The sequence below is a fragment of the Homo sapiens genome, chromosome X (assembly GCF_000001405.40).
Source record: "Homo sapiens chromosome X, GRCh38.p14 Primary Assembly".
Lineage (NCBI taxonomy): Eukaryota > Metazoa > Chordata > Mammalia > Primates > Hominidae > Homo > Homo sapiens.
Window position 1 is genome coordinate 44,503,829 of NC_000023.11, and position 72,089 is coordinate 44,575,917.

General features: G+C 42.4%; 1 protein-coding gene across 1 annotated transcript, besides 3 other annotated features; it reads right to left on the reverse strand.

Moving 5' to 3' along the window:
• On the reverse strand, positions 19,811-39,031 carry FUNDC1 (FUN14 domain containing 1). Its single transcript, NM_173794.4, has 5 exons — positions 38,977-39,031; positions 38,117-38,273; positions 34,639-34,714; positions 23,409-23,537; positions 19,811-20,447 (listed from the first exon to the last, which is right to left on the reverse strand). Exons 1-5 carry the CDS (start codon positions 39,002-39,004, stop codon positions 20,370-20,372), a joined length of 468 nt encoding a protein of 155 aa, NP_776155.1. The 5' UTR covers positions 39,005-39,031; the 3' UTR covers positions 19,811-20,369.
• Positions 38,726-39,115: an enhancer, noted in NCBI's record as "active region_29565". NCBI's record gives its function as "activates an Ori minimal core promoter by ATAC-STARR-seq in GM12878 lymphoblastoid cells {active_cell/tissue: GM12878}" and the evidence as "EXISTENCE:reporter gene assay evidence [ECO:0000049][PMID:35858748]".
• Positions 39,296-39,345: an enhancer, noted in NCBI's record as "active region_29566". NCBI's record gives its function as "activates an Ori minimal core promoter by ATAC-STARR-seq in GM12878 lymphoblastoid cells {active_cell/tissue: GM12878}" and the evidence as "EXISTENCE:reporter gene assay evidence [ECO:0000049][PMID:35858748]".
• Positions 39,356-39,415: an enhancer, noted in NCBI's record as "active region_29567". NCBI's record gives its function as "activates an Ori minimal core promoter by ATAC-STARR-seq in GM12878 lymphoblastoid cells {active_cell/tissue: GM12878}" and the evidence as "EXISTENCE:reporter gene assay evidence [ECO:0000049][PMID:35858748]".

A 72,089-nucleotide genomic window follows, 5' to 3' on the forward strand; every position in this document is an offset into this window, starting at 1 on the left:
GTCATGTTGCCCATTTCTTTATTACTGTACACGTGGTAACAAAAAAAGGGAAGATGGAGCCTCCATGTTGGACATGCCTCACCCCCAGGTAGCACTTTCCTATTGGCACAGGGGCTGGCATTCCCCCATGCAGGCTTCCAGCTTGCCTATCTATGTTTGCCGCTCTATTTTTCAGGCTGCTCTTTGTTAGGAAAAAATAATTTATTGGGCTTCTTTTTATTAGAAGGGAAGCCTTGCCAGGGACTCTTTTGCCCTCACTATCTGCCTAAATAATTTCTTTCTACCTCCTGTATCACTTGAGTGGAGAATGAGTGATTTTTTATTTCAGTACATAAAGCATTTTTTAGTCTTTGTATAGCTAACTAGTGTTCCTGCACTCCAGCCTGGACGACAGAGTGAGACTCTGTATTCATAAATAAATAAATATAGATATTCATTCAAAAGGATAAATATTTAAATGTTTCTGATGCTGACTGTAATAAATTATTATACTTCTGAAGCAGAAATTATGTTCCTTTCCTCAATTTGAACGAAAAATGTGAGGCTATATTTCAGCTCTAAAGCTTACATTAGTTTAACTTTTAAAAAGCAGGTTATGGCCGGGCATGGTGTCTCACGCCTGTAATCCCAGCACATTGGGAGGCCGAGGCAGGCAGATCACGAGGTCAGGAGGTCGAGACCATCCTGGCCAGCATGGTGAAACTCCGTCTTTACTAAAATACAAAATATTAGCCAGACGTGGTGGTGCTCGCCTGTAGTTCCAGCTACTCGGGAGGCTGAGGCAGAGGACTTGCTTGAACCCGGGAGGCAGAGGTTGCAGTGAGTCAAGATCACGCCACTGCACTCCAGCCTGGCGACAGAGTGAGACTCCATCTCAAAACAAAAACAAAAACAAAACAAAACAAAAATGTAGGCTATATGTTCACATGATTCAAAAATCAAAATATAGTAGATATGGATGGCTTTTTTAAAAAAAAAAATCACAATGAAAGTGTGGATAGAGAGAAGTCTCACTCCCGATGTGGTTCCTGTAAACATCATTTTTCCCCCATCCCATAGAGATAACCATTTTTATCTATTTCTTTCTTTTTTTTTTTTTTTTTTTTGAGACGTTGTTTCGCTCTTGTTGCTGCCACTCCCCGCCCCCACCCCGCACACACTGGGTTCAAGCGATTGTCCTGCCTCGGCGTCCCGAGTAGCTGGGATTATAGGCTCCTGCCACCACACCCAGCTAATTTTGTATGTTTAGTAGAGACGGGGTTTCACTTTGTTGGCCAGGCTGGTCTCAAACTCCTGACCTTAAGTGATCTGCCTGCCTCGGCCTCCCAAAGAGCTAGGATTACAGGCATGAGTCACCTCACCCAGCCTAGACTTCATTTTTCTACACTCAACTTTTGCTTACAAAAAAGATAAGGTTCCCTGGGCTTAAAAATCAAAAGAAACAGAAAAGGCATTGTGTTTTGGCTCTGAATTATCTGAATTTTTTTTTTTTTGAGATGGAGTGTCGCTCTATCGTCCACGCTGGAGTGCAATGGCGCGATCTCGGCTCACTGCAAGCTCCGCCTCCTGGGTGCACGACCTTCTCCTGCCTCAGCCTCCCAAGCAGCTGGGACTACAGGCGTCTGCCACCACGCCCGGCTAATTTTTTGTATTTTTAGTGGAGACGGGGTTTCACCGTGTTAGCCAGGATGGTCTCGATCTCCTGACCTCATGATCCGCCTGCCTCAGCCTCCCAAAGTACTGGGATTACAGGCATGAGCCACCGCGCCCGGCTGATATGTTATAAATGTTTAAAAATTCCTAGTTCAAGACAGCTCTTTTTCTTGGATGCTTACTCATCCTTAACCTTCCACTTCTTTTATGTTGCAGTGCTAATTTAATTACGCCAAACCTCTCACCCAATCACTCCACATATTGACAATCAACAAAGTTCAATGACATTCTTCTTTTTTTTTTTTTTTTTTTTTTGAAATGGAGTTTTGCTCTTGTCGCCCAGGCTGGAGTGCAATGGTGCAGTCTCGGCTCACTGCAACCTCTGCCTCCCGGGTTCCAGTGGTTCTCCTGCCTCAGCCTCCCAAGTAGCTGGGATTACAGGCATGTACCACCATGTTGGGCTAATTTTTTTGTATTTTTAGTAGAGACAAGGTTTCACTATGTTGGTCAGGCTGGTCTCGAACTTTTAACCTCAGGTGATCCACCCACCTTGGCCTCCCAAAGTGCTGGGATTACAGGCGTGGGCCACCACGCCAGGCTGACATTCTTAAAAGAGAGTAACATTCAGGTAAGGACTTGGATGAAACTAGAACTACTATTTAACCAAGTAAAAGAATGCTAAATAGGCCAGGTGCAGTGGTTCACACCTGTAATCCTAGCACTTTGGGAGGCTGAGGTGGGCGGATCACCTGAGGTCAGGAGTTGGAGACTAGCCTGGCCAACATGGTGAAACCCCGTCTCTCCTAAATATACAAAAAAATTAGCTGGGTGTGGTGGTGCGTAACTGTAGTCCCAGTTACTCAGGAGGCTGAGGTACGAGAATCACTTGAGCCTGGGAGGTAGAGGTTGCAGTGAGCCAAGATAGTGCCACTGCACTCCAGCCTGGGCAACATTGGGAGAATCTGTCTAAAAAAAAAAAAATATATATATATATATATATATATATATATACACACATATACACACACATTCTATTACCTAAGAAACAAGAAGTGTAGATAAATAATATATTTTATAATAAAAAATTGATTAGGAAATACTATTGAGCCATAAAAAGGAATGATATTTTGATAGATGCTACAACATAGATGGACCTTGAAAACATTATGCTTAATGAATAAAACAGAAGGACAAATACTGTGTGAGTCCACTTACAGGAGGTACCTAGAATAGATACATTCATAGAGACAAGAAAGCAGAATAGAAGTTGGCGGTGGGGAGCGCTGGGGAAGGAGGGAAAGGGGTGTTAATGTTTAATGGTGCTGATATTGTGAAATATACATCTTGTCTTCCTAGTCCATTTCCTGGCCTACAGCTCCCAAATCCCTTGCAATCTCTGGAGTGAAAAGTGTCTTTTATATGCTAATTAGTTGACTGCTAGCTGAGGACTCCTACATAGCTTTAGGATGGGAGCTGGTTTCACTGGAAAGACCTAGGCATGATTAGGGGGTTGGGACTTTCAGCTTCCTCCCCCAACCTCTGGGTAGGGGAAAGGGGTTGGAGGTTAAATTGATCACCAATGGCCAATAGTTTAATCAATCATGCATACACAGTGAAGCCTCCATAAAATCCCAAAAGGACTGAGTTCTGGGAGCTTCCAGATAGCTGCACAAGTGGAGGTTCCTGGATGGTAGTGCATACAGAGAGGGCATGTAAGTTCCGCGCCCCTTCCCACATGTCTTGCCCTACGCATCTCTTCTATCTGGCTGTTCATCTGTATCCTTTGTAACATCCTTTATAATAAATGGGTAAATGTAAGTAAAGTGTTTCCTTGAGAGCTGTGAGCCACTCTAGCAAAATAATCAAACCAGAAGGGAGAGTCATGGGAGCCCTGATTTGTAGCTGGTTTATCAAAAGTTTTGGAGGCCCAGACCTGTGACTGACATCTGAAGTGGGGGATAGTCTTGTGGGACTGAGCCCCAAACCTGTGGGATCTGACGCTATCTGATTGAATAAGCAGACACTCAGCTTGTGTCCACAGAATCACTTGTGGTATGTGGGGAAATACCCCCACACATCTGGTATCGGAAGTGTTGACTGTGTGAGAGTAGGGAAAAAACTTTGCTTTTTCCAATATCACAACAAATGGGTATAGAGTTTATGTGGGGATGATGAAAAAGTTTTGGGTGTAGATAGTGGTGATGGATACTGATTCATATCAAATACATATGAATGTATTTGATGCCTCTGAATTATACACTCAGAAATGGTTAAAATGATAACTATGATGTGTATTTTACTACAATAAAAAATCAAAAAGGATACAGACAGCCAGGTGGAGTGGCTCATTTTCATTTTGATTTGTAGAAGTTGTTATATATTTTAGAGTATTTGTATATTATATATGTGTCAAATATCTCCTTATATCCTTGATTTTAAACCTTGTTTATGGTGTCTTTTATGACACTAAACTTTTAAAAATTGATACAGTCAAAATTATTAATTTTTTTTTCTTTATGGTGTTACCAGCTGCAAGTCTGTATGGGTTTGCAGCAAACTCAATCCTAGCCTCCTTGGAGGAAAGAATTTGGCCAAGGGGCAGAAGTCAGTTCAAAGCAGAGGGAGAGAACAAGGCAAATTTTAGAGCAGGAGTGAGAGTTTATTAAAAAGTTTTAGAGCTGGAGTGAAGGAAGCAAAGTACACTTGAAAGAGGGCCAAGGGGGCAACTTGAGAGATTCAAGTGCCCTATTTGGCCCTTGATAGGGAGATTTATACATTGGCATGGTTCTGGAGTTTGTGTTTCTTCTCCCTTGATTCTTCCCTTGGGGTGGGCTGTCCACATGCATAGTGGCCTGCCAGCACTTGGGAGGGGCTGCATGCACTGTGTGTTTACTGAACTTGAGGCATTTTTCCCTTACCAGTCAAGCAGTCCCAGAGGAAAGTCATATACTGGTTAAACTCCACCATTTTGCCTCTTAGTGAACACGCTTGAGTCCACTTGCCCAACTCCTGAGATCTTATCAGGAAGCTGCTGATCACCAGCTCCAGGTGTTTTCTATGTATTGGGAGACTGCCTTTCCCTGGCACTGGCTGTGACCAATTGTCATTTTAGAGAGACAGTTAACAACACTTGACCATCACCTGATGGACACCTGACATTCCTGGGGGTGAGGCCCTCCCCTGCCCGCTCATGTCTGACTGACTACCTACTCTAGCAATGGTTTGTTGCTCCTTTGAGAAATCCATCCTATTAAAATAATAAACCATTCTCCTATATTTCCATCTGAAAAAGATAAATAAGATAGTTTGTTTTTTTAAAAAATATAAAGCCTCAATAATTTAAAGTGGAGTACTGGCACATGAGCATAACATCTAGAAATGAACCCACTTGCATATGGAAATTTGGCATATGATGAAGGTAACATCTCAATACAATGGAGGAAAGATGGACTTTTTAGTAGATAGTAATTATGTAACTTGTTAGCTAGATAGAGAAAGATAAAAAGGGATCTGATAAATTCCAAATAGAGCAGAGATTTAAAAGTAAAAAATTAAACCATACAAGTCTAGAAGAAAACATAGGTAAATTCTTTTACAGCTTGGGATTGCAAAATCCATAAGCAAGAAGGGAGAAATATTGCTAAATTGGACCACATAAAAGTGAAAGAAAACTGCATGCCAAAATACATCATAAGTCAAGGAAAAAGACAAATGGCAAATTGGGAAAATATATTTGGAACCTGTATACAGATAAAGGTTTAATTTCCTTTAATTATTTTTTTAAACATAGAAAACAAAAGGGCCACCTACCCTCATAGAAAAAAATGGGAAAGAGAAATGAACACACATTTTAAGAAAAAGAAATGCAGATGTTCCTTAAGCTTATGAAAAGATGTTCGCCCTCACTGGTAATAAAAGAGATGCAAATTAAAGTTACACTAAGATACCATTTCTCACCTATCAGATTGGCAAAATTCAAGTTTAATAACACACTGGCTAAAGCCTCCAGTACAATGTTGAATAGAAACAGTTAAAATAGACTTCCTGGTTTCATTCCAAATGTGCACACTATTTCACCATTAATATGATGCTAGCTGTAGGCTTTTTGTAGATACATTTTATCAGATTGCAGAAGTTTCCTTCTAACTTTGAGTCCATTATTTTTTATCATAAGTAATTGTTTAATTAAATGCTTTTTCTGCATCTACTAAATGACAATATGGCCTTTTCCTTTATTCTGTTAATGAGGCGAAATACATTGATGGGTTTTTTATGTTGTGTATTTAAGGCACACAACATGATGTTATGGGATAAATACACATAGTAAAAAGGTTACTATAGAGAAGCAAATTAACATATCCATCATTTTGCAGTTACCCTTTTTTTCTATTGTTTCAAGAGCAGCTAAAATCTACTCATCTACCATGAATCCCAAAGAGAGCACAATTTTATTAATATTACCTATAGTCCTTACGTTGTTGATCCTACATATATGCTACTTTGTATTCTCTGACCTACATCTCCCCATTTCCTTTCCCATCCCCAATCCCTACACTGTAATCACTGTTGTGTTCTCTGTATATTTACATATTGGGGTTATTTTAGATTCCCCATATTAGTGAAATCACACAATATTTTTCTGTGTCTGGCTTATTTCACTTTGCATAATGTTCTTCAGGCTTATCCACATTGTGGCAAATGGCAAGATCTCTTTCTTTTTAAGGGCTAAATAATATTTCATTGTATATGAATATATATATATATATATAAAATCAGCTTTTTTATTCATTTGTCTATCAACTGACACTTAGGTTTTTTCATAACCTAAGTGAATAATGGCCATTGTGAATAATGCTGCAATGAATGTAGGAGTTCTGACATCTTTACAGGGTGGTAATTTCATTTCCTTTGGATTTACATCCAGAAGAGGAATTGCTGGGTCATATGATAGTTCTATTTTTAATTTATTTATAAACCTCCATACTGTCTTCCATAATGCCTGTCCCAATCTACATTTCTACCAACAGTGTACCTTTTCTCCACAATATTGATTGATTTTTTCTTTTCTTTCCTTCTTTTTTTTAAAGACAGGGTCTCACTCTGTTGTTCAGGCTGGAGTGTAGTGACACAATCACAGTTCACTACAGCCTCAACTTTTTAGGCTCAAGTGATCATCTCACCTAAGTCTCCTGAGTAGCAGGGACCACAGGTGTGTGCTACCATGCCCAGGTAATTTTTTAATTTTTTTGTAGAGATGGGGTCTTGCTATGTTGCCCAGGCTGGTCTCCAACTCCTGAGCTCAAATGATCTTCCCATCTCAGCCTCCCAAAGTGTTGAGATTATAGGCATGAACCACCACACCCAGCCTTGATTGATTTTGAAGTGTTAAACCAGTCTTGCATTCCTGAAATGAATCCTATGTGGCCATGATGTATTGTCGTTTTTACATATTGCTGCATTTCATTTGTAATATTTTTTCTTTTTCTTTTCTTTTTTTTTTTTTTTGAGACAGAGTCTCACTCTGTCACCCAGGCTGGGGTGCAGTGGCACAATCTCAGCTCACTGCAGCCTCTGCCTCCCAGGTTCAAGCGATTCTCTTGCCTCAGCCTCCCAAGTAGCTGGGATTACAGGCGTCCACCACCACGCCCAGCTAATTTTTGTATTTTTAGTAGAGACGGGGTTCACCATGTTGGCCAGGCTGGTCTCAAACTCCTGACCTCAGGTGATCCACCCACCTTGACCTCCCAAAGTGTTGGGATTACAGGCGTGAGCCACCTCGCCCGGCCTTTCCAGGATTTTGAAGTCTATGTTCATAGAGATATTAGCGTTTAATTTTCCTTTTGTAATGACCTTGTTAGGCTTGGATATTAATGTTATAATGGTCTCATAAAATGAGTTTGGGAGTTTTTCTGCTCTTCCTATTCTTTGGATACTATAAATAAGAATGGCATTATTTGTTTTTAAATGTTTGGAAGAATTCACCATTAAAGCCATCTGTGCCTAGAGTTTTCTTTATGGGAGACTTCAAATTGTACATTTGATTTATTTAATAGATATAAGAATCTTCAGGCCAGGCGCAGTGGCTCACGCCTGTAATCCCAGCACATTGGGAGGCCAAGGCGGGTGGATCACGAGGTCAGGAGTTCGAGACTAGCCTGACCAACATAGTGAAACCCCGTCTCTACTAAAAATACAAAAATTAGCCGGGCATGGTGGCGGCGCCTGATATCCCAGCTACTCAGGAGGCTGAGGCAGGAGAATTGCTTGAACCTGGGAGGCGGAGGTTGCAGTGAGCCAAGATTGCGCCACTGCACTCCAGCCTGGGCAACAGAGCAAGACTCTGCCTCAAAAAAAAAAAAAAAGGAAGAAAGAAAAAAAGAATCTTTAGATCTTTAGATTTTACTCAGATTTTGCATTTCTTGGGTACATTTTAGTAAATTGTTTTTTGAAAAATTTACGCAATTCATGCAAATTTTCATATCCTGCCCTTCCTGTTCTAACTGTATCTAAAAGTAACCAAATAGATGATGAGGAAATGTTCTTTTTTTCTAAAATAAATTCATGTTTATAAATTATTCGTTCTAGCCAGGCATGACAGTTCATGCCTGTAATCCCAGCACTTTGGGAGGCTGAGGCAGGAGGGTCGCTTGAGCCCAGGAGTTCAAAAGCAGCCTGGGCAACATAGTGAGACCCCATCTCTAAAATATATCTATATATCTCTGTATACATATAGAAATAAATTATTCATTCACAAACAAATAACTAACCTAGAACACTGTTATTCTGTAACCCCAAATGAAATAGATCTAGCTGGGTACGGTGGCTCACACCAGTAATCCCAACACTTTAGGAGGCGGAGGTGGGAGGATTGTTTGAGTCCAGGAGTTCAAGATCACCCCGGGGAAGGTAGAGAGACTTCATCTCTACAAAAAATACAAAAATTAGCCAGTCATGGTGGTACATGCCTGTAGTCCTAGCTGCTCAGGAAGCTCAGGCGGGAGGATAGCTTGAGACCATGAGGTTGAGGAGGATCACTTGAGCCCAGGAGGTTTAAGCTATAGTGAGCCAAGATCATGTTACTGCACTCCAGCCCGGGTGACAGAGTGAGACCCTATCTCCAAAAATATAAAAAATAGAATAAAATAAATAAGAGATCTAGGCAGTGATAATTAAGGTGCTCAAAACATGAAGTGATAAACTGATGGGAAATTTTATAATGGCTGACACCACCTGAATCTACTGATCAATCTTAACATCTCCTAAAGAGAAATAACCACAGTATGTGTTGCTTCTTGTGACGCATACAGTACGAAGTACATACCACTATCTATGCAATGTTCTTGACAGAAAAATCAAACCTGAATCTGATTATGTATGTAGAATTACCCAGCAGTTTACAGGTAATACAGGGGACAAAAGAACATGTTAAATAACACCACAAGGATACAATCAGCAACATCCAAAATATAGGAAGTTCTATAAGAAAATGACCCAGTTTTGTCAGCAAATAAAATGTATGGGATGGAGGAAGGGAAATGGGTCCAATAAATTAAAAGAGAATTAACAAGCTTCACAGAAATCAAATATAATGTGTGGACACTGTTCAGATATTGATTCGAAAGAACTGTTACAGAAAGAAAAAATTTGAGATAATTGGAAAAATTTGAATGCTGAGAGGATATTTGATTTTATGGATTTATTGTTAATTTTTTTGGCGTGATGACAGTAATAGTTTTTTTTTAAGAGTTCTTATCTTTTAGAGATGCATACAAAAATATTTACTAGTGATATATCTGGGGTATATTTCAAAATAATTGGGAGGGGGTGGTCAGAGGTAGTGGGGAGTGTAGCTGAAATATAATTGGCCATGTCTTGATAATTATTGAAGCTGAGTGATGGGTATATGGGGATTCATTAAATTATTCTCTCCACTTTTATATACATTTTAAAATTGGCATAATAAAAGCTCTTAGGCTGGGCATGGTGGCTCATGCCTGTAATCCCAGCACTCTCGGAGGCTGAGGCGGGCGGATCATGAGGTCAAGAGATCAAGACCATCCTGGCCAACATGGTGAAACCCCATCTCTACTACTAAAAATACAAAAATTAGCTGGGCGTGGTAGTGCACGCCTGTAGTCCCAGCTACTCAGGAGGCTGAGGCAGGAGAATCACCTGAACCCAGGAAGCAGAGGTTGCAGTGAGCCGAGATTGCGCCACTGCACTTCAGCCTGGCGACAGAGCGAGACTCCGTCTCGGGAAAAAATGAATAAAAATTTAAAATAAATAGTGTTTAAAAACCATAACAGTGCTAGAAAACAGGTACCATTCACAGGTTATAAATTTTGTGAAGGCCGGGTGTGGTGGCTTACGCCGCCGCACTTTGGGAGGCTGAGTCAGGCAGATCACCTGAGGTCAGGGGTTCGAGACCAGCCTGGCCAACATGGCAAAACCTCGTCTCTACTAAAAATACAAAAATTAGCCGGGTGTGATGGCGCACACTTGTAGTCCCAGCTACTCGGGAGGCTGAGGCAGGAGAATCGCTTGAACCCGGGAGGCAGAGGTTGCAGTGAGCCGAGATCGCGCCACTGCATGACAGCCTGGGCAACAGGGTGAGCCTCCGTCTCAAACAAACAAACAAAAAAATGTGAAATTCAGGACATCTGAAAAAACAGATTGGAAGAGAAATAGGAGGATAGAAACCCACAGATCAGTCATCAGAAGGGTTCTTGTCAAAGGAGCCTTGGAGAAAGGGGGAAGGGGTGATATGGCTGCCTAATGTTCTGTATTTTCAAAACTTATCAGCATGACTAGAGACAATTAGATTCCTTTCTCTCCACCATGCCCTTTTCTCCCTCACCTGAACAGAACTGCTAGCAGTAAAAGTCTAAGAATGTTCTCTAAAGAAACTGGCCCTACGGAGGGTGTCAAAACCGGAGAAGTAGAACTGGCACTATTCCAGGGACAGGAAATAGAAAACACAAAACAGCCGCATCCCTCTAGCTCTCCAGTAGGTCCTCCATCCAACTGCACTTGCCTACTCCTCCTCCTCCTCCCCACCAGCTATCAAGGAAGCCCTCCTGCTGCCAAAACCTGCCCCTTTCCACAGAGCCTGTGCCCAGCCCTCCTCTTCAAAAACAAATATGGCATGATTTCCACTGGCCTTGATTTTTCAATTTTTTTTTGTTTTTTGTTTTTTGTCTTTTTGGAGACGGAGTTTCACTCTTGTTGCCCAGGCTGGAGTGCAATGGCGTGATCTCAGCTCACGATAACTTCCACCTCCTGGGTTCAAGCAATTCTGCCTCAGCCTCCTGAGTAGCTGGGATTACAGGCATGCGCCACCACGCCCTGCTAATCTTGTATTTTTAAACGGGGTTTCTCCATGTTGGTCAGGCTGGTCTCGAACTCCCAACCTCAGGTGATCCGCCCGCCTCAGCCTCCCAAAGTGCTGGGATTACAGACATGAGCCACCACGCCCGGCCGATTTTTCAATGTTTTAAAATGTTAACTATGTGTATCTTTTGTGTAATGACAAGAATGCACAGTGAAAGGACACTAACATGCATTTTCAAAGTTCTCTAATTCCGTTTTTAAGAAATCACATTTTGAGATACATTTACAAAATTTTAAAACTCCAAGGTAAAAAAAAAAAATCCACAAAGCTTTCAAAGAAGAAAGGTTACTCAAAAAGGTTCAAAATCAGACTGACATCACACAACATCAGATGCTAACACATTAGAATATAATGGAGCAATGTCTTCAAAATTCTAAGGGAAAAATATTGTCAATCTTGAATTGTATGAGAACAAAAGGTAATTTAAGACACAGAAGAACTCAGGAAGTTTACCTCCCACACCCTGTAAGAATTACTCAAGAAAATAGTTTAACCAAAAATATAAGTAATCCGAGAAAGAAGACAATATGAAATAAGAAACGGGCTGGGCACAGTGGCTCACGCCTGTAATCCCAGCACTTTGGGATGCCGTCCCTACTAAAAACACAAAAATCAGCCAGGTATGGTGGCACGCACCTGTAATCCCAGCTACTAGGGAAGCTGAAGCAGGAGAATCACTTGAACCCAGAAGGTGGAGTTTGCGGTGAGCCGAGATCACACCACTGCACTCCAGCCTGGGTGACAGAGCAAGACTCCGTCTCAAAAAGAAAAAAAAGAAAGAAACAGTAGGTGGTGCTAAATCTGACCCAGACTGAAGGTGGGGACAGGAGGATTAGAAAAAAATTAAGAGGCTTTCAGCCGGGCACTGTGGTTCTCGCCTGTAATCCCAGCACTCTGGGAGGCTGGGGTGGGCAAATCACCTGAGGTCAGGAGTTCGAGACTAGCCTGGCCAACATGGTGAAACCCCCCCTCTCTACCAAAAATACAAAAATTAGGGCTGGGCATGGTGGCTCACCTGTAATCCCAGCACTTTGTGAGGCCGAGGTGGGCGGATCACTTGAGGTCAGGGGTTTGAGACCAGCCTGGCCAACATGGTGAAACCTCGTCTCTAGTAAAAATACAAAAAAATTAGCTGGGCGTGGTGGCGTGTGCTTGTAATCCCAGGTACTGGGGAGGCTGAGGCAGAAGAATCAGTTGAACCCAGAAGGTGGAGGTTGCAGTGAGCTGAGATCGTGCCACTGCACTCTAGCCTGGGTGACAGAACAAGACTGCGTCTCCAGAAAAAAAAAAAAAAAAAAAGCCAGGCGTGGTGGGTGGTGGCACACGCCTGTAATCCCAGCGACTTGGGAGGCTGAGTGAGGCAGAATCACCTGAACCCAGGAGGTGGAGGTTGCAGTGAGGTGAGATCGCACCACTGCACTCCAGCCTGGGTGACAGAGCGAGACTCTGTCTCAAAAAAAAAAAAAAAAGAAAAAATTAAGAGGCTTTATTACATCTTGATGCCTTGAGAATTCTCTATTGAATGGTGAAGTTTTATAAACATTTCCTTTTCTATGGAGCTAAGCCCACTACTCGATTCTACAGTGATGTTCATGTAAAATCATTGTGAATTCTGTTCATTTTTCCTTTTGAAGTGTGATTACTGACACAGTTGGATTTATTTTTGCCATTTTATTTTATGCTTCCTCTTTACCCTACTTTATGCTTCCTTCTTTTTCCTTTCCTGCCTTTGTTAAGACCGAATTGCTTGTTTGTAAGTTCGAAATGTTATTGGTTCACAACTAAAAGTAATGCATTTACGGACTGCCCTTAAATTTTTAATATGCATGCACACGCAGAGTGTGAGGTTAATCAACATTTTGGAACAACACGAGCACTTTATACAACTTCAAATATTTCAGTTCTGCACTTAAGTTTTATTGCCCACCCGCCACACCACCACCCTTGTAGACACAATTATTATCATGCAGCATTGGCTTAGATTTACCCACTGTAGCAGACTGTTGATGCCCCATACAGACTCCTTTTGTTGGGCCAGTACACCCACTAGCCAGCTCTAGTATTATTTGACAGTTAGAACGTTCTCTTGAGGATTACTCCCATTAGGACAGGGCCTATCTGGCTGGGAGGTCACCCACCCTAATCTCTGAGGGGACACTGCAGCAAATGCCCGACTGACTCAGTGATAGAAAAAGCCAGCTCCCGCCGGGCACGGTGGCTCACGCCTGTAATCCCAGCACTTTGGGAGGCCGAGGTGGGCGGGTCACAAGGTCAGGAGATTAAGACTAACACGGTGAAACCCGTCTTACTAAAAATACAAAAAATTAGCTGGGTGTGGTGACACACTCCTGTAATCCCAGCTACTCAGGAGGTTGAGGCAGGAGAATCGCTTGAACCCGGGAGGTGGAGGTTGCAGTGAGCCGAGATCAGCCACTGCACTCCAGCCTGGGCAACAGTGAGACTCAGTCTCAAAAAAAAAAAAAAAGGAAAAAGCCAGCTCCCTTGCCACAGGAAAGATAACTCAGTGATGCCACTATTAGCTTTCTATTGCAGCTGTAACAAATTATTAATAATGCAAACCTAATAGATTAAAACAACACAAATAAATAGCTAGGCAGAGTGGCACATGCTTGTAATCCCAGCTCCCCGGGAGGCTGAGGTGGGAGGATCACTGGAGGCCAGCAGTTGGAGACCAGCCTGGGCAACACAGCAAGACTCCCTCTTTAAAACAAAACAAAACACACACACACAAAAAGAAAAAGGCCTGGTGCAGTGGCTTGTGCCTGTAATCCTAGCACTTTGGGAGGCCAAAGCAGGAGGATCACTTGAGTGCGGGAGTTCCAGACCAGCTTGGACAACATAGTGAGACCTTGTCTCTATTTTTTTTTTTTTTTTTAAAAAAGCACATACACACAAATTTATCATCTTACAGGTATGGAGATAATAAGTCTGGCATGGGCCTCACTGGGCTAAAATCAAGGTGTCAGCAGAGCTATGTTCCTTTCTTGAGGCAATGGAATCCATTTTCTTGCCTTTTCCAGCTCTAAGAGGCTACCAGCATTCCTTGGCTCATGGCTCCCTTCCTCTATGTTCCAGGCCAGCAGTATGGCCTCTACCTGACCATTCATTATTCTGTAGTCACATCTGACTCTCTTCTTCCTCTTTAAAAACCTCTGTGATCACACTGGGCCCCCCAAGATAATCCAGAATAATCTCTTTATTTGAGATCAGTTGATTAGCAACCTTAACTCTCCTCTGCCATGTAACCTAACATATGCACAGATTCAGGGGATTGAGACATGGACATCCTTCAGGGCCATCATTCCACTGATCACAGTGCCTTTCATGCTTCAGAGCTATTTGCAGGTTCAGGCTAAGGCTACAGTCCAGCTGAACTCACATAAAAGGATCTGTAAGAAAGTTGCATCCGTCGGGCGTGGTGGCTCACGCCTGTAATCCCAGCACTTTGGGAGGCTGAGGTGGGCAGATTACCTGAGGTCGGGATTTCTAGACCAGCCTGGCCAAAATGGCGAAACCCTGTCTCTACTAAAAAATACATAAAAATTAGCCGGGCGTGGTGGCATGTGCATGTAGTCTCAGCTACTTGGGAGGCTGAGGCAGCAGAATCACGTGAACCCAGGAGGCGGAAGCTGCAGTGAGCTGAGATCACACCACTGCACTCCACACTCCAGCCTGGGTGACAGAGAGAGACTTCATCTCAAAAAAAAAAAAAAAGAAAGTTGCATCCTTATTCAACAGTAAACAGTATTTGTCATAATGATGTGTAAAACTTCAAAGGAATTTAATAAATTGGTAGACAAGAATGTGAAAAAGAAGGTGTTATAGAGCTAACTCCACATAGGAAGTTCAAGTCATTTATGATAATAGGAACTCTAAAAATTACAGTTGTAGTAAATACCAACAGAAACAACTCTTATAGTTGAAACTTCTCTGAGAAAAAGCCACTAAACTGGAGAGAGGTGAAGCAGAGAAATGCTTTTTTTTTTTTTTTTAATTGACAGAGTTTTGCTCGTTGCCCAGGCTGGAGTGCAATGGCACAATCTCGGCTCACTGCAACCTCCACCTCCCAGGTTCAAGCGATTCTCCTGCCTCGACCTCCTGAGTAGCTGGGATTACAGGTGCGCGCCACTACGCCTGGCTAATTTTTTGTATTTTTAGTAGAGACAGCGTTTCACCATGTTGGCCAAGCTGGTCTTGAACTCCTGACCTCAGGAGATCCACCGGCCTCAGCCTCCCAAAGTGCTGGGATTACAGGCATGAGCCACTGCACCTGGCCAAAATGCTCCTTTTCTTTAGGCTTCTAAAGCATTTCTCTGCTTTAATAAAAGCAATATAAAAAATAAATTCAGTGAATGAAGCAGAAAGGTTAAAAAGAAAAAGCCCTCTAAAATAGCAGTAACTTATTAATTCTAAATTCCTATTCTTTTTCTAACTATAAATTAGTATGTACTCACTGTAAAGACTTTGGACAATATAAAAATATTGGGAAAAAAGTGAAAATCCTGTATGTCAATCTCTCAAAGATAACTACTATGAATATTTGTGTGTATATTTATGCTCAGCTGGGTATTTTTTCCAAAAAATGGAATCACACTGTAACCTGATTTATCACTAACATGTGGATATCTTTCTAGACGAATTTATACAGCTCTACATTGCTCTTAATAATTGTATACAGCTGGGCACAGTGGCACACACCTGTAGTCCCAGCTACTCAGAAGGCTGAAGTGGGAGGTTTGCTTGAGCCCAGGAATTCAAGGCTGTAGTGTTCGACGATCACACCTGTGAATAGCCACTGCATTCCAGCCTGGGCAATACAACAAGACCCTGTCTCTTTAAAAAAAATTGCATAGAATTCTATCATTTGAATATGACATAATGCAGTAATAATAACTTAACAAAAACCAGGAGGGAAGACAGACTCTATTGTCTTCATCTTTCATTACAGGGAATTAGCAGATATTACCTAAAGTTGGTAAATAAAGACTAAAAAATTAAAGTATAACATTTAAAATAAAGGCAACCACTAGAAAAACTAAAAATCTATTAGCAATCAAAAGAAAGAAAGGAAAAACAAAGAATGTATACAAAATTCCTCTCCTTTCAGAGTGGACATTCAGTATATACTGTCTAAACTTAGATAATTAAAATAAGTATATTAAATATATATTTTAAAAGATTTTTTAAATTATTATTATTTTTAATAGAGATGAGGTAGGGGTGGGGGGGTCTCACTTTGTTGCCCAGGCTGGTCTTGAATTCCTGGCTTCAAACAATCCTCCTGCCTCCAAACAATCCTCCTGCTTCAACCTCCCAAAGTGCTAGGATTACAGGTGTGAGCCACCATGCCCGGCCTCAAAAAAAAAAAATTTTTTTTAAATATTGGTTGTTCCATAAAAGGGAACGAGGATGGGCATTAATGTTATACCTTTATGTTACCACAAATGTACCTACTATTATAAAAAGATATTCATAATATGTAACTGAAAATAGCTACTTATGAAATAGAACATAAACTATGACTCAATTTTTATATAATATACACATATACATGATCATACACAGAAAGAAAAGACCCCAAGGGCTACACACCAAGATATGAACAATAAGTATCCCTAAGTCCATATTATAAACTTCTGGCCAGGCGCGGTGGCTCACGCCTGTAATCCCAGCACTTTGGGAGGCCGAGGTGGGCGGATCACGAGGTCAGGCAATCGAGACCATCCTGGCTAACACAGTGAAACCCCGTCTCTACTAAAAATATAAACTTCCTATCTATTCTTTATGTTGATTTTTCTATAATGAACATATTTTATTCATATGATATTTGAAATGAGAAAACAAATTAAAAATCATGTATTTTTGTAAGGGGGTCTGGGGAAGATTATAATAAAATTAAAAATCAGTCAAAATGTTCCTACATATCTTTCAAAGCCTCAGCCTCAAAATAGATATACTCCATATACACAAGTTTGTTTGTGTTTGTTTGTTTGTTTTTTTTTGAGACATCTTGCTCTGTCGCCCAGGCTGGAGTGCAGTGGCGCGATCTCGGCTCACTGCAACCTCCGCCTCCTGGATTCAAGCAATTCTTGTGCCTCAGCCTCTCGAGTGGCTGGCATTACAAGCACCCACCACCACTCCCAGCTAATTTTGGTATCTTTAGTAGAGACGGGTTTTCGCCATGTTGGCCAGGCTGGTTTCGAATTCCTGACCCCAGGTGATCCGCCCACCTCAGACTCCCAAAGTGCTGGGTTTACAGGCATGAGCCACCACGCCCAGCCTCCATATACTCGTTTTAATAAATCTTGCAAACAGCCTTTATGCCTTCAAATATAAACATCTCCATTTTGTCAAAGGCAGGCTATATAAGCTTTTCATTGCAACCAAGCCCCACAAAGTCATTTCTGATGGAGCCTCTGATTCACTGGACACAGAGAAGGAACAGTTTCCTACAGGCTGACAATAAATCTAACACAGTAATATGCTTTTCACATACTTGATCACACATCACAATACTAACTGAATACCTACTGTGAGCAAAGCACTATGCCACATGCTTTACAAGTGAGAAATTGATTAACACATAAAACTGTTCCAAGTAGACTCCAACCTTGTGGGAGAAAACAGCATAGATACGAGACAGAACAAGAAGCACTAACAGAGATGGGACAGTATGGAGAGTACTGGTAATATTCTATACTTGCACACAAATATTTTCAAATATCATGACAGATACTTAGAAATGTATAGGTAAAAATGAAGTGCTACCTTTTTCAGTTTTCATTCATATGTTCAAGCTCTCAAATTAGTTATCCCTACTACTCATTTGCCACTAAGTCATATGCCAAGTTCTCCTATATTACTATACAACTTTTAATATAGGAATATTTATGTCTATTCAATTGAAAGCTCAAGGGCAGACATTTTTGTGCCCCCCACATTCTTAGTACATCATGCACAGGACACTATATTTTCAGAAATGAACAAAATGATCCAGCAACTAGAGCTCTCCACAGCAGCCTGCCTCACTGTATCAGATAAGAGCATCGTGCATGTGTGGCACACAGAAGTGCGGCCAAGGCTTTACCTAATGTGACCTGATCACACTCATGAATATCCGTCACTTTTAATTCCACAGCAACGAAAAGCTTGGCAAAGCAGAAACAAATAAGAGCACAAAGAAAAAACAAGTATTTTGGCCAGGCGTGGTGGCTCACGCCTGTAATCCCAGCACTTTGGGAGGCCGAGGTGGGCAGATCACGAGGTCAGGAGATCGAGACCATCCTGGCCAACATGATGAAACCCCGTCTCTACTAAAAGTATATATAAAAAAAAAAAATTAGCCGGGCATGGTGGCGGGAGCCTGTAGTCCCAGCTACTCGGGAGGCTAGGGCAGGAGAATGGCGTGAACCCGGAAGGCAGAGCTTGCAGTGAGCCAAGATGGCGCCACTGCACTCCAGCCTGGGCGACAGAGCGAGACTCTGACTCAAAAAAAAAAAAAAAAAGAAAAAACAAGTATTTATAAGCAAAATCACTTCCTATTAAGAAAGTCCCAGTTTTATTTAGCATTGTATCTGAGGCACTAACGAGAGTAAGAAACCAAAGATAGAGGCCACATTAAATGTTAAGGAGTCTCACGATAACGAAAGCATGCAGCCTGTAACCAAACTTGAAAGCATGAAATGTCATATGTTTACAATACACAAAATATACTATAGGGACTTCTTATAAAAAGGAGATGGTCTGAATATCTGCAAAGACTTTCTAATATGAAGACTCTAATACATGTTGTTCTGCTGCTTTTCCCAATTCCAACCTAGAACTCTATGGGCAAAACTAACAATACAGAAAGCTTTTTTGGGCAAAGGAGCCTCTGAGGAAGTATGATACCAGCCCTGAGAAATAAGTGAACTGGCCTAGTGTTTAACCAACATAATGCTATCAAAAGCCTGAAATCTTGGTATTGACATCTAACACTAGATTACATCGAGGAGACAATTCTCTTTAAGCTGCAATTTCACAATTATATTTTTTATAAAATCACTGTTCTTCAGACAGTAAATTCATACTATGCTACTAAGTATTTTAAAGTGACTTTGGCCTCTTGGTAATGAAGGGACCAAAATAATGATTTTTAGAAATGAAAAGCAGATGCATTCAAGGTTAATTAAACGAATCAGTGATCTAACTATATGTAACCCCAAAATAATTAATTCTGCCCAGACTGCCAGGATAAACAAACAAACAAGAAAATTAGAAGCTTACATATAAGAAGATATTTTTTAAACTACAGACATCAAAAAAGAAAAAAGAGCTTTAGACATGTTATAGTATTTCCTCAGAAGAGCCTTTTTTGAAATGTACAGTTATGGCTGGGCATGGTGGTTCATGCCTGTAATCCCAGCACTTTGGGTGGCCAAGGCGGGCGGATCACCTGAGGTCAAGGGTTCGAGACCAGCCTGGCCAACATGGCGAAACCTCGTCTCTACTAAAAATACAAAAATTAGCCAAGTGTGGTGGTACGTGCCTGTACTCCCAGCTACTCAGGAGGCTGAGGCACAAGAATCGCTTGAACCTGGGAGGCGGAGGATGCAGTGAGCCAAGATCATGCCACTGCACTCCAAGCCTGGGTGACAGAGCAAGACTCTGTCTCAAAAAAAAAAAAAAAACAAAAAAGAAATGTACAATTATTACACTTATAACAAAGTAATAACTCCAGGAAAAAAAACAACATAAAAATTGGTATCATATTACATCAGCAGAGTCTGTTTAATATCTTTAATAATTATATCATTTCTAAAGCTTTCCACAAAAGGGTATTACAGTTTTTTAACTTATTGCAAACATATCTTAAAAAAAAAAAGTCAGCCTTAATACTGAAACTATAACATGAATTTTAAATTATGGACACATACCATAAAACACAATGAAGAACATTTTATTTAAATAAAAAGAGAATATTTCGCTAAGCAATAAACCCAACATATTTCTTTTCTCTCCATATCTACATCCAATGGTGATATTTTATAGGCTAGTTTCTAAACAGATGCAAATTTTTACAAAGCGATGAAAGCCACGTTTTGCTCAGGAATACTACGGTTCACATACCATATAGGTTGTTTTACAGCAGATACTAGTTTGCCAAGCTTCAGATGGCAAAATGCTAAGTTGTGAATTGAGTATTGTCCAGCTAGTTGTTTCTCCTTGCCCTAGAGACTCTGGCAGTATGACTTTTGAGAGACTGCCTTATTGCTGCCACTTCTCTTCTCATAGTTGAATCCGTTATGGGAGAATATTCATGTCCTTAAGATGCAAGTCCGAGCAAAAAGCCTCCCACAAATCCACTGGATATCACAATGTTCTGCTTGATAAATTCTGTTGCCTGAAACAAAGTTTAAACAAAAATACTCTTAATTATGCTACAACAGGGATGAACCTTGAAAACATTATGCAAAGTGAAATAAGGTAGACAAAAAAGAACAGATATTACATGATTCTGCTCGTATGAGTAGTCAGAAAGCAGAATACAGATCATTAAGAGCTGGGGAGAGAGGGAAACTGAAAATTAATGTTTAATGGGCACAGAGTTTGGGATGATGAAAAAGTTCTGGAAATAGTGGTAATGATTGCAGAAAAATGTGAATATGCTTAATGCCACTGAACTGTATGCTTAAAAATGGTTAAACTGGTAAAATTTTTGTATAACTATTTTACCACAATAAAAAGATGCACAAAAAAAAATTCTTACTGAATCCAGAGCCAAGTAGCAGTTTCAGCTATTTTCCTCAATTCAATAAATATTCAGCAAAAATTCCTGTGCACCTACTACTGCAGGTATCAAATAGCATGCAAGATCCCAGAAATGTCCCTGACTAATTGAAGGAGACTAGAGAACACAGTCATGCCCAGTAAGCTCCTTGGCTATTGAGATAATAAGTATATGGGCAGCAATGATCTCACAAGTAAAAAGAAATCTACCTGTAAGGTAGAGATGAATGGCCCATCATCAAGTTATTAACACAGATTATTTAATAAATTGTCACAGCAGGCACAATGGTATTTATTAATAGTCCATTTAGCCAACAGAAAAAAAAATGTACAGGATCAAAACCAAAACAAATTACTTTGGTAAAATGTTTAACCAGAATAAAATCATGAGGAAGCCATCAGACAAAGCCAGACTGTGGGATATTCTGCCTAGAGGTGTCAAAAATGTCAGTGCCATGAAAGATGGGGGAATAAAATTAACAGATGAAAGGACTGTTTAAGACTAAATGAGACTTCATAGACATGATAACCGAAAACAATATATAATTTTTTTTGGGGGGGTGAGTGGGAACAGGGTCTCATTCTGTCAGCCAGGCTGGAGTGCAGTGGCACAATCACGTCTCACAGCCTCAAGCAATCCTCCCACCTCAGCCTCCCAAGTAGCTGAGACTATAGGTGCATGCCACCGTTCTAATTTTTGTATTTTCTGTAGAGACAAGGTCTCTCTCTCTTACCCAGGCTGATCTCAAACTCCTAGGCTCAAGAGATCCTCCTGCCTCAGCCTCCCAAAGTGCTGGGATTACAGGAGTGAACTACTGTACCTGGCATATAATTCTTAATTGGGAAAAAAAAAGCCACACAAGATATTTTGTAGAAAAATATTAATATGAACTGCATATTAGAAAATACTGGCTGGGTGTGGTGGCTCAAACCTGTAATGCCCAGCACATTGGGAGGCTGAGGCAGGCAGGCTGCTTGAGCCCAGGAGTTTGAGACCAGCCTGGCAACATGGCAAAACCTCATCTCTACAAAAATATAAAAATTAGCTGGGCATGCACCTGTAGTCCCAGCTACTTGAGAGGCTGAGGTGGGAGGATCACTTGAGCCCAGGTGCTCGAGGCTGCAGTGAGCTGTGATCACACCATTGCACTCCAGCCTGGGTGACAGAGCAAGACCCTGTCTAAAAAAAATTAACAAAGAAAGGAAATACTATTATCTCATGTTACATTTTTTTTTTATTAATAATGGCATTTGGCCAGGCATGGGGGCTCACGCCTGTGATCCTGGCACTTTGGGAGGCCGAGGCATCATGCACACCTGTAGTCCCAGCTACTTGGGAGGCTGAGGTGGGAGGACCATTTGAGCCAGGGGAGTCAAGGCTGTAGTGAGCCATGATGATGCCACTGCATTCCAGCCTAAGCAACACAGCGAGACAGAATGAGACCTGTCTCAAAAAAAACAAAAAAAAAAAACAAAAAAAAACAGTTGGCCGGGCCTGGTGGCTCACGCCCCTAATCCCAGCACTTCGGGAGACTGAGGCGGGTGGATCATGAGGTCAGGAGTTCGAGACCAGCCTGGCCAACATGGTGAAACCCTGTCTCTACTAAAGATACAAAAAATTAGCTGGGAGAGGTGGCGCGTGCCTGTAATTCCAGCTACTCAGGAGGCTGGGGCAGGAGAATCGCTTGAACCCGAGAGGCGAAGGTTGCAGTGAGCCAAGATTACGCCACTGCACTCCAGCCTGGGCTACAGGGCGAGAACCCGTCTCAAAAAAGAAAAAAAAAGTTTCTGAAGTGGCAGTTCCCACACAGTAAAAAAATAAAAAAGGGGGGGGGGCGTATTCATAGTTGTATAAGAGAATATCTGTACTCTTAGAAGATACATACTGAAGTATTTAGGGATGAAAAGTTATGACATCTTAAATACTTTGGAAAAAAAATTATCTGTGTGTGTCACCCACACACAGATAAAGTAAACACGGCAAATCATGAACAATTTGGTGAATAGATGAAGGGTATTGAGATATTCACTATATTTGTCTTTCAACTTTTTAACTGGTTTGAATTTTTTCAAACTAAAAAGTTGAGGGAGGTAAAAGGATAAAACAAAAACAAAGGCAAGGAAGTATTCAATTCCATTTTAAACAGTACAAAAGTAAAGGGTCAAATTACACCTGAAAACATTAATAAAATATATTAATCATATTAAAAAAACATATTTTCAAACTATCCTCAAGAAAAAAAATGTGTACTTTTAAGTTTTACTACACCTGTACATGTTCATTTATAAAGGCAGAGGAAATATGTTGAAAAGAATGTTCTTAGTTTTTACAACAAGATCAAAGTGAGCTAGAGATATGCAGGGGAATCTATGATAACCACCAAAAAAAAAAAAATAATGACTGATTTAAGTAGTGGTGTGATCTCAAATTTTACTTAACACTCTAGATATATAACCAAAAACACCATTTTTAAAAAAGACAGTAATCCCCCCCGGTCACATTTTCTGCTAAGGGATACCCATTAACCAAAAAAAGGAAAAAAAAAAAAAAAGTCAAAATTATATATCATCTTACTTCTTCAATTAAATTGTTGATTTCAGGTGCTGCTTTGTTCGCTCGTTTCTTAATCTGTCTTTTTGCTTTATTTACATCTTTTTCAACTCTCTTCCAGTCAATCTGCACATAGCCACTATGACTAGCAATCTGCAAAAAATATAATAAAAATTATCAATACTATACCAACTAGGTTGCTGACTATAATAGCCAAGAATATATAAACACTTAAGAGTTCTAGTAACCTATAAAACTTATAGCTAAGAAATTGCTTTTTCTCCACTAGTTTATTCATTTAACAGACACTAGTGCCTACCCTATGCTAAGTACTGAATAAGGGAGACATAAGCCCCTATCCTCAGAGAGCTTCAGGTCTGTTAGGGAAAACAGATATTAAGCATAAGTAAGTAACTAATTATTTAGATGTGATGAACAGTGTTTAGTACATGATGGGAAAATGATTCCAAAAACTGTCTTTTAACTATACTATCATTCTGTCACACCTTTTGGAATAGGGAATTAGTTAAAAAGATACAGAGATTATCTAGATTATATAGCTAATTTAAAAATACTTTTTAATTAAATAGATCTTTAATTATAAGGGATCATAAGCCAATCAGTTATTAGATCACTAAAGAAATTTAAGTAGCCTGGTAAGTATTTAAATAGCTCTCTTTACTTAAATTAAGAATACTTTCTGGTAATTGCTTTTGAAAGTAGAATATAAAACAAACTGCACTCTACACAAGTTTCATGCCATAAATCCTTTTAATAAAACTATAGCTAAATGCCTATCATAAGAAAAATTATCATATGGTACTACTGAGAGACTGCAATATCTGAACAGGAACAACAGTGTGTGTGCAAGCCAGTCCAGTAACTCAGTGCCTCCAAATAATAAAATAGCCATATATACCATTATAAATCACTTCTGTCAAGCTTATGCTTTCTTTGTAATTTTTTAGTGCATCACTTTTCTTTTGCCATTTGCACCCTGAATGAACACACTGACTTTTAGCCACACAGAAAATACTTTAAATAATAAAAATATCTGATTTTGCATAAACAGGCTGACTAGAAATCTTAGGTTCTATTTTGTCTGTGAATGACTCCATAGAAGAATTTGTTTATCTGCATTTCTTCTTGTATTTATTCATCTACTATCACTTCAAACTCCAGCCTCAGCAAAACAGTGGTGATCAAATCAAATGGCAAGTGAAGGCTTTTTCTGTTAGTACTTGATACAGCAATTTGAGTCACAGGCATGGAGGTGATGATGAACCTTAGGAAAATTCTACATATAAATTGAAAAGACTTCTTATTGGCTTGCACTAAGTAATCAAAATAGTTGATTACTTTGAAGCTTTTGCAGAATTTTACTTTTTGCTGAATCTTAACATTTCTTCTTAATCCAAAGCTTGTGAGAAGTACAAATATTTTATGTATGTATATGGCTTTATTTTTTGGTTAGAACAAAATTTTTTTTATTTTTGTTTTTTGAGACGGAGTCTCGCTCTGTCGCCCAGGCTGGAGTGCAGTGGCGTGATCTCTGCTCACCGCAAGCTCCGCCTCCCGGGTTTATGCCATTCTCCTGTCTCAGCCTCCCGAGTAGCTGGGACTACAGGCACTTGCCACCACGCCCGGCTGATTTTTTGTTTTTTAGTAGAGAAGGGGTTTCACCGTGTTAGCCAGGATAGTCTCGATCTCCTGACCTCGTGATCCACCCGCCTCGGCCTCCCAAAGTGCTGGGATTACAGGCATGAGCCACCGCGCCCGGCAGAACAAAAATATTATCTATACCACCACTCATCAGCAACTCCCAATTCAACTGTCATTTTCAAGACTTAACATTTTAAGTTACAAAGTTTTTTTTAAAAAGCTAATCTTCATGCCATGAGTTAAATTGGAAGTGAAATTAAAAAAACAAAAAACAAACCTTAACTATATTCCCTGGGTGAGACCCCTTATCCACCCCCCAATCCCCAGCAAATGAATAAAGGAAACCATTTTAATGAGACAGATTAAACAAATTCTCACAAACAGCATTCTATACACAAAATATTTTTACATAGCCATTTGTCACTGATAATTAGTAAACCCAGTGTTATCTGAGATAAAGATTTTGTATAATTTAAAGAATTCTCTACGTTTTGGGGGAAAATGTCAAACAGTTGCAAGGAAAATGAAAAACCTTGAGATGCTAAAGATACTAACGCCTCTTTGGAAGAAGACTTCCCTAACACCTCCAAGCAGACAGAGCGTCTTCCCTCTGCTCTCTCAGCACTAAACACACCCTTCTAGCTCAGCACTGACCATATGGGCTGTGAATCTCTATATCCCTAGAGTCCCAACTAATGCCAGATGAATGAGACATAGTAAATAAATGATAACAAAGACAATGAATAAAGACTAAATCTCAAAAGCTGTATTAACCAACCTGGCTCAAATAATGACTCTCAGCAACAAAATGGATGAGCTAGATTATCCCAAAGGACCCAACCTAGCATGTCTACTAACAAGAGAATGATCTTTGATGCTGGAGTGATCTACCATCACTGAACAAATTCCCTTGAGAATCTGTTCCCTTGCAGGAAAAATGAAAAACCTTGAGATGCTAAAGATATTAATGCCTTAAAAAAGAGAGAGAGAGATGAAGTCTCACTATGTTGCCCAGGCTGGTCTTGGACTCTTGGCCTCAAGCCATCCTCCTGCCTTGGTCTCCCAAAGTGCTGGGATTACAGTGAGCCACGGCACCCAGCTGAGAAGTACACTTCTGATCAAACCGAAGAATACCAGTCTAAATTGAGCACCCTGCTCCAGTACAGAGATGACCAAGGACAAGCAATCTGCCCCAAGTGGGGTTCAGGTACAACCAACTTAACCAACCAATACATACAGGACCCAATTCAGTCTTGTCCACACAAAATTCATCTGCAACTACAAGGAAATGCAAGCCAACAGACTGGGGAGGGAATGGGGCAGTGATGACTGCTTTTTGAACATTTGACTTCCTATAACACTAAAATATTTAATGGGATTACATAAGGTACTTTTATTAGAATAAAAGCTTCCAAGTTAAAAATAAATAAATAAAATAAAATAATTCCAGGCCGGGCTCCGTGGCTCACGCCTGTAATGTTAGCACTTTGGGAGGCCGAGGCAGGCGGATTACCTAATGCCAGGAGTTCAAGACCAGCCTGGCCAACATGGTGAAACCCTATCTCTACTAAAAATACAAAAATTAGCCGGGCATAGTAGCGCATGCCTGTAATCCCAGCTACTTGGAAGGCTGAGGCAAAAGAATCACTGGAACCCAGGAGGCAGAGACTACAGTGAGCCGATATCACGCCACTGCACTCCAGCCTGGGCAACAGAGTGAGACACTGTCTCAAAATAATAATAATAATGATGACAGAGGGGCTGGGCGTGGTGGCTCACCCCTGTACTCCTAGCACTTTGGGAGGCCAAGGTGGGCAGATCACTTGAGGCCAGGAGTTCGAGATCAGCCATGTCAACATGGTGAAACTATGTCAGTGAAACTAAAAACACAAAAAACTAGCTGGGTGTGGTGGCTCACACCTAATCACAGCTACTCAGGAGGCTGAGTTACAAGAATCAGGAGGCGGTTCTTGAACCCAGGAGGCGGAGGCTGCAGTGAGCTGAGATCTCGCCACTGCATTCCAGCCTGGGTGAAAGAGGGAGACTGTCTCAAAAATAAATAAATAAATAAATAATAATGCCAGAGGCCAGGCTCGGTTGCTCACGCCTATAATCCCAACACTTTGGGAGGGTGAAGCAGGCAGACTGCTTGAGCCCAGGAGTTTGAGACCAGCCTGGGCTATACGGCGAAATTCTGTCTCTACAAAAAATACAAAAATTAGCCAGACATGGTGGCATGCACCTGTAGTCCCAGCTACTTGAGAGGCTGAAGTGGCAGGATCGCTTGAGCCTCAGGAGTTCAAGGCTGCAGTGACCCATGGTCACGCCACTGCACTCCAGCCTGGGCCAGAGAGTGAGACTGTTTCCAGAAAAACACACACACACACACACACACACACACACACACACACGGCTTTCAGATGAAGATTCATGTTGGCCAGACACACACACACACACACACACACACACACACACACACACACACACACACACACACGGCTTTCAGATGAAGATTCATGTTGGCCAGAAAGCTCTAAACAGGTAGATGGGGCTTTTTGCTTGTGAACTTCACCATATGCTGATCTAATTGGGCTGTTTCACTGCGGGAAATTCTGCCCACCCCCAACTCCTTATCTTTAGATCATTTTTCTTGGACTGGTCAGATTTCCCAGAGAAGGGAAAGCCCAATCCACATGTCCATATTGTTTAGAGCTTTCCATCAACTTTTAGTGCTCAATTCTTAAATATGAGCAGACAACCAAGGATCATCAGACTTGGAGGAAGGCCTTTAACTTGAAAACTAGAAACCAAAATAAACAAGCAGGAAAAAGGTTGGGGAGGGGGAACAAAACACCTTAGACAAACAGGGACTTGGTAGGAAGAAGCTTAAAACACACACACACACACACACACACACACACACACACACAGAAGCTTGATCATTTATGTCCTCAGAGAGCTTAAAAAAGACAATGCACAACTGAAAGAGCTCTTAATGGCCAAAGCTGGTAAAATTTGAGCAATAAAAGAGCATTAGATTATAAACCAAAGTATAAAATAAATATCCATGAGTCCATATTGATATAAATAAATGACTGAATAAATAAGAGACAAACCTTCCAACAGACTATTTCTAAATAATTTATGTAGCTACTCTGCCTTCAGAAAGGTGGAGCATAATTACACTCCTGAAATGTGGGCTATACACAGTGACTCCCTTCCAAAGAGTACAGTATGAGGCCCGGCACGGTGGCTCATGCCTGTAATCCCAGCACTTTGGGAGGCTGAGGAAGGCGGATCACTTGAGGCCAAGAGTTCAAGACCAGCCTGGCCAACATGGTGAAACCCCATCTCTACGGAAAATACAAAAATTAGCCAGACAGTGGTGTGCGCCTGTAATTGCAGCTACTCGGGAGGCTAAGGCACGAGAAACACTTGAACCTGGGAGACTGAGGCTGCCATAAGCCAAGATCACACCACTTGCACTCCAGCCTGGGCAACAGAGTGAAACTCTGTCTCAGAAAAAAAAAAAAAAAAAAGGAACCCCAAGAGTACAGTATGAAAAGGGGGAAAAGCTGGTGGATCCTCTCATATGGGGATAGTAGGAATACTTTCTGGAAGGCTACTTGACAATCAAGAGGCTTAAATATATATATGTGTGTGTGTGTGTATATATATATATATTTTTTTTTTTTGAGACGGAGTTTCGCTTTTGTCACCCAGGCTGGCGTGCAATGACATGATCTCGGCTCACTGCAACCTCTGCCTCCCAGGTTCAAATGATCCTCCTGCCTCAGCCTCCCGAGTAGCTGGGATTACAGGCATGCACCACCATGCCCGGCTAATTTTGTACTTTTAGTAGAGATGGGGTTTCACCTTGTTGGCCAGGCTTGTCTCGAACTTCTGACCTCAGGCGATCCGCCCGCCTCGGCCTCCCAAAGTGCTGGGATTACAGGCGTGAGCCACCATGCCTGGCCTAAATATGTATATTTTTGCTTTGTCTTAGACAAGTGTGCAAAGCTGTATATAAATGGCTAGTCACTGCAGAGTTGTTTGTAAAGCTGAAAAAATAAACTGCTAGATGAACATTCTGTGTAGATGCTAAGAATTGCTTGTAGGACAGACTATTTGGATCAACACTCTGAACCTGCAGTCTATTAAGGCAGTCACTTCCAACTAGCATCTGGTGATCTAAGGAAAACTTTCAGTCTCTGCCACTTTCTAAGAAGCTTCTATCTTCGAATTAGAGAAGACATTCAACTATACCATCTCTCACAAGCCTTCTTGGTCTATAGACATGCAATTAAAATGGTTTCCAAGAATGTTAGTGCTCCAGTAATATGATGTGTTTCTAAAAGTCTTATTGAAGGGACGGTCTTCTAACCATTGCATTGGTTGAAACAATGGGTTGGAGGAGGACAAGTCACACATAATAAATACATCCCACCAATCTCTTAAAAAAACAGTATCCAAGGCCAGGCGCAGTGGCTCACGCCTGCAATCCCAGCACTTTGGGAGGCCGAGGCAGGCAGATCATGAGGTCAGGAGATCGAGACCATCCTGGCTAACACAATGAAACCCTGTCTCTACTAAAAATACAAAAATTAGCTGGGTGTGGTGGCAGGCGCCTGTAGTCCCAGCTACTCGGGAGGCTGAGGCAGGAGAATGGTGCAAACCCGGGAGGCAGAGCTTGCAGTGAGCCGAGATCGTGCCACTGCACTCCAGCCTGGGTGACAGAGCAAGACTCCGTCTCAAAAAAAAAAAAAAAAAAAAAACAACAAAACAACAACAACAAAAAAATAGTATCCAAGTATTAGCCATTAAAAATTTTTAAAAAAGATACTGCTCACTGCATCCATGAAGGAAAAGCAAGAAACAGAATGCTAAAGTCACATTAAAAGAACAACAGCCGGGCATGGTGGCTCACATTTGTAATCCCAGCACTTTGGGAGACCGAGGTGGGTGGATCGCTTGAGCTCAGGAGTTCAAGACCAGCCTGGGCAACATAGCAAAACTCCATCTCTACTAAAAATACAAAAAATTAGCCAGGCATGGTGGTGCATGCCTGTAGTCCCAGCTACTTGGGAGGCTGGCGTGAAGAAATCACCTGAGCCCGGGAGGTCAAGGCTGCAGTGAGCCAAGATCGCACCACTGCACTCCAGCCCAGGTGAACAGAGTGAGACTCTGTCTCAAAAAAAAAACAAAAAACAAAAACAACAAAAAAAACTTGTTGAAGTTGAAGAAATCTCCCAGAAAATAGACCAAAAAGATAGAAGTGGAAAATTGAAAAGATTATTAGTGTTCTACCAAATCTAAGAAAGAAAAAAAAAAAATTATTAGGCCAAGCAGTCAGTGGCTCACACCTGTAATCCCAACATTTTGGGAGGCCAAGGCAGGAGGATTGCTTGAGACCAGCCTGGGCAACATAGCAAGACCTCATCTCTATTTAAAAAAAATTAAAAATAAGTCTAAAACTGTAAAATAAATAAAGAAAGAAAAATTAGACAACTGGTCCAGGAGATCCATATAACTGGAACTACAGAAAAAAAGATGGGAAAATTAAAGAGCAGGATATCATTAACTAAATAAATATAAAGAAAATTTCCCCAAACTGAAAGGGCCCCTTGAGTTTCCAGCACAGTGGATGAAAATAGGCCCACAGTAAGGCACATCACTGGGAAAAATCAGAATACTGAGGACAAAAGAAAATCCTATAAGCATTAACTGAAAGGAAAAAAAAAAACCCACACATGTAAAGGTTCAGAAATTAGAATTACTTTAAACTTTTAACAGCAACACTGGAAGTCAGAAGACAATGGAGCAATACCTAAACACAGCTATTAATAAATTATCAAACAAATGTGAGGATAAAATGAAGAAATTTTCAGACATGCAAAGTCTCAAAAACTATAGTTCCCATTCTCATTTTCTACGAAAGCTATTGGAGGATGTGTCCACCAAAACAAGAGAATACATCAAGACATAGGATAGGCCAGGTGCAGTGGCTTACACCTGTAATCCCAACACTTTGGGAGGCCAAGGCGGGTGGAATGCTTGAGCCCAGGAGTTCGAGACCAGCCTGGGCAACATAGCAAGACCTCCCTATTATACAAAAATACAAAAATTAGCGGGCATGTGGCACACGCCTGTAATCCCAGCTACTTGGGAGGCTGAGGCAGGAGGATCCCTTGAGCCCAGGAGGCAGAGTTTGTAGTGAGTGAGATTGTACCACTGCACTCTAGCCTGGGCAACAGAGCAAGACTGTCTCAAAAAACAAACAAACAAACAAAAGACATAACATACAAGAAACAACCCAAAACAAAAAGGGAATATCCAGAAGGTATTGAAGAGAGATCCCAGGGTGAGAGCCGTATACCAGGCCTAGAAAGCAAACAGGACAGATGACTCTGGGACCAAGTTTGCCCAGACGGTTAAACTGATGAACTATTTGATACATACGACAATGAAAGGTGATTTACACAACTAGTAGTTGTCTAAAGAAATAATACTGGGCCAGGTGCGGTGGCTCACACCTGTAATCCCAGAACTTTGGGAGGCCGAGGCGGGCAGATCATGAGGTCAGGAGATCGAGATCATCCTGGCTAACAGAGCAAAACCCTGTCTCTACCAAAAAAATACAAAAAAGTTAGCCGGGCTTGGTGGCGGGCGCCTGTTGTCCCAGCTACTTGAGAGGCCGAGGCAGGAGAGTGGCGTGACCCTGGGAGGCGGAGCTTGCAGTGAGCTGAGATCGCACCACTGCACTCCAGCCTGGGTGACAGAGCAAGACTCTGTCTCAAAAAAAAAAAAAAAAAAAAAAAGAAAGAATCCTGGCTGGGCGCGGTGGCTCACGCCTGTAATCCCAGCACTTTGGGAGGCCAAGGCGGGTGGATCGCCTGAGGTCAGGAGTTCGAGACCAGCCTGGCCAACATGGTGAAACCCCATCTCTACTAAAAATACAAAAATTAGCCAGGCATGGTGGCAGGTGCCTGTAATCCCAGCTACTTCGGAGGCTGAGGAAAGAGAATCGCTTGAACCCAGGAGGCGGAGGTTGCAGTGAGCCGAGATTGTGCCATTGCACTCCAACCTAGGCAACATGAGCAAAACTCTTGTCTAAAAAAAAAAAAAAAGAAGAAGAAAAGAAATAATCCCGGCCGCCCGTGGTGGCTCACGCCTGTAATCCTGTAATCCCAGCACTTTGGGAGGCCGAGGCGGGTGGATCAATAGGTCAAGAGTTCTAGACCAGCCTGGCCAAGATGGTGAAACCCCATCTCTACTAAAAATACAAAAATTAGCGGGGTGCTGTGGCAGGCAGCTGTAGTCTATAATCCCAGCTACTTGGGAGGCTGAGGCAGGAAAATCACTTGAATCCGGGAGGTGGAAGTTGCAGTGAGCCAAGATTGCGCCACTGCACTCTAGCCTGGGCGACAGAGCGAGACTCTGTCTCGAAAAAAAAAAAAAAAAAATCCCAAACTTCCTAGTAGAAATAATGGCCAAAACCTTCCCAAACATGATTAAAGACATAAATTCACAGGCTCAAGAAGTTCAGTGAACTCCAAGTAATCAATCTCAGTGAACTCCATATAATGAATGATCTAACACAATTATGAAAAAAGGGAAGTAACTACACTCAGACGATTGAGGGAGAGGGAAGAAAGCATTCAGGTATGTGAGATTTGGGGAAGTATAGGGAAAACAAAACAGGTCAATAAATGACAGCTAAATTTTCCCATTCCATAATGGGAAGCCAATAGTTCACACCTAAAACTGAAAGATCAAGAAATGTCCAATTAACTTGTTTAGGGAAAAAGAGATTACTACCTTAAGAATCAGTTAAGAGTGCAAACTGGATGTCTCAAGGGATGGAAAAATGGGGGTAGTGAGAGAGGTGGAGGATTACTCTAATCTGTAACAAGCCTTGCACAAGTACTTGGCCCTTTGAATTATAAGGATGTATAACTCCAAAAAATTAAAACGAAGAGACTGTGTACTTTAAGATGGCAGTGTAATAAATATCTATTGGAAAACACTTGATATTGTTACTAGAAAAGCTTTAAGTTCTAAATAAACTAATATTTACCTTTAAATATAAGAAAGGTCATAAAAATATGAAAGTGGGCCTAAAGAATATTAGGCAATTAGCCTAAAAGCCATTTGTTACTTTATTTCCCCTTTCACTTTCCTTCTACTGAGTTTTCAAGGTTAGTCGTATTTGTGGGAAAAACTGGTTTGATGCAGATAGGTCCTATGTTGCTCTGCCTTAAAAACTTCAAAGACTACGTGTACTAAATGCGGAAAAGTGGGAGGTGGCAATGACAAAATGTGGATTTGAATGGTGCATATTGAGTGAACTGAAATGGACTTCTGAAAAACTGACATGCAGAGTGGATTAAAATATACACTTCTCTCCATTCTGTGAACATTTTAGGAAACTCTGCTTCAGTCCAGTACCCTTTTACACTAACAGAAATGACAACTGAGTCTTCAAAATAGCTATGGAATAAAATATGCTCTTGATTCCATATAAAACCAAGTCAAAATCAGCTTAAGTAAAATTATCATCTGTACTAATGCTGGCATATTCATCCAAAGAACTAAATTTAGGTATTAATCATTTTTTTTACCTCTTACCACAAGTAATAAGCAATTATTCGTAATAATGTCACCAAAAGAAAGAAAACATATATATTTTTAAAAGGCTGTTTAGTGAACAACTCAAAATCTGTGCTTCATACATACAAATCTAGTCCCCTTGTACTACAACTACACTAGTTATTACATGATCGATGGCTTAGGTGCTGAATTCAGATTCTGGTGGCTATGAACATCAATCATTTTTAAAATCTAGTACAAGTGACAGTTCTCTGTATCTTTAAAAGTGCTGCTCACATTCATTCGTAGAGATTTTCAATTTTTGGATTTACTATATTTGATCTTCAAGGAATGATATTTTTGAAAAAATACATGCCAAACAGACATGAATGCCAGATGATGCCCTGATAAACATCCTCTAATGGCAAAGCATTTTTAGATCTTATACTTACAAGAATATGAACAAAACTAAAACTTCAAATCTATCTGCCTCAGATATAAGATTATGGATTTTTGTTTTGTTTTGTTTTGTTTGGAGACAGAGTTTTGCTCTTGTTGCCCAGGCGGGAGTGCAATGGCACGATCTCGGCTCACTGCAACCTCCGCTTCCTGGGTTCAAGCAATTCTCCTGTCTCAGCCTCCCAAGTAGCTGGGACTACTACAGGCGTGCACCACCATGGCAGCTAATTTTTGTATTTTCAGTAGAGACGGGATTTCACCATGTTGGCCAGGCTGGTCTTGAACATCTGACCTCAAGGGATCTGCCTGCCTCTGCCTCCCAAAGTGCTGGGATTACAGGCGTGAGCCAATGCGCTCGGTAATGGCTGTCTTTTTAATAGCTGGGATCAAACTATGCTTAATAACTCAGAAGTATTTAAATTGTTATCTTTCAAGACAAAAGTCAGCTTCCAAAACTCATTGTAGCTCTTCCATAAACTGATGCCTAAAAGAAAAATTCCACCTTCTATGAAAGCAAAGGCAAGTGCTTAAAGCTCTGACATACCTGAAGAAGAAGAAAGCCACCACCTACTGCAGTTGCTGCAAGTTTTCCAACTTTCTGGAACAGAAATCCTGCACACCTTTAATCAAATAACAAAAGATGAAAACAATCAATTATGTACTAAACCCTCTCCCTCTTCTACTTTTCATTGCTTTCCTAATAAAATCTTATGTCTTTGCATTTCTTTTGATCACATCCCTTACCTGCTCAGAAACCTTCTCAGAAACCCCTCAGTTATACAGGCTAGTCAAAAATGCACAATCTAAAATGTCTGAAATTTGCTTCAAAATAAGGGACGGAGAGAAGAGGAGGAGAATTTATAGAAAAAAAAGAGCAGCTACTAAAATAACGACAAGTACTCAGGGGTTCATTATATTCCTCCTACATTTGTATAAGCTGAAACCTCCCGTAATAAAAGTGATGTTTTGCTTAATACAGTCAAGATGGTCCATACACCTGGTTGACCCCCACCTTCGGCTCCAACCCCATTAACCTCCAAATAGGTCATCACCTTTGCTCAAGCTATTAATCTCCCTGCTTCTAGGGGTTTCTTCCTAGCTCTACCTATCTAAAGCTTTCCTACCATTCCTACCCTTTCAGGTCCAGCTGTTGTTCCACTCAATAACTATACTTCAGCCCACATTTCTAAAGGCCTCCTTATCTATATCTACCTATTTTTATATTAAATGTTTTTTGTGTCTCATCTACCCTGTGTCAGCTCATACTTCTTTTGTCATTAATTCGCTCCTTCAGTGAGCTCACATTCCCTTCAGCATTCCAGATCCACACTGTGCAAATGAATCCTATATTTCTAACTCTAGCCTTCTGCACTGGGTTGAATGGTGTCCCCCTCAAAATTCATATCCTTCCCAAAACCTCTAAATGTGACCTTATTTGAAAACAGAGTCACTGCAGATGTAATAAGTTCAGATGAGATCATACTGGACAGGGTGGGCCTTTAATCCGATAAGGACGCACACAGAGGGAAGACGACATGTGAGGACAACAGAGGCAGAGACTGGAGTAATACGTCTACAAGCCAAGGAATGACAAGGATTGCTGGCAACCACCAGAAGCTAGCAGAGAAACATAAAACAGATTTCTCCCTCTGAGCCTCCAAGAAGGAACAAACCCTGTTGACATCCTGATTTCAGACTTCTAGCCTCCAGAACTGTGAGAGAATAAATTTCTGTTATTTAATTTAATTAATTAATTTATTTTTTAGATGGAGCTCGCTCTGTCACCCAGGTTGGAATGCACTGGTGCCATCTCAGCCCACTGCAACCTCCGCCTCCCGGGTTCAAGCAATTCTCCTGCCTCAGCCTCCTGAATAGCTGGGATTACAGATGCCCGCCACCACACCCAGCTAATTGTTGTATTTTTAGTAGAGACGGGGTTTCACAATGTTGGCCAGGCTAGTCTTGAACTCCTGACCTCTGGTGATCCACCCGCCTCGGCCTCCCAAAGTGCTGGGATTACCAGTGTAAGCCACCGCACCTGGCCTCCACAGTTCTATATATTTTATCTCCAAAACATTATTTGACTGTCTTCTCCTTTCCACTCTCAAGGTCATCATTACCTTGCTTCCAGAACACTTTAAGGGCCCTCTAACTGGTCTCAACACCTCCCATCTCTCCTAGCAAGGACCCATCCTAATAGTTTTAATTTTTTGTCATGATCAAAAGCCTACAGCTACCTACAGCAAAATAAAATCTCCTCAGCCTCCTATACATGTCTTGAATTGGTCTAAATTGCTAACTTGTTAGGTTAGTGCCTATTAACTGTTCCTCCTTAATATACACCATAATATCACATCAGTTTTACATCCTAAGAAAATTGCAAAAATTTACTACACTGAATATAGTCATTGCAACAAATCGCCTGTATAATTATTAGAGTTGTATTATACAGCTCCTGGACCAACACCTGGCTGTAATCCAAATGTGTGTGTTGTGTGTGTGTGTGTGTGTGTGTGTGTGTATGTATATATACATATATGTCAGCAACAAAGGCTCAGAAAAGGGAACAGAAAAGGCAGGCAGCAGCCACAATGTCCCTTGGACTGTGTTCCACAAGCATGTGTATCCATTGCTTGATGGCATCAGTCACTAAAATGAACCTATCTCCTGCTGCTCTGTCTCTAGGCTTTCCGAGCAAACTTCTGCCAATGATGGGGCTTCATCTACAAGGAGTCTGGTCTCCAAGGAGAAACAATGAAATGACTTGATAATTCTATTCTCAATTATTTTTGAGTCTGTTTTAAGACTGGGCTTTAGGCCCTGACTGACATTAACCAATCACCCATGGAACCAAATTGTGAGCTTATTTAAGCAGAGCCATACCCTGAATTACAGGGCTAGAGGAACTATCAGCCTGTGGAGAATTATCTGAATGACCAGGCCCTGACAGGCATCTCTCTTCTAATTGCAGGCTTTTTTCCTGCAGCAGCACTAGTAAGTACATATCATGAATAAATGCCGCACCTCTGCACCACAGAATCTTCACAATGAGTACTTCTATCATAAAATGGCATTTGCAAAAAAAAAGGCATAGAAGAGTGGGTCATTATTCCAAGGTGCATGTAAAACACAAATCAAAAAACTCATCGTTATACTTATCAAGTGGAAACAGGTAAATATTTCAATTAAATCTATGTAAGATGAATTTAAATAAGAATCTAAGAAAAAACGCTTATGCACAAGTTAAGTACCCTCACTAACTCCAAAATTTCTCTACAGTCACGAACATTTTCAAAACAGTCAAATTTGTTTCTGCCCCTTGTTATCTGGCTAGTTTTTTTATTATAAGAACAGAATTAGATCCACAGTAGCCATTGTGTTATCACGTGGTCTGAAATGTTAACTGGTCAGGCTGATGGTTATTAACTACTTCTTAATGGACTCCACAATATTATCAAGTAAGCAATCAGACCTTTAAACACAGAATTAACGTTCTACAGCTCTTTTTCAAAGAGTTATCATAATCTGAACGAGCCCACAAAAAACAGAATCATCTGTATCATCACCAATAATTCATACTGAGCATTTTACACTGCTCTGTACAGGGCTGACAATACTAGAGGCCAGTTCTACCGTGGGAGTTTCTTAGGTTTTTTCAGCAGTTAGCACTGAATGAAATGTAAAAATTTACATATAATTAACTCATATATTTCTTCCTATCTACTATCACTGAATCAGATCCACGACATTTGCTGAACATGAGAATGGGGAAATTATATAAAGAATCAAAAGAAGGATGAGGAGGGAGAAGAGGAACAGTGGTGGGCATGGGGGAGGGGATCGCCAAAACTCAACAGGGAGCCTGGGAATGTAGATTACATCAATTTTAACTCAGAGAAAAGCCTCTTCTGGAATTAACAGTGTAGACCTACTGCCTGTGCACGGTGATTCTTGCCCATGTATGAAAGGACAGCAGTGTCAGGCCCCCAAATGAAATTTAATGAAAAAGACGTTGTTCTCACCAGCCAGTAACGCCACCCATTACAATCTGGGTAGCTACTGAGTATTTTTCTACCATAGGTCCCGAACTGTGGCCAAACACTCGATTCCACCACTGGTGTCTTCTTGCATACTCAGTTAAATCCAACACTTCATAAGAGTCGTCATCACTTTCATAGTCTTCAAAATAGCAAAATGCAAAAAATAAATGTAGAGTCAATCAAAAGTCAGAAATGTTCTATACATCTTTTTAAAAATCTGTTACAACTCATTAGTTCTGGCCTACAGCTAAAAATGCCCACATAGAAACTACTGACTTTATTTAACTCAATTCTTGAGACCAGGGCCTCAAGAGTAAAGGACCCTGCAACAATGACCCCCATCTGCTTTCCCAAAGGCCCGGGGACCAGCCTGGGGTCACGAAGCCAGGGCCAACTCAGAATGACACAGTAGTGAGGGGTCACCCCCACCTCCAAACCTTAGTAGGGTCAAGGTCAGAGCAGGGTCCATTTTCATCAGTGGGAGGAATGGGGGTGGGGAGGGGTCCTCCTGAGAGAACTAGTCTGGAGCTCAGCGAAATCACTTGAGTCCAGACGTTTAAAAAAAGAAAATAATACATTTGAAGATGGGAGATGAAGGGCCGGAGGTGAAGGTAAGGCAGGAGGCAGGTAGGGCTGTGCTGGGGGTGGGGGTGGCTCTCCGCTTGAGTTCCGCAGAGAGGGGAGGAAAAAGTCTAGCTCGGAGGGGGTGCTCGAAGGGGCTGCCTTAAAAAAAAAATGGAGCTCGAAGAATCCTAGGGCAGGGGAAGGAAGAGGTGCCATAGGAGCAAGGTCGAGAGCTGTGAGCCGCGTCCCAGATACCACTTCGGGCCCTGGCCGCTCACCTTGGGGAGGGGGGTTCCGGGTCGCCATGATACCGCCAGCGGCCAATTCTGGAGTGGTCCCCACCCGCCCTCCTCTCCCTGGCACTTTAAGGGCCGCTCTAGGCCAGGATGGAAGTCTATGGTCTCTTTTTTCCTCCTTCTCCTACTCCAGGCGCGTAGTCCTGTCTCCGCCCCCTTCTCTCAGCGCAGGACCTTCTGCCTTCTGCGCAGGCGCGAAACTCCGGAATGTGGGGAGGGCCGGGCGGATCATAGCCCCGCGAGAGCGTAGGGGACTTGTAGTCCGTTGCCTTCCGCAACTAGGAAGGGGGAGGGACCGCCCCTCCTAGAATTTCCGTAACTTGAATTTGATTATTTTGTTTTAAAAGAGCCTTAAGGGCTGAAGGAATGGGGTGAAGGGCGCCACATGGTGGTACAAAGGGAGAACCAGCTGGGTATTGACAAAGACTCTCTCCTTGACCAAACTTTAGTCAGGAGGCTCCTCTGAGCTGTTTTTGACTGGGTCTCCTCCTTGGGTCGTCTTTGACCTGCCTAGTCCATTTGTGGTAAGAATGCAGTTAAGTCAGTTTAGTAAGAACTCCCCCACCCTTAATATCGAATCACCCTCAATATCCGATCGAATTCCTCAACCCCACTCTTGATATCTGATCACTCTGCCACCAGCAAAAATCCTGTTAAATTGGCTTTAGCAAGAATACCCCTACCCTTCATGTCTACTCTTGGTAATCTTCCACCCATTGATCCATTCACTCTGATCATTTACTATAAATTCCCTGCTGTATTCAGAGTTGAGACCCATCACTCACCCCTATTGCCATAGTCTTTGTTTTATGAGAAAAGGTATTGCTCTGTCACCAGGCTGGAGTGCAGTGGCGCTATCATGGCTCACTGCAGCCTCAAACTCCTGGGCCCAAGAGATCGGCCCACCTCAGCCTCCAGAGTACCCAGGACTCCAGGCGTGCATCACCACTCCCGGCTAATTTATTTTTATTTTTTGTGGAGAGTAGGTCTCCCTGTGTTGCCCAGGCTGCTCTTAAACTTCTGGGCTCAAGCAGTCTTCCTGCCTCTGCCTCCCAAAGTGCTGGGATTACAGATGTGAGCCACCATGCCAGGCTGTATTGCAATAGTTGTGATACCTATTGCAGTAGTCATGAACAAAGTCTTCCTTACCATTTTAAGAAGTGTCCCATAATTTTTTTGTCAGGCCCATCACTTGCATACTGTCAGAATAATTTTTTAACAGTATTTTGAACATTACCAGAATTCAAATGCTTGAGGAAAAAGGCTTGTAAAAGATAAGAGAAACCCTGTTTCAAGCCATACTTTTCTAAGGGCGCAAGCGCTCACAAAGGGACCACAAGTTTTCTAATGCCCTGCTGCTAGAAGTTGGAATCTGTTTACCTGCTCTCTCTCTTGAGTTCCTGCCAGGAATCCAAAGGAGGTAAAGAAAGGCCTAGAAACCTCGTAATTCCTGACCTGGCAAGAGGACATAATTTTTTAGTGTCATTCTTTTGTTTGTTTGTTTGAGATGGAATCTCGCTCTGTTGCCCAGGCTGGAGTGCAATGGCACAATCTCGGCTCACTGCAACCTCCACCTCCCGAATTCAAGTGATTCTCCTGCCTCAGCCTCCCAACATCCCAAGGAGCTGGGATTACAGGCACGTGCCACCACGCCCGGCTAATTTTTGTATTTTTAGTAGAGAGGGGGTTTCACCATGTTGCCCAGGCTGGTCTCGAACTCCTGATCTCAGTGATCCACCCACCTGGGCCTCCCAAAGTGCTGGGATCACAGGGGTGAGCCACCGTACCCGGCCAGCATCATTCTTATTATTTAAATCTGACAGAGGAACAAGGTCAAGGTCTTCACCCAGAAACCCCATGGGATTCTATGAATACAAAGCCATATTGATCACCAAGCAGCTAACCCAAGTCCACATAAACCAACCCAGAAACTTGTCTTGAACTTGCGTTGCACCCGCATCTGCTGTACAATTAAACAAAAGTCCTCTCAGTATTCATTTTAATGGAAAAACAAGGAATTCTGGCATAAATTGCATTACTTTAAAAATTGGCTTGCATAGATGCACTTGGCTTTTCAAATCCTGGCACTTTATTATTTCTTTTTACAATATGCCCATTTATTAATATTCTTATTTATTAATTACTTTTAATAGCAAACCACAATTACTTTTGCACCAACTTAACACATAGCTTGCAAGTTTATGTTTTGTCATTTGTTGACTGGGAAAGGAATTTTCCTAAGCATGTAAAATCCCTATAAATTGAATGGCTTACCTTCATTATCATTTGTATTATGATACTAATTTCTAGTAACTATTGAGTAACTTGTCTCCCTTTATTTCTTACCATATCTCTGCAACTAATTAGCCTGTTAGCTTCAATTATGTTTTATTTTAATTTAAAACTGATTGGAAAATCAAATTCTCTTTTGCTACGACCCAGTATAATTTCACTGTGTAGAGATAGCAAAAGCATGTGGACAATCCTGGCAATCACTTTATTTAAATTAATGTTCATGGAGGTGGTTTGCAAGGTTGTGTTTGAAATGCTTGTTCTCCGGTGCCATAAAGAAATAGCACTTGAACATAAATTTAATTTATTTAGTAAGGCCATTTTTACTTTTTGCAGAAAGGGAACACTCGCTAGCAGTTTTGCCACAAGAGTACACTGAACAAAGGACACAGGGTCATTTATAACCTGACGCGTCTACCTTACTGCTGTGTCCGGTTTCCACTGGCTGGAACGGGACCTCACATTCTGTATTTGTCTTGATTGGCTAGCAACTTGGAAGTTTTTAAAAGAGGCAAAGGTAGAGGAGAACAAAGGAAAGAGGAAGTAACTTGTGGAATGCTGAGAAAGATAAAAACACTTTTAAATAAGGAAGAGGAACAAGCTATGACCTAATGCTTGCTTGGACCAGTATAAGCATGCCAGGGCAAATATTGAGGCTAAATTGTAGGAGATAAGAAGATAAAATACATTGATTCCTTTATTATGGCTAGCAGATATTTAAGAATGTTAGCACAGGTCTTTGAATAAATTTTGCTTTTAAAAGAAGTTACCATTTATTCCTAATTAGACCGGGAGGAACGTCTTTGAAGAGGAACCTCTATTTTACTTTTTACAGTTGAGGGAAGAGGATGGAGGAGAGGACCACAAACTGTCTAAACACATAGCCAAAAAAGAACACAATTAAGATGAGAGATTGGGCTGGGCACCGTGGCTCACTCCTGTAATCCCAGCACTTTGGGAGGCCGAGGCAGGTGGATCACCTGAGGCCGGGAGTTTGAGACCGGCCTGACCAACTTGGAGAAACCCCGTCTCTACTAAAAATACAAAAAATTAGCTGGGTGTGGTGGTGGGCACCTATAATCCCAACTACTCGGGAGGCTGAAGCAGGAGAATCACTTGAACCCGGGAGGCGGAGGTTGCAGTGAGCCGAGATCACACCATTGCACTCCAGCCTGGGTGACAAGAGCAAAACTCCATCTTGAAAATAATAATAATAATAATAAATGAGAGCTGGGCTTGGTGACTCATGCCTGTAATCCCAGCACTTTGGGAGGCCGAGGCGGGAGGACCACTTGATGTCAGGAGTTCGAGACCAGCCTGGCCAACATGGTGAAACCCCGTCTCTACTAAAAAAAATACAAAAATTAGCCGGGTATGGTGGCGCACGCCTGTAGCCCCAGCTACTCAGGAGGCTGAGACAGGAGAATTGCTTGAACTCAGGAGGCGAAGGCTGCAGTGAGCCGAAATCACGCCACTGCATTCCAGCCTGGGTGAGACAGAGCAAGACTCCATCTCAATAATAATAATAATAATAATAAATGAGAGACTGAAGTATCTCAAAAGTGAGGATATTGGAAACTTTGGACATTAATAGGGTGGTCTAATGAATACAGACACACTGAAATAATGTGTTCATTCTTAGGCAATTAAGTTCATTGTGTTGCTGATCCCAAGAAACAACATTTTATCCAGACATAGTGACTAATGACTATATAAAATTTTTAAAACATTAGTGTAACCAAACCTATACTCACCCTGTGCCTCTTCAAACTCACACCTAAATTGAGAATGGGACCAAGGAATATGCCTTATTCAAGATTTTAAATCAGACCTTGAAAGTGATTAAAGTGATTATTTCAGGACGTTGGTGAAAAATTGTTAAATTGACTATATAGTTCTATAAGATTTACTCTCAATTCGCTAAATAGAAATCATAGGTCTATTTTGAAAGTTAAGTGAGGACTTACTGCATATTTATGTTTGTCAACGAAAAGAGTCAAACTCTGTAAAATATTTGAAGAGCTTTATTCTTAGCCAAATATAAGTGACCATGGCCTATGACACAGCCCTCGGGAGGTCCTGAGAACATGGGCCCCAGGTGGTCAGGATGCAGCTTGGTTTTATACATTTTAGAGAGGCATGAGACATCAATCAAATACATTTAAGAAATACACTGGAGGCCCGGCATGGTGACTCAGGCCTGTAATCCCAGCACTTTGGGAGGCCAACATGGTGAAACCTCGTCTCTACTAAAAATACAAAACTTAGCTAACCGTGGTGGCACATGCCTGTGGTCCCAGCTACTTGGGAGGCTGAGGCAGGAGAATCACTTGAACCTGGGAGGTGGAGGTTGCAGCAAGCTGAGATTGTGCCACTGCACTCCAGCCTGGGTGACAGAGAGAGACTCCATCTCAAAAAAAAAAAAGAAAAAAAGAAATACATTGGTTTGGTCCAGAAAGGCAGGACAACTCAAAACGGGGGCTTCCAGGCTGTAGGTGAACTTAAACATTTTCTGATTGAGAATTGGTTGAGTTTATCTAAAGACCTGGGATTCATAGAAAGGGAATGTTCAGGTTAAGATAAAGACTGTGGAGACCAAAGTTCTTTTGAAGTCTTATGAAGTCTTATAGTGGCTGCCCTTAGAAACAATAGATGACAAATGTTTCCTATTCAGATTTTAGTTAATTTCTTTAGGATTAGGAGGGTTTGGAAGAAAAATATCTAGCTATGTTAATATAGATTCTTTACAGATGCAAATTTTCCCCCACAAAGAACAGCTTTGTAGGCCATTTCAAAATATGGCAAAGAAACATTTTGGGGTAAAACATTTGATTTTCTTCTTTGTCTTGTAATGTTAGGCCAGAGTCAGTTTGGAAAGTAAGTCACAATGTATAGGGTTAAATAAAACCCATCTGATGAGAATTTATGATTTGTAGGGCATGACTCCCCAGACCCCTTAGATAGCAATTTGGGCAAGATAAAAAAATCAGAATTTAATTCTCATGTGTGACACGGATTTTTTAAAGTATGAATCAGCAGCTGGGTGTGGTGGCTCAGGCCTGTAATCCCACTTTGGGAGGCTGAGACAGGAGGATCACTTAAGCCCAGGACTTTGAGACCAGCCTGGGCAACATAGGGAGACCCCCGTTTCTACAAAACAAAAAAAAAAAAAATTGGCTGGGCACAGTGGCTCATGCCTGTACTGCCAGCACTTTGGGAGGCCGAGGTGGGCAGATAACCTGAGATCAGGAGTTCGAAATGGGCCTGGCCAACGTGGTGAAACCCGGTCTCTACTAAAAATTAAAAAATTAGACAGACACGGTGGCACACACCTGTAGTCACAGCTACTCAGGAGGCTGAGGCTGGATAATCTCTTGAGCCCAGGAGGGCAGAGGTTGCAGTGAGCCGAGATCATGCCACTGCATTCCAGCCTGGGAGACAGAGCGAGACTCCATCTCAAAAATAAAATATAAAAAATTAGCCAGACATGGTGTCGCACACTTGTGGTCCCAGCTACTCGGGAAGCTGAGGTGGGAGGATTGCTTAAACCTAGGAGGTTGACGCTACAGAGAGACCCTGTCTCAAAAAAAAAAAAAAAAAAAAAAAAGATGTGAATCAAGGAAATAACCATTAAGGCAAATATGATTTAAGAAAATCCTGGCACTTTAGATACAAGGGTTGGTTCCCCAAAGTTCCTCAGCCTGTAGCCCTCAACATGCAATTCTAAGACTGGCTAGAGAAGTTAATGTTTATTTAAAAGACAGTTACTTTGTGTATGACTCCACTTTTCAAAAACAAAACGACATTACGGGACATAGCTTCAAGTCTCCTCTCTGAAATATTTTTCCAAAAATTACAGATTTGAATTCGTACACTCCTTCTTTCCCGTTGCCAACCCATTCTTAATGAGGTGCTAACAAATAGAGAAGTAGCAAATGATGGGCCACTGAAAGAAGAGAAAGGGAAAAAAAAACAAGAGAAAGGAAAACAATAAATTGGAAGAGTAAAATGGAGGGTTGACAGGGCCAATGACATCCAAATAACACTGACATATTGAAACCGTCTTTGCAAAATTATGAGGAGACAGTGAAAGATATCTAACTTAACCGACTCCATCTTGCTTCTAACCTCCAAGCTGTCCTTGTTCATTCCTGGGCATAGGCTGAATTAACTTTGGGAGAAACTAAGTTTATAGTTTAAAGACCACAGCCAGGTGTGGTGGCTCACGCCTGTAATCCCAGCACTTTGGAGGCCAAGGCAGGCGGATCATTTGAGGTCAAGAGTTTGAGACCAGCCTGGCCAACATGGCGAAACCCTGTCTCTACTAAAAATTAAAAATATATATATATATTAGCCAGGCATGTTGGTGCACGCCTGTAATCCCAGCTACTTGGGAGGCTGAGGCAGGAGAATCGCCTGAAACTGGCAGGTGGAGGTTGCAGTCAGCCAAGATCACGCCACTGCAGTCCAGCCTGGGTGACAGAGTGAGACTCCACCTCAAAAAAAACAAAACAAAACAAAACAAAACAAAAAACAGATGATAACAGCCCTTTCCCAAAGCAGACCTCCTTTTTGCCTGGGGACTAGATTGCCTTTGTAGACAAACATTAGCCACAAGATTAGAAATTATGGTTTAGCAGTCATGCAGCTGGAGGCTACTACATTCTGACCCTCCATAAACTACTCCTAAAATCAGTGCTAGAGACATTTTGCAGACCCTGCACTTGATGGATCAGCTGGCACCACCCAGATTGATACACTGGCTCATTTGATCTTGTGGCCCCCACCCATGAACTGATTCAGTGCAAGAAGACAACTTTGACTCCTTATGATTTAATCTCTGACCAATCAGCACTCCTGGCTCACTGGCATCCCCCCTACCCACCAAGTTATCCTTAAAAACTCTGCTTCCCAGGCCGGACACGGTGGCTCACACCTGCAATCCCAACACTTTGGGAGGCCGAGGTGGGTGGATCACCTGAGGTCAGGAGTTCAAGACCAGCCTGGCCATCATGGTGAAACCCCATCTCTACTAAAAATACAGAATTAGCCAGGTGTCGTGGTGTGCACCTGTAATCCCAGCTACTTGGGAGGTTGAGGCAGGAGAATCCCTTGAACCCGGGAGGCGGAGGTTGCAGTGAGCCGAGATTGCGCCATTGCACTACAGCCTGGGCAAAAAGAGCAAAACTCCTCTAAAAAGAAAAAACAACAACAACAAAAAACTCTGCTCCCTGAATGCTCAGGGAGACTGATTTGAGTAATAATAAAACTCCAGTCTCCCACACAGCTGGCTCTGCATGAATTACTCTTTCTCTACTGCAGTTCCCTGTCTTGATAAATTTGCTCTGTGTAGGCAGCGGGCAAGGTGAACCCCTTGGGTGGTTACAATATTTCTAGCAATATCTGCCAACTACAGAAAGAAGTCACTTACCTATCAAGTATATGGTAGTTAGAATCAAATGGCTATGGAGAAATGAGGAAGAGAATTTTTTAAGAAATATTCCTCTTAAAATGCTGTTAAATAAAATGTATATGCCGGTGCAGTGGCTCACGCCTGCAATCCTAGCACTTTGGGAGGCCAGGGTGGAGGGATTGCTTGAGTTGAGGAATTCTAAACCAGCCTGGGCAATACAGTGAGACCCCATTTCTACAAAAAATAAAAATATTAGGCGGGCATGGTGGCACGTGCCTGTAGTCCCAGCTACACGAGGAGGCTGAGGTGGAGGATCACTTGAGCCCAGGAGGTTGAGGCTGCAGTGATATCTGATTGTGCCACTGCACTTTAGCCTGGGTGACAGAGAGAGAACTTGTCTTAAAAAATAATAATAAATAAATATAAATGAAAATAGAATAAAATTTATAGGAGGCCTTTGGTTTGGACTGAACTCCCGCACTAGGACCAACAGACCAAAGCAAAATAAAGTCACTCATGTGGAAGTTCCATACCACCAAAAAGCCAAGAAATCTTTTGACCTTCCAAGAAATCAGGAGAGAGATAATAGCCAAATCCCCAAATAGTCCCCTTTGCTTTAACCTTTACAAGGAAAGTAACTTTCTTTTTCTTTTCTTTTTTTTTTTTTTTTTTGAGACAGTCTTTCTCTGTTGCCCAGGCTGTAGTGAGGTGGTGCGATCTCGGCTCACTGCGACCTCCACCTCCTGAGTTCAAGCAATTCTCCTGTCTCAGCCTCCTGAGTAGGTGGGATTACAGGCATGCACCACCATGCCTGGCTAATTTTTGTATTTTTAGTAGAGACGGGGTTTTGCCATGTTGGCCGGGCTGGTCTTGAACTCCTGACCTCATGTGATCCGCCCGCCTCAGCCTCCCAAAGTGCTGGGATTACAGGCATGAGCCACCGCGCCTGGACTGGAAAGTAACTTTCAAACAACCAATCTGCTTTCTGTTCCCTGTATCTGCTTTCCTCAGCCAGGTTCTGTCTATAATAAAGCCAACCTCCTCTGCTCAGCCCATCAGAACACTGATTTTACTTTATAGAATGAGATGTTGCCTGATTCTAGAATCACAAATTAGAGCCAATTATGATCTTTAAACTAAATCTGTTGCAATTTTGTTTTTTGACAATGCCAAAGAATAGATCGTTTTGCCTAAAATGTATCCAGAATGTATCCACAAATGAATTAAAAAGCAATCATTTCTCTAAAGTCTTTGAGGGCTGAGAAAGAAGTTTTTAGCATTTTTCCCTTCCATCTTGGGATAATATGCCCTTGTCATTACCTTACAGAAGTTGGCTGTATAATGTATTTTTCTAGTGTGGATTTTTTCTTTACCAGTAGTGAAAAAGCTGTCATTTTGTTGGCTGAGTGACGAGTGGTTTAATGCGTTAATTTTATACACAAACTTTACAAAGCACTATAACCCTCAGGATGTGTTCAAAAGAGTGTTTTTTATTATTATTATTCCCATTTTAAATAGTGTATTTTTTTTTTCAGTCAGCATTAATACTTTTTTTTTTTGAGATGGAGTCTCACTCTGTCGCCCAGGTTGGAGTGTAATGGCGCGATCTCAGCTCTTTGCAACCTCCATCTCCAGGGGTAAAGTGATTTCTCCTGCCTCAGCCTCCCGAGCAGCTGGAACTACAGGCATGGCGGTACATGCTAATTTTTTTTTTTTTTTTGAGGCGGAGTCTCGCTCTGTCGCCCAGGCTGGAGTGCAGTGGTGCGATCTCGGCTCACTGCAAGCTCCGCCTCCCGGGTTCACACCATTCTTCTGCCTCAGCCTCCTGAGTAGATGGGACTACAGGCGCCCGCCACCACGCCCGGCTAATTTTTTGTAGTTTTAGTAGAGACGGGGTTTCACTGTGTTAGCCAGGATGGTCTCAATCTCCTGACCTCATGATCTGCCCGCCTCGGCCTCCCAAAGTGCTGGGATTACAGGCGTGAGCCACCGCACCGGGCTTAATTTTTGTATTTTTTAGTAGAGATGGGGTTTCACCATATTGGCCAGGCTGGTCTCGAGCTCGTGACCTCAGGTGATCTGCCCACCTCGGCCTCCCAAAGTGCTGTGATTACAGGCGTGAGCCACCGGGCCCAGCCAGTATTAATAAATACTTTCATTGTGAACACTGGTATCTTCTCTATGACTACACTAGAATATAATTCCAAAAGTTTATGAGTAATTTATTTGAAATAGAGAATATATTCTCTTTAATCCATAATGAAGCTATCACGAAGCCTGATCATCCCTTCCTGATCTCTAGCTTTCCTCAAGGTCTCGTCTTTGGAAACGTCAGTTGTTGAAAACAATTTAGTGAGAATTGAGAAAAACAAAAAGCTGACAGGACAACAACCAGAACATTTCCCACTCCCTGAACAATCTTACCTCCCCACCTTGGCTACACCTGTCACACCCTGCTAGATATCTACACTGAATCATCTACATATTCACCCACTCCCAAACAACTGCCTCTGTCTTTGAAGCTACCCAAAAGAAAAAGACAAAATTCAGGCTCGCTTTATCCCTTCCCCTTCCTTTTCTCTCACAGGTAGACATCCTTTCTCTACTTGAATACCTGGCAACACTTGTCCCTTACAGGATAAAGTCTTTACAAAATAAAGTCTAAATTTCTGGCACACTGCAGTGTGTGGCAAATTTTGTTGTAAAGTACCAGATAGTAAATATTTTAGGGTTTGTTAGCCATCTATGGTCTTCGTCCCATATTCTTTTTTTTTTTCCCAACAATTCCCTAAAAATGTAAAAACAGTTCTCTACACAGACTCCACAAAAATAGGAGTGGGGAATATTTGACCTACAAGTCTTGGTTTGCTGATCCCCGTGTTGAGGAAAAGAGTCAAATTCTGTAAAATATTTGAAGAGATGGATTCCAAGCCAAAGCCCTAAGCAGTTTCCAGCTTGAGTTTTGCTTAGTGATTTTGGGGGCCCAAGATATTTTCCTTTCACAATGTACATTAGTTCAGTATTGAAAGGCAGGTCAATTGGAAGGGTGGGAAGGGAGGGAACTTCCAGGTCATAGGTGGATTCAAAGATGTTCTAACTGGCAATTGGTTGAAAAAGTTATTATCTAAAAACCTGGAATCAATGGAATCAATAGAAGGGAATGTCTAGGTTGATAAGGGGTTGCGGAGACCAAGGTCCTTATTACACAGATGAAGCTTCCAGGTAGCAGGCTTCAGAGAAAATAGGTTGTAACATTTAAAGTGCCAGACTCTTAGATAATTCTCTCCTGGATCAGAGAAAAGACCTGGAAAGGGAAGGGGATGCTCAACAGAATGTAGATTTTCCCCACAAGAGACAGCTTTACAGGACTATTTCAAAATATGTCAAAAATATATTTTAGGATAAAATATTTCAATTTATTTCAGGGCCTGCTATCGGTCACATGATGCTATACTAGAGTCAGGTAGGAATTTGGTATCTTATTGCTACAAAGAGTCTGTTTGATCAGTCTTAAGAGCTCTGTTTTAATGTTAATGCTGGTCAGTTGTGCCTGAATTCCAGAGGGAGGAGGATATCATGAGGCATGTCCTGAACTGGGTTTTCAGGTTAACTTTGGAATGCCCTTGGCCAAGAGGATGGGTCCATTTAGTTGGTTGGGGACTTAGAATTTTATTTTTGGTTTACATCTGGCATATAGGACTCTTCACATTTTGGACCCAAATTACCTCTCTGGTCTCCTGCTGCAGCTTGCTTCAAGATTCCTTCTCTTCTAGGTCTACTAAACTTACTAAGTTTTCTGAATACGCATTGCTTTTTCCAACTTCCATGGCTTGGCTCATGCTCTTTCCTCTATCTTAAAACAATGGCTCTTATCTGCCTGGCAACACCCAGACATGCATTTTTTTAATTTTCTTTCTTGAGACAGTCTTACTTTGTCACCCAGGCTGGAGTGCAGTGGCATGAACAAGGTGGCTTATTGTGGCCTCAACTTCCTGGGCTCAAGGGATTCTCCTGCCTCAAGCCTCCCCAAGTAGCTGGGACTACAGGTGCATGCCACCATGCCTGGCTAATTATTTGTATTTTTTGTAGAGATGGGTTTTTGCCATCTTGCCCAGGCTGGACTTGAACTCCTGAGCTCAAGCAGTCTGCCCGCCTCTGCCTCCCAGTGCTGAAATTACAGGCATTATCCACCACATCCAGCCCAGACATGTTTTAAGATGTATCTTAAAAAGTAAATTCTACAGTTTTTTTCTATTTCTCCCAAAGACCTTCCTACCTACCTTGTGTTGAATTTCAAGCAGGCAGTTCAGCATTTTGACTAAGCATGTGGATGAACTTTGGGATCAGCCAGACATGAGTACAAATTCCAACTCTGGGCCAGGTGTGGTGGCTCATGCCTGTAATTCCAGCACTTTGGGAGGCTGAGGCCAGTGGATCACGAAGTCAGGAGTTCGAAACCAGCCTGACCAACATGGTGAAACCCCGTCTCTACTAAAAAGACAGAAATTAGCCGGCATGATGGCACATGTGTAATCCCAGCTACTCAGGAGGCTGAGGCAGGAGAATCACTTGAACCCGGGAGGCGGAGGTTGCAATGAGCCGAGATCGCACCGCTGCATTCCAGCTTGGGTGACAGAGCGAGACTCCATCTCAAAAAAAAAAAAAAATCCAGCTCTGTCCTTCCTAGCTTTGTCTTTGGAAAAGGCGTATAAACTAAAAATAAAACTCCAAGCCCCACAACGGACTGAACTGACCATCTCTTGGCCAACGGGACTGCAGAATAATCTTGGAAACTGAGTTCTCAGTCATGATGGGATAAGAAATTAGCTATCCCTTGTTATACCCCAACCCTGGGTAACCACAGTTAGGCTTTCTTCCCTAAAGGCTGAACAGAAACCAGCCCTTTCAAAGGACTCCACTATTGATTGATATCAACCAATCGCCTGCTGCTTCTCCTCCTTTTTCGCCTGATAAGAGATCACTTATCATGGGCCGAACCCAGTGGCTCACACCTGTAATCCCAACACTCTGAGAGGTCTAGATGGGCAGATCACCTGAGATCAGGAGTTCGAGACCAGTCTGGCCAACATGGTGAAACCCCGTTTCTACTAAAAATGCAAAAATTAACCAGGCATGGTGGCGGGCACCTGTAATCCCAGCTATTCAGAAGGCTGAGGCAGGAAAATCGCTTGAACCCGGGAGGCAGAGGTTTCAGTGAGCCGAGATTGCGCCATTGCACTCCAGCCTGGGTGACGAGTGAAACTCCATCTCAAAAAAAAAAAAAAAAAAGATATCACTTACCATGCAGTGGTTCTGGCCGGTCTATGGACCGGCCACAGTAAAGGTTTTCCTGTATTCTGCTTCACCTTTTGAGGTAAGAGGGCCAAAAACTCCTACCTCAGATAATGCTAACACCTCCGTTTTTCGTACATGGGTCCCATAGAGAGGGATAAAGATCAATTGTGCATGCACAGGTTTCTCTCATACATATTCGTGACCCCTCCTATAGTTTATTAAATATGTATATTTGATCACCCCATTCAGCATAAATTCCTCTTTCCTTTGTTCCTCCCTCAAAGTGTCTGTTTCTGGCTTCTGGCTGGAGACTATGCTTCCCAATCTATCAGAATGGCTACCCCTGCAGGCTACAACCCTTTATGAGAAATAAGGCTCTCCTTTCCAAATGTATAAACCTCATCATTTTCAGCTGACAGGTATTAGCCTCCTCTCAAAACTTAGAAAGGTGAATTGAACATAAGATAATAAACTCAAGTATGTTGAGTTTTGAACGTGGCTCATAATGAATATTCATGAAAGGTTAGCTTTTATTATTCAGTCATTTATTCACTCACCAAATGTTTATTGTGCACTTCCAAAGGGCTAGGCAGTGTGCTAGGCACTGTCAGTGATCGATCAGCAAACAAGATAAGCTAGTTATCTTCCTAGATGTTAGGGTGTATTAGTCAGGGTTCTCCAGAGGGTCAGAGCTAGTAGGATATATGTGTATATGAAAGGGAGTTTATTAAGGAGAATAGGCTCACACGATCACAAGGCAAAGTCCCACCATAGGCCATCTGCAAGCTGGGGAAGGAAGAAGCCAGTAGTGGCTCAATCTGAGTCCAAAAGCCTCAAAAGCAAGGAAGCCAAGAGTGCAGCCTTCAGTCTGTGGATGAAGGCCCGAGAGCCCCCGAGAAACCACTGGCATAAGTCCAGGAGTCCAGAGGCCAAAGAACCTGGAGTCTGATGTCCAAGGGCAGGAGGAATGGAAGGAAGCATCCAGCCTGAGAGAAGGATGAAAGCCAGAAGAGTCACGGCCAGGTGTGGTGGCTCATGCCTGTAATCCGAACACTTTGGAAGGCCAAGACCGGTGGATCACTTGAGGTCAGGAGTTCGAGACCAGCCTGGCCATCATAGTGAAACCCCGTCTCTACTAAAAATGCAAAAATTAGCCAGATATGGTGGTGCATGCCTATGGTCCCAGCTACTCGGGAGGCTGAGGCAGGAGAATTGCTTGAACCCAGGAGGCTAAGGTTGCAGGGAGCCAAGATTGTGCCACTGCACTCCAGCCTGGGCAACAGAGTGATCACAACTCTGTCTCCAAAAAAAAAGAAAAAAGAATGAAAGCCAGAAAACTCAGCAAGCCAGCTTATCCCACCTTCTTCCACCTGCTTTGTTCTAGTCATGCTGGCAGCCCATTGGTGGTGCCCACCCACATTGAGGATGGGTCTTCCTCTTCCAGCCCACTGACTCAAATGTCAACATTTGAGTCTCTGGCAACACCCTCACAGATATACCCAGAAACATTACTTTAACAGCTATCTAGGCATTCTTCAATCTGATCAAATTGATACCTAATATTAACCATCACATACAGGATCAAAGTAAAACAGATAAATACAGATTGTAATTAGTGCTGGGAAAGAAATGTAAAGGGCCTAAGGCCTAACATACATAATCAATAATCTATTGAATGAAGTCCCAAATTTAATTTAGACAACTCTTCGGAGTTCTTTTGGCCTCCCTTAACTACAAAATAAAGATTAGATTTCTAAACTCACTTCCAACTCCCAATTTTTTTAATTTTATTTATTTATTTATTTATTTTTGAGACAGAGTTTCACTCTGACACCCAGGCTGGAGTGCAATGGCATGATCTCAGCTCACTGCAACTTCTGCTTCTGGGTTCAAGTGATTCTTCTGCCTCAGCCTCCGGAGCAGCTGGGATTACAGGCACCTGCCACAACACCCGGCTAACTTTTTGTATTTTTAGTAGAGACAGTGTTTCACCATGTTGCTCAGGCTGGTCTCAAACTCCTGAGCTCAGGCAATCCGCCCACCTCAGCCTCCCAAAGTGCTAGGATTACAGGCATGAGCCACTGCGCTAGGCTCCAACTCCCAATTCTTTTTTACTTTTTTTCTTTTTTCTTTTCTTTTTGAGACGGAGTCTTGCTCTGTCACCCAGGCTGGAGTGCAGTGGTGAGATCTCGGCTCACTGCAGCCTCCGCCTCCTGGGTTCAAGCGATTCTCCTGCCTCAGCCTCCCCAATAGCTGGGACTATAGGCACCCGCCACCACGTCCAGCTAATTTTCCGATTTTTAGTAGAGACGGGGTTCCACTATGTTGGCCAGGCTGGTCTCGAACTCCTGACCTCGTGATCTGCCCACCTCGGCCTCCCAAAATGCTGTGATTACAAGTGCCCGCCACCATGCCCGGCTAATTTTTGTATTTTTAGTAGAGATGGGGTTTCACCACATTGGCCAGACTGGTCTCGAACTCCTGACCTCAAGTGATCCGCCCACCTCGGCCTCCCAAAGTGCTGGGATTACAGGCATGAGCCACCGCATTTGGCCCATGATAAGTGATCTCTTATCAGGTGAAAAAGGAGAAGCAGCAGCAGGCAGTTGGTTGATATCAATCAATAGTGGAGTCCTTTGAAAGGGCTGGTTTCTGTTCAGCCTTTAGGGAAGAAAGCCTAACTGTGGTTACCCAGGGTTGGGGTATAACAAGGGATAGCTAGTCTCTTATCCCATCGTGACTGAGAACTCAGTTTCCAAGATTATTCTACAGTCCCGCTGGCCAAGAGATGGTCAGTTCAGTCCGTTGTGGGGCTTGGAATTTTATTTTTAGTTTATACGCCTTTTCCAAAGACAAAGCTAGGAAGGACAGAGCTGGATTTTTTTTTTTTTTTTTTTTTTTTGAGATGGAGTCTCGCTCTGTCGCCCAAGCTGGAGTACAGTGATGTGATCTCAGCTCACTGCAACCTCCACCTCCTCCGCCTCCCAGGGTGCTGGGATTATAGGCGTGAGCCACTGCACCTGGCCTCCAACTCCCAACTCCCAATTCTATGTGTAATATTCCACAGTCAATTCTGGTATTCTCCACCTCTCTGCCCCAAGTACCAGTGTTAGCAAGAAATCTAGAGATCCCAGCTACCCTGCTAAGGTTTCTGTTATGGACTAAATTGTGTCCCCTCAAAATTTATATGTAAAGCCCTACCCACCAATGGAGACAGGGCCCTTAAGGAAGTAATTAATGTTAAATGAGATCATAAGGATGGGACCCTAATCCAACAGGACTGGTGCCCTTACAAGGAGAGTAAGTACCACCTCATCAGGGCCACCCTCATCTACCAGAGAGCTCTCCCTCTGTCCATGGGCACACAGAGAATTGGCCATGTGAGGACACAGTGAGAAGACAGCCATCTGCAAACCAGGAAGAGAGTCCTCACCAGAACCCAGCCCTGCCGGCACCTTGATCTTGGACTTCCAGACTCTGGAACTGTGAGAAAATAAATGTTTGGTTTTGTTTGTTTCTTTGTTTGTTTGCTTGCTTGCTTGTTTTTTGAGACAGAGTCTCACTTTATCACCCAGGCTGGAGTGCAGCAATGCAATATCAGCTCACTGCAAACTCTGTCTCCTGGTTCAAGCAATTCTCCTGCCACAGCCTTCCCAGTAGCTGGGACTACAGGAGCATGCCACCATGCCTGGCTAATTTTTGTATATTTTCAGAGACAGGGTTTCACCATGTTGGCCAGGCTGGTCTCGAACTCCTCACCTCAGGTGATCCACCCACCTCGGCCACCCATAGTGCTGGGATTTCAGACGTGAGCCACCGCACCCAGCCAAATGTCTGTTGTTTATAAGCCAACTGCTTGTAATATTTTTTTATGGCAGCACAGGCAGGCTAATACAGTTCCTCGGCTGCTTTCTGCTCTCTGTGTGTTCCCCAGGTACTAACCAGAAGTTCAAGCTAGGGGTTGGAGAAGGAAGGTCATACATACAGAAGCAAGAACCTCAACCCCTAGAACTGCTATGAAAATCAAACAAAATGCTATTTGTAAGTAGTCTTCCTGTGCTGGACTAAATTAAAAGAACTTTGCAGCTCTCCCTCTCTCCGTGTTTTCTCAGCCTCTGGAATCAAGGGCCTTTATCTCTTCTTCCTATTCTGTGCTGAGGCTTACCCATTAGTTCCATTTCTCTTAACTTTTCTGGCAACCTCATTTCAAGACTCTGAATGGTTATTTAAGACACTGGGCTTTCATCAGTGGCACCCTCATCTACCACTATAGATGTTCATAATTCAAATCTCCACAAGTGTTTTTTGTTTGTTTGTTTGTTTGTTTGTTTGTTTTGAGACAGAGTCTCGCTCTGTCGCCCAGGCTGGAGTGCAGTGGCACAATCTCGGCTCACTGCAAACTCTGTCTCCTGGGTTCAAGCAGTTCTCCTGCCTCAGCCTCCCGAGTAGCTGGGACTACAGGTGCATGCCACCACACTTGGCTAATTTTTGTACTTTTAGTAGAGACGGGGTTTCACCATGTTGGCCAGGCTGGTCTCGAACCCCTGACCTCAGGTGATCCAGCTGCCTTGGCCTCCCAAAATGCTAGGATTACAGGCGTGAGCCATCGTGCCCGGCCTCCACAAGTGTTTTTTGAAGGGGGAAGGGGGACTAGTAGTTATTAACTCCCAGAAGACACCTGGGCCCCTATGTAAATAAATTGACTCTTCCCCAAACCATATCAGCATTCCAAGAGGGAGAAAGCTTGTGCAAAACTTATTTTGTAAATGAACTTGTTCCACCCTAATCCTAACACAATGGGGCCCGCTCACCCCACATTTACATGATTTTAAATGTCCTAAGTGACTCTTCAAAGGACTAAGATAATTAGGCCAGGGCAGTGGCTCACTCCTGTAACCCCAACACTTTGGGAGGCCAAGGCGGGTGGATCACTTGAGGTGAGGAGTTCGAGACCAGCCTGGCCAACATGGTGAAACCCCATCCCTACTACAAAAAATACAAAAATTAGCTGGGCGTGGTGCTGGGCGCCTGTAATCCCAGCTGCTCGCGAGGCTGAGGCAGGGAGAATTGCTTGAACCCGGGAGGTGGAGGTTGCAGTGACCCAAGATCATGCCACTGCACTCCAGCCTGGGCAACAGAGCGAGACTCCATCTCAAAATAAATAAATAAACAAACAAACAAAGGACTGAGATAATCAATTTGCTATTGAAGAAAGTGTGGTAAAATTGACACTGCATATACTAGTATATTAGAATGTAAACAGGTACAAATTTTAGTAATGTGAATACGCAGTCTTAAAGATGCCCGTATCTCTTGCCTCAATAATCTCACTTAAAAGTCTATGCCAAAACCGGGCACAGTGACTCACGCCTGTAATCCTAGCACTTTGGGAGGTTGAGGCAGGAGGCTCGCTTGAGCCCAACCGTTTGAGATCAGCCTGGGAAACATAGCAAGACCCCATCTCTCAAAAAAAACCCCAAAAAACAAACAAACAAACAAACAAAAAAACAAAGAAAATTATAAAGAAAAATCAGTGCCAGCTGGTCACGGTGACTCACACCTGTAATCCCAACACTTTGGGAGGCCGAGGCAGGTGAATTTCCTGAGGTTAGGAGGTCAAGACCAGACTGACCAACATGGTGAAACCCAGTCTCTACTAAAAATACAAAATTAGCCAGGCGTGGTCATGCACGCCTGTAGTCCCGGCTGCTGGAGAGGTTGAGGCAGGAGAATCGCTTGAACCCGGGAGGCGGAGGTTGCAGTGAGCCGAGATCGCGCCACTGCACTCCAGCCTGGGTAACAAGAGTGAAACTCAGTCTCAAAAAAAAAAAAAAAAAAAAGGAAAAAGAATAAGAAAAAGAAAAGAAAAATTAGTGCCATAAAGGAGGAGGAGCACAAGGGTTGAAAAACTACCTATTGGGTACTATGCTTATTATTTGGGTGATAGATTCAATAGAAGCCCAAACCTCAACATTATGCAGTATATCCATGTAACAAACCTGTACATGAGCCCCTGAATCTAAAATTTAAAAAAAAGAATACAACTTATATGATAAAAATTTAAAAATAAAAATAAATCAGTGCCCAAAATTGTATGAAGAATCCTTATGCTTAAAGATATTTATTGTAGGCTTGGTTTTTTGGGGGTGTTTTTTGTTTGTTTGAATTTTTTTTTATCATAATGAAAAGGAATAGAAACAATAGGGGAAATGGAAAGTGTCCAACAGTAGATGAATAGTTGAGGAAATTATGGAATGTTATGTTTAGAAAGACTGTAGGGCCGGGCATGGTGCCTAACGCTGTAATCCTAGCTCTTTGGGAGGACAAGGCACGCAGATCACCTAAGATCAGGAGTTTGAGACCAGCCTGGCCAACATGGCGAAACCCTGTCTCTACTAAAAATACCAAAATTAGCCGGGCATGATGGCACGTGCCTGTAATCTCAGCTACTCAGGAGGCTGAGGCAGAAGAGTCACTTGAACCCGGGAGGCGGAGGTTGCAGTGAGCCGAGATCGCTCCACTGCACTCCAGCCTGGGCGACACAGCGAAACACCGTCTCAAAAAAAAAAAAAAAAAAAAAGACTGTAATAGCAGGAAAATGCTTAAGTGAAAAAAATTATATACCAAATTGTATACAGTTTTATTGTGTTGTTTATTTTATTTTATTTTATTTTGAGGCAAGGTCTTGCTCTGTCACCCAGGCTGGAGTGCGGTGGCCTGATCATAGCTCACTGCAGCCTCGACCTCCCAGGCTCAAGTGATTCTCCCATGTCAGCCTGCTGAGTAGCTGGGACTAAAGAAACATGCCATCACACCTGGCTATTTTTTTAATTTTCTGTAGAGATGAGGTCTTACTATGTTGCCCAGGCTGGTCTCGAACTCCTGGGCTCAAGCTATCCGCCTGCCTCAGCCTCCCAAAGTGCTGGGAGTACAGGCGTGAGCTACCGTGCCCAGCCTTATTGTGTCATTTATTCAATCTCTGCTAAAAAGGCATTAAGACTTGATAGTGTAATGGATCACATTGCAGACCTGATGCAGGCTCTTTGGCATTTATCTCCACACTAGGCTGAACTAAAAGGTTTATAAGGTCCTGAAAGAAAAGTGCTGGGTGGAAAAATAAGCAAAGATATCCAGGAAAACTCTAAAAAGTAAAAGCTATAAGAGCGGACTAGTCTGACCAGATATAAAAATATAATTAGTAAAAAGTCAATAATTAAAACAGTGCGATACTACTGCACAAACTGACAGGCTGACTAAAGGAAGAAAATGGAAAGTACAGAATAAAGACAATATATACCAGAATTGAGTATATGAAAAAGGTGGAATCTCAAATCAGGTAAAGACGGACTTTACTAAAAACTGTTTTCAGAAAATGAAAGCTGATACCTGACATCTGGAAAAAGATACAGCTGCATCTGTACCTCACAACATATACCAGAATGAACTCCAAATGGCTCAAGTATCCACATGTAGAAATTGAAATAATATGCTGGGCACGGTGGCTCACGCCTATAATCCCAGCAGTTTGGGAGGCCGAGGCGGGGGGATCACGAGGTCAGGAGATCGAGACCATCCTGGCTAACATGGTGAAACCCCATCTCTACTAAATACAAGATACAAAAATAAAAAAAATTAGCCAGGCATGGTGGCATGCGCCTGTATTCCCAGCTACTCGGGAGGCTAAGGCAGAGGAATCACTTGAACCCGGGAGGCAGAGGTTGCAGTGAGTCGAGATTGAGCCATTGCACTCCAGCCTGGGCAACAGAGCAAGACTCCATCTCGAAAAAACAAATACAAAAATTAGCTGGGCATGATGGTGCATGCCTGTAATCCCAGCTACTCAGGAGGCTGAGGCAGGAGAATCCCCTGAACCCGGGAGGTGGAGGTTGCAGTGAGCCAAGATTGCCCCACTGCACTCCAGCCTGGGTGACAGAGCAAGACTCTGTCTCAAAAAAAAAAAAAAAAAAAAAAAGGCCAGGCACAGTGGCTCACGCCTGTAATCCCAGCACTTTGGGAGGCCAAGGCAGGTGGATCACGAGGTCAGAAGTTCAAGACCAGCCTGGTGAAACCCCGTCTCTACTAAAAATACAAAAAATTAGCCGGGCGTGGTGACAGGTGCCTATAATCCCAGCTACTCAGGAGGCTGAGGCAGAGAATTGCTTGAACCCAGGCAGCAGAGGTTGTAGTGAGCCGGGATCACATCAATGCACTTCAGCCTGGGTGACAGAGCGAGACTCTGTCTCAAAAAAAAAAAAAAAAAGGAAAGAAAAGAAAAAAAATTGAAATAATAAAAACACTTGAAGAAAATCTGGGAAAATTCCTTTATAACTTTGCAGTGGGGATGGCCTTTTATGAATGACTCAAAAGATTGATAAATTTAACTACATAAAAATTAATACTTAGCATAAAAAAGCAAAGTCAAAAGACAAATTGCAAATTAGGAAGAATGTCTACAATTCATATAGAAGGGAAAGGACTAATCTTCCTAATATATATAAAAGTTCTTAAAAAGATAGATTAAAAAGACCAACCGCCCCAATGAAAGAATAGCAAAGAGCATATAGACAATTCACAGAAAAAGAAATACACATAGCCTTACACATGTGAAAAATCCTCAACCTCAGTCAGAGTAGTTGAACATGGTAATTCTCACTTAACAGATTAACAAAAACCCAAAAGTGTAACAACAGACTTGATATTTTCACTTGATACCTTCACATGACTACAAGGTTATTCCCTGTAGCATTGTTTAGAACAGCAGAAGACTGGAAACAACTGAAAGTGTCCAGCATTAGGGAACTAGTTAATAAACCATAGTATATCTACTCAATCACTGTTATCATAATTAAATAAATAAGAATGAGGAAGGTCTCTGTTTCCTGACTTGGAAAGCAAATCCATTTGGAAAACATATTCTAGAAACTGTCTAGAATATGTTGTTATAGGCCAGGCATGGTGGCTCATGCCTGTAATCCCAGCAGTTTGATAGGCTGAGGTGGGCGGATCACTTGAGGTCAGGAGTATGAGACTGGCCTGACCAACATGGTGAAACCCTGTCTCTACAAAAAATACAAAAATTAGCCAGGTGTGGTGACACACACCTGTAGTAGATCACGCCACTGCACTCCAGCCTGGGCGACAAAGCAAGACTCCCTCTCAAAAAAAAAAAAAAAGAATATGTTGTTATCAGAAAAAAAGCAAGATGCAGAACAGTGTGTTATGCTTTTTTTTCCATTTTTAAAATTTATATATAAAAATTTTATTTAAAATAGAGATGGGAGTCTCACTGTTTACCAGGCTGATCTCAAACTCCTGACCTCAAGCAATCCTCCCATCTCAGCCTCTCAAAGTGCTGGGGTTACAGGCATGAGCCACCACACCCAGCCAACTACCTTTTTTTTTTTTTTTTTGAGACGGAGTCTCACTCTGTTGCCAGGCTGGAGTGCAGTGGTGCGATCTTGGCTCACTGCAACCTCTGTCTCCTGGGTTCAAGCAATTCTCCTACCTCAGCCTCCCGAGTAGCTGGAACTACAGGCGTGCGCCACCACACCCAGCTAATTTTTTTGTATTTTTGGTAGAGATGGGGTTTCACCATGTTGGCCAGGATGGTCTCAATCTCTTGACCTCGTGATCCGCCTGCTTCGGCCTCCCAAAGTGCTGGGATTACAGGCGTGAGCCACTGCGCCAGGCTCTTTTTTATTGTTTTTTTTTTTTTTTTTTTTTTTTTTGAGACGGAGTTTCGCTCTGTCGCCCAGGCTGGAGTGCAGTGGCGCGATCTCGACTCACTGCAAGCTCTGCCTCCCGGGTTCACGCCATTCTCCTGCCTCAGCCTCCCGTGTAGCTGGGACTACAGGCGCGCGCCACCATGCCCGGCTAATTTTTGTATTTTTAGTAGAGACGGGGTTTCACCGTGTTAGCCAGGATGGTCTCGATCTCCTGACCTCGTGATCCGCCCGTCTCGGCCTCCCAGAGTGCTGGGATTACAGGCGTGAGCCACCGCGCCCGGCCTCTTTTTTAATTTAAACAGCTTTATTGGCATATAATTCACATATCCTACAATTCATCCATTTAAAGTGTACAGTTTTTACTATATTACACTATTATTTTTAAAAAATTGTGATAAAATCAACGTAAAAGTTGCTATTTTTACGTGTACAAGTCAGTGGCATTAAATACACCTACAATACATCACGACTATCTATTTCCAAAACTTTCTTATCACCCTAAACAGAAACTCTGTAAATCATCAAGCAATAACTCCCCATTCTCCTTCCCCTCAACTCCTAATAACCTCTAGTCTACTTTCTGTCTCTTTGAATTTGCCTCTTCTAGGTATCTCTTATAAGTGGAATCATACAATATTTGTCCTTTTGCATCTGGCTTATTTCATTTAGCATAATGTTTCTAAGGTTCAACCTTGTTATTGCATGTATCAGAACTTCATTTTTATTTTATTTTTTAATTTTATTTTAGTGCAGTGGCGCAATCTCAGCTCATTGCAACCTCTGCCTCCTGGGTTCAAGGGATTTTCCTGCCTCAGCCTCCCCAGTAGCTGTGATTAGTGGCGTGCACCACACGCCCTGCTAATTTTTGAATTTTTAGAAGAGACAGGATTTCGCCATGTTGGCCAGGCTGGTCTCAAACTCCTGACCTCAGGTGATCCGCTTCTCTCCACCTCCGCAAGTGCTGGGATCACAGGCGTGAGCCACTGTGCCTGGCCAGAACTTCATTTTTTTTTTAAGTACTAGCATTTCATTGCATGGATGTACCACATTTTGTTTATCCATTCGTCTGTTGATGGACATTTGGCTTGCTTTCATCTTTTGGCTATTGTAAATAATGCTGCAACGAACATTGGTGTACAAGTCTCTGTCCAAGTCCCTGTTTGGTATGCTACCTTTTGTGTAACAACTCTCAGTCAGGTACAAATACATATTTGCTTATAGCTTGATCTGTATACAGAAATACCGAAAGACACCAGGCTTGGTGGTTCACTTCTGTAATCTCAGCACTTTGGGAGGCCAAGGCGGGCGGATCATGAGGTCAAGAGTTCAAGACGAGCCTGGCCAACATGGTGAAACCCCGTCTCTACTAAAAATACAAAAATTAGCCAGGCGTGGTGGTGGGCGCCTGTAATCCCAGCTACTTGGAAGGCTGAGGTACAGGAATCGTACCTTAGTGAGCCGAGATCGCACCAGGGCACTCTAGCCTAGGCGACAAGGGCGAAACTCCATCTCAAAAAATATATATATGTATTGCCTAAGCAAAAAAATCCAAATGTATGACATTCCTGAGTTACTACCAGCAAGGGACCTATTAATAAAGGCAGAAGTCTACATACGGGGAAGGGTGGAGGAGCAAAGTAGACATGAATAGCAAGTACTCCACTCTCCAGTCAGTGAACTATTTCTACAAGTTCAAATTGAGTAAAGAATAATTTAGCTACTGAATTAACTTATTCAACAATATTTATTACATTTTCCTATATGCGAAAGACAGGAATATCAAATTATACTAATTATTCTTGTCTGTAATATTAATGTTAAGATAATGATTCTTGTGAACCACACACACAGCATTGCTAATAATATTATCTTACTATTTTTCAAGTTACAATATTCTGGGATGGAAAAGAAAATAACCTTCTTTGGAGAATGTGGTTGAAGAAGACAGCTGCCCGAGGAAATAAATGCAACAAAATATAAAGGCAAATTTTCCTAGTTCTCTCAGGAGTAGATAGTATTGCCAGAGACATTAAACTCACACTGCCTCATACTTCCTTCCAAAAAAGTAGGGCTCTAAATGACCCAGGACCAAAGAAAAAAGACCAAAAGCCATTGTGTGTTATTGTAACCAGAAAACACCAGAGCATGAGAGGAAATTCGTTTTTCAAAGAGAGGCATAGAAGGCAGAAGAGAAGGTTAATAATAATGTCATCTGATTATTTAACAAAAGGAAGCAGGGCTCAGATCGCTAAACAGGCTACTATTAAAGAGTACACAGAGGAGGCCGGGCGCAGTGGCTCACACCTGTAATCCCAGCACTTTGGGAGGCCGAGGCGGGTGGATCACGAGGTCAGGAGATGGAGACCATCCTGGCTAACACGATGAAACCCCGTCTCTACTAAAAATACAAAAAATTAGCTGGGCGTGGTGGTGGGCACCTGTAGTCCCAGCTACTCGGGAGGCTGAGGCAGGAGAATGGCGTGAACCCGGGAGGCGGAGGTTGCAGTGAGCCGAGATGGCACCACTGCACTCCAGCCTGGGTGACAGAGCAAGACTCTGTCTCAAAAAAAAAAAAAAAAAATAGTACACAGAGGAGAAAAATGTTCACATGAGTCAGGGATGGTGGAAATAATCTTCAATCAGATAGAAATCCTTAAAGTTATAGGCAAAATTGGCCCCAGCACCTGTCTGATCACAGGCTTTCCAAAGGTCATTGGTGGGTCCTAGGAAAGCTCTTTCTGTGGCTTTATCTTTTCTGGCTAATTTTTATGTAACTCAACACACTTCCTCAAGGCACTAAAAAGCAAACGTGTGGCCAGAGCAGTCAGCCCTGAGTATGTCAGGAGACGAGAAGGCTGCCAACAGCCCCATTCCCTGATGTAAGTCTTCCTGCCCATAAGCTGATTTCAAAATAACATTTCTCACTCCAAAATATCTACCGCATTCTAACAGTTCTTGTATGAGTGGAAATGGATCTGTCTGTTCTTTGAGGGTACTTTGAGAGTATATCTCTTGCAGAAGTTTTGAGACCCTACTACATTCAATGAGAAAACATCCAGAACATCAGGCCATTAAAAACAAAATAAAAAAGACCAGTCTTCCCAGCAATTTGCTGTGCCCTAATCACCTTCTGATGACCCATTAGAATCCCCAAGTTAATCATTTTTCGGCCAGGCACGGTGACTCACATCTGTAATCCCAGCACTTTGGGAGGCCAAGGCAGGTGATCACCTGAGGTCGGGAGTTCAAGACCAGCCTGGGCAACATGGCAAAACCCCGTATCTACTAAAAATACAAAAATTAGCCAGGCGTGGTGGTGCAGGCCTGTAACTCCAGCTACTCTGGAGGCTGAGGCAGGAGGATCTCTTGAAGCCAGGAGGCAGAGGTTTCAGTGAGCCGAGATCATGCCACTGCACTCCAGCCTGGGCAACAGAGCAAGACTCTGTCTCAAAAAAAGAAAAAAAAATACTTTTTTTACTCTCCTGATTGTGCCTATAGACTTTTTTTAAGAGGTGGGTGTCTCGCTATGTTGCCCAGGCTGGTCGCAAACTCCTGGCTTCAAGTGATCCTTCTACCTTGGCCTCCCAAATTGCTGGGATTATAGATGTGAGCCACTGTACCCAGCCAACCTTGGCTTTTATGAGAAACAATGAAAAACATTTAATACTGGCGGTTTTCAATTACATTAACCTGATTCCCAGCCATGGAGTTTCAGTCAGGATTTTTTAATTAGCTCTTCTGAGCTAAGAAAGCTTTGGAATTGCTAAACATGACCTCAGCAGCTGGCCAAGGGAAAGCTCCAAAGACAGCTCCCTACAGGCCCAGGAAGTATCTGAAGGGCCAGGAGCTAAATTAGATGATGCCCTACCCAGAGCTGGCAGCCAATTCACTTCCTCTGGATTTGAACCCTTCCCCAAATTGTTTTGTTGTTGCTGTTGTTTAAGCCCTTGTCATCTCCACTTGGAAGAATAAACATTAAACAGGAAATTTGCCTAAAGACCCATGTAACCTGAATGCCTTTGCCTCACTTAAAAGCGGATCCAGGCCGGACACAGTGGCTCACACCAGTAATCCCAGCACTTTGGGAGGCCCAGGCGGGTGGATTACTTGAGGTCAGGAGTTCGAAACCAGCTTGGCCAATACGGCAAAACCCCGTCTCTACTAAAAATACAAAAATTAGCTGGGAGTGGTGGCACACGCCTGTAATCCCAGCTACCCGGGAGGCTGAGGCACAAGATTCACTTGAACCCAGAAGGCAGAGGTTGCAGTGAGCCAAGATCGTGCCACTGCACTCCAGCCTGGGTGACACAGTGAAACTCTGTCTAAAAACAAAAACCAAGAAAAATGTAAAATAGGAACTTACTGGCTGGGCGCAGTGGCTCATGCCTGTAATCCCAGCACTTTGGGAGGCTGAAGCGGGTGGATCACCTGAGGTCAGGAGTTCGAGACCAGCCTGGCCAACATGGTGAAAGCCAGTCTCTACAAAATACAAAAAACTAGCTGGGTGTGGTGGTGCGCCTGTAGTCCCAGCTACCCAGGAGGCTGAGGCACGAGAATTCCTTGAACCCAGGAGGTAGAGGTTGCAGTGAGCCGAGATTGCAACACTGCACTCCAGCCTGGGCAACAAAGAGAGACCTCATCTCAAAAAAAAAAAAAAAAAAAAAAAATGGTCTTTTACTGGCATTACCAATGCATCAAATAATTTTAAAAAATCTCATTCCACATCTCCTAAACTCTGGGCACCTTTTTTCTTACCAGGGCACATATTTCCATATGGAAAATCAGTCTTCTATCTTTCCACATAGTGCTCATTTTTTCACACGTGATGCTGAAAAACCATGATTTAATTATTCGCAGAGTTTTTACTTTTCTTGCAACACTCAAAGTCAAGAGGTTGGTTTGTTTCCTGTGGGTCATTTTCTGGGAACACAGCAGGGTGTGGATTGGTGTCAAGTTGAACCTGGTCTATGAATAAGGAGTTTGTACCTAAAGACCAATTGACATATTGCCCCAGGTACACCTCTCACTTTAGCAGGCTACATCATGCCTCATAAAACAACTACTAGTCAAGAAAACATCTCTTCTCTTATAATTTGATTTCTCACTTAAAATCAGAACAAGCTGTCATCCAGCCCTTTCTCTTCATATCTGTGCGACATGCTTGCTAAGTGCTGAGTCATACTTGGCACTTCAATGGTTTCAGCTCACTGTAAAACAAAATATCAACCTAGCGCATGATATTATTTTTGCCAATAGCTAATTCTGCTTTTTCTTTGAGCAAAATATATATCATCAATTTTGAGTTTGATTTTACAAGCATCCACAAGTAACATGATTTATATTTGTGTTTGCCACAAGAAGGGCAACTTTGAATCACACCTCATTAGGTGGGTCTCTTCTCTATCTTTAGGCATAAAATTAGTAATTTGCATAATAGGAAGTGTTATTTTATGTTTGTTTTGAGTAAACACAATACGTTTACCAGAAAGGTCACTCTGTTTGATTTGAAATGACAGAAGTTTCAGTGCCTTCCTTCCACTATTTAACAAAGTTACATAACAGACTATGCCCTGCATGGGGGTTTAAGTAGATCACAGGAACAATAAAAATCTAATTTTTAGATATTATTCATCCACTTCACACTTTTCTTTTCCAGCTACTTGTCAGAAATCATCACAAGCAGATTCACTTGTACTAGCATTTACAGACTCATAGTATATATTAGACTGAAGCCCTATTGACTATATCGATGCCATTATTTTAAGCTGGAGTGTGTACATCATGATTTCCATCACTACCTTTCAATAAACCACTCGTGAGTCATTGACCCATTTCTGTGAATTGTGGATTCAACATAAAAACACAATAACCAGAAAAAAATGCAAATTTAACAATGTACTCAATAGTTTGGAAACAATGTGAGTTAATATTAGCCAGCCCAACAACACTGTTAACTTGATGTTAGCAGCAATGAACTGGCTAAATTGTACAATGTGTTTCTCCAGAGATGTACAAGTTTAGAACATGAGGGGAAGGCAGAGCTGGGGGAAGAGGGCTGAGGTGTGTGTAGGTGAGCTGACTCCATACCAGTGGTTGGCAGGGGAAGGAGGAGCACATTATGAGGTACCCTAAAGGCCGCAGTGGCTCACGCCTGTAATCCCAGCACTTTGGGAGGCTGAAGCAGGCAGATCACAAGGTCAGGAGTTCAAGACCAGCCTGACCAACATGATGAAACCCCGTCTCTAGTAAAAATACAAAAATTAGCTGGCTGTGGTGGTGTGCACCTGTAATCCCAGCTACTTAGGAGGCTGAGGCAGGAGAATTGCTTGAACTCAGGAGGTTGCAGTGAGCCGAGATCGCGCCACTGCACTCCAGCCTGCAGGACAGAGCCAGATTCTGTGTCTTTAAAAAAAAAAGGTACCCTTTGGCAACCTGCTCCTTGTGTTAAGATCCAGCTTTTCCCACTCCATCTAACGGTCTTTCATCACAGTATTAACAAATATAAACCAAAAATAAAATCATAAGGCCCCCAGGCCAGACACAATGGCTCATGCCTGTAATTCCAGCACTTTGGGAGGACAAGGCAGGCAGATCACAAGGTCAGGAGTTAGAGACCAGCCTGACCAACATGGTGAAACCCCATCTCTACTAAAAATATAAAAATTAGCCAGGTGTGGTGGTGGGTGCATGTAATCCCAGCCACTCAGGAGACTGAGGCAGCAGAATCACTTGAACCCAGGAGGCGGAGGTTGCAGTGAGCTGAGATCGCACCACTGCACTCCAGCCTGGGTGATGAAGCGAGACTCTCTCTCAAAAAAATAAAAAATAAATGATAAATAAGGCCCCCAAACCATCTTGTTATAGGAAAGGGGTCTGGTTCCAGACCGCAAGAGAGGTTCTTGTGTTGGTTATAAAAATGCTCTAGGAATAAATGCTCTGTGCCACAAAGTGAAACAAGCACTCAGGCAAAAGTTTTCTCAGCAAGGCAATTTACTTCTGCAGAAGGGTGCCACTTGGCATCAATCAAGATCACAAGAGCACAGGCAACAAAGGAGAGCAGGGCAGGGGTTTTTTTCTCTCTGATGCATAGTCCTTACCTCTGTGTCACTCCCTGATAGGCTAGGGTCAGACTGCACAATCTGAGCTGACCTGATTGGCTACTTACAAATATTTTTCTAAATATGGAAGGGAAGGGGGACGTGAGGTACAGTAGTGAAGTGTGTGAGACATGCAGTTTCAGGGGAACAATGGGTGCAGATAACCAAGGGAAAGATATAAGTTATTGATTAGAGGACTGACGGGAAGTGGGTAGGCTGTTTTACAGTAACTAGGGGCAAGGAGGAACAAGAAAGTTGAGTTTGAGAACAAAGGCCAAGGAAGTTAGCAGGCTAAATCTTTGAAGAGAAACTCAGAGAAATTATATCTTCCACTTGGATCTCACACAAGAAAGAATTTAGAGCAAGTCCATAAAGTGAAGGCAGGTTTATTAAGAAAGTGAAGGAATAAAAGAATGGCTGCTACAGGGACAGAGCTGCCTGAGGGCTGCTGGTTGCCCATTTTTATGGTTATTTCTTTTCTTTTCTTTTTTTTTTTTTTTTTGAGACAGAGTCTTGCTCTGTCGCCCAGGCTGGAGTGCAGTGGCAAGATCTCCACTCACTGCAACCTCCGCCTCCCTGGTTCAAGTGATTCTCATGCCTCGGCCTCCCGAGTAGCTGGGATTCCAGCTAATTTTCTTTGAGACAGAATCTCGCTCTGTTGCCCAGGCTGGAGTGCAGTGGCATGATCTCGGCTCACTGCAACCTCCGCCTCCCAGGTCCAATCAATTCTCCCACCTCAGCCTCCTGAGTAGCTGGGATTACAGGTGGGCAGAACCACACCCAACTAACTTTTTTTGTATTTTTAGTAGACACGGGGTTTCACCATGTTGGCCAGTCTGGTCTCGAACTCCTGAGCTCAGGTGATCTGCCTGCCTCCCAAAGTGCTGGGATTACAGGCATGAGCCACCACCCCAGCCTTATTTCTTGATGATATGCTAAACAAGGGGTGGATTATTCATGTCTCCCCATTTTAGACCACATAGGGTAACTTCCCGATGTTGCCATGGCATTTGTAAACTGTCAGGTCGGTGGTAGTAGTGTGGCGGTGAGGAGGTCACTAGACTAGAGGTCACTCTCATCACCATTTTGGTTTTGGTGGGTTTTTGCCAGCTTTCTTACTGCAACCTGTTTTATCAGCAAGGTCTTTATGACCTGTATTTTGTGCTGACCTCCTCTCTCATCCTGTGACTTAGAATGCCTTAACTGTCTGGTAATGCAATCACCATTCAGCTGCAGCCTCAAACTGCCAGGCTCAAGTGATCCTCCTACCTTAGCCTCCAAAGTAGCTGGGACCACAGGCACGAGCCACCATGCCCGGCTATTTTTTTTTTTTTTGGTAGAGATTGGGGGTGGGGAGTCTCACTATGTTGCCCAGTCTCAAACTCCTGGGCTCAAGTGATCCTCCTGCCTCAGCCTCCCACAGTGCTGGGATTACAGGTTTGAGCCACCGCACCCAGCCACAGAGGGCATGAACTTTGAATTCAGACTTGGGCTCAACCTAGTTCTTTAACTTACTAGCTATATGACCTTGGGTAAGTTCCTGAAATTTTCCTAGCCTGATGGCATTGTTATGCAGATCAAAAGAGTACCAGGTTACATGCATTGTGCTAAGAACAGTGCCCAGCACATAATAAGTATCCAATTTGGACTGGATGCGGTGGCTCATGCCCGTAATCCCAGCATTTTGGGAGGCCAAGGTGGGTGGATCACTTGAGGTCAGAAGTTCGAGACCAGCCTAGGCAACATGGTGAAACCCCATCTCTGTTAAAATAAAAATATTAGCTGGGCATGGTGTCGCACACCTGTAATCCCAGCTACTCGGGAGGCTGAGGCAAGAGAATCGCTTGAACCTGGGAGGGGGAGTTTGCAGTGAGCCAAGATGGTGCCACTGCACTCCAGCCTGGGCGACAGAGTGAGACTCCGTCTCAAAAAAAAAAAAATGTATACAATTCATATCTTCAAGTTAACACTCAAATAGTACTGGAAGACTAGTATTAGTAATAACCATTGTCATGGCACATAAATAATACTCAATACATGGTGGGTATCATTACATCTCTTCTGAACTTTTATACCACTCTTCTTGTTTCTGTCACTCCTGCAGTCGTTATGTTGCCATTATTTGCGTATGTTATCTCCATGCTGGATTATAAACTTCTTTAGGGCAGGTTGTGTATCACTCTTATTTATATTTCCCATTGTGCAAGCCTTCAATATTTGTGTGTTAAGTGACTACATGTTTGTAACATAGCCCATTGATCATAACATTACAGTTGCTGCTGTGGTGAAAGCCCATTACATTGTGAGCAAATGTTAACAGCCTTCCCTATAAGAGAGAATACAATAAATTCTTGCCCTCCTTTAATTGCCATACAAAATACTGTACTTAATTAAGTAGATATCCACTTAAACTAGTAGCTGGTCCAACAACAGATTTCTTCCTTCATCAGAGAATTATTATTATTTTGTTTCTTTTTGAGATGGAGTCTCGCTCTGTCACCCAGGCTGGAGTGCAGTGGCATGATCTCCACTCACTGCAACCTCCACCTCTCAGGCTCCAGTGATTCTCCTGCCTCAGTCTCCCAAGTAGCTGGGATTATAGGCACCTACCACCACACTTGCTAATTTTTGTACTTTTAGTAGAGACGGGAGTTCACCATGTTGGCCAGGCTGGTCTCGGACTCCTGACCTCAAGTGATCCGTCCACCTCAGCCTCCCAAAGTGCTGGTATTACAGTCGTGAGCTACTGTGCCCGGCCAAGAATTATTAGTTTATTAAATAATTGTTTCCCTTTTTGGCAGTGGAGCTATATTCTAAAAATTTATAATGTGCTATGATATATTCTATATTTCTATATCTAATTCAATTTACATAAGAAGTATTTCAAATGTTTATAAGTAAAAAATTATTTCTCTCATCTATAAAAAAGACTATATTAACATACTAATGAAGAAAAGTTTAAAAACAATACAATTTTAAATCGGAACTGACATTGTGTTTTATGCTATTTTGTTTTTAATGCAACAAGATGTTTGGTGTTTTCAATAAACGCAGGCTGCATAGTGTCAACTGATGTAATAAACATAGAAAATACAAAGATCCATTTTGTCACTGTGAGTTTCAGATGGTAAACAAATTAAAAGAATGCTGTATTTGTCTCCTGAGAAGGCAATAGTAACACGTTGCTTATTAGGATAAAGAATTTCATTCCTATACAAAGGAGAAATGAAATTAAAACTCAAATACAAAACAAAATTCATATAAATTGATTCC

What these genes read in the sequence shown, in the direction of transcription:
- FUNDC1 (NM_173794.4), bottom strand. Translation starts at nt 39,004, where the DNA reads ATGGCGACCCGGAACCCCCCTCCCCAAG. An exon ending in ATGGGTGGCGTTACTGGCTG is followed by an intron (nt 34,715 to 38,116) that starts GTGAGAACAACG and finishes ATTTGATTAAAG; the next exon opens with GTGTGCAGGATTTCTGTTCC. An exon ending in GTGGCTTTCTTCTTCTTCAG is followed by an intron (nt 23,538 to 34,638) that starts GTATGTCAGAGC and finishes TATTTTTTGCAG; the next exon opens with ATTGCTAGTCATAGTGGCTA.